Source organism: Eschscholzia californica, unplaced genomic scaffold (genome assembly GCF_041429995.1).
Source record: "Eschscholzia californica isolate CP2 unplaced genomic scaffold, dmEscCali1.0.p SCAF_4, whole genome shotgun sequence".
NCBI lineage: Eukaryota > Viridiplantae > Streptophyta > Magnoliopsida > Ranunculales > Papaveraceae > Eschscholzia > Eschscholzia californica.
This window is the reverse complement of record NW_028238461.1, coordinates 24,063,909-24,131,885: the sequence shown is the minus strand read 5'-3', so window position 1 is coordinate 24,131,885 and position 67,977 is coordinate 24,063,909. Positions and strand designations below refer to the sequence as shown.

At 38.0% G+C, this 67,977-nt stretch overlaps 2 protein-coding genes across 2 annotated transcripts; one reads left to right on the top strand and one right to left on the bottom strand.

The window, feature by feature from the left end:
* Positions 1-23,789: 23,789 nt before the first annotated feature.
* Positions 23,790-27,552, bottom strand: LOC147543790 (PKS-NRPS hybrid synthetase cheA-like). The gene is made up of 3 exons (XM_086635510.1): positions 27,446-27,552; positions 24,810-26,265; positions 23,790-24,464 (listed from the first exon to the last, which is right to left on the bottom strand). Exons 1-3 carry the CDS (start codon positions 27,550-27,552, stop codon positions 23,790-23,792), a joined length of 2,238 nt encoding a protein of 745 aa, XP_086491636.1.
* A 6,542-nt stretch (positions 27,553-34,094) lies between these two features.
* LOC147543789 (zinc finger CCCH domain-containing protein 20-like) lies at positions 34,095-36,663 on the top strand. The gene has a single exon (XM_086634417.1). The coding sequence runs from the start codon at positions 34,944-34,946 to the stop codon at positions 36,213-36,215; it is 1,272 nt and encodes a 423-aa protein (XP_086490543.1). The 5' UTR covers positions 34,095-34,943; the 3' UTR covers positions 36,216-36,663.
* The last annotated feature ends 31,314 nt before the right edge of the window (positions 36,664-67,977 follow it).

Genomic DNA, 67,977 nt, shown 5'->3' with positions numbered 1-67,977 from the left:
CATGCAAAAATGTCCAATTAAATACGGCCTGGTAACAATGTAAAGCTACCATGCTTTCGGAGTCAGTTCTCACTTCTGTCGTCTTTCAGGTCATGTATCCGCTGTGGGTTATTCATTGAATTTTTTGATGAAAGGCCCAAATTTTGGGCCCAAATACAAAAAAAACCCAACAAGGATTATTATCTCACCCAAAACCCAATAATCAAATAATAACTCATATCAAACCCAAATACACATCCCTATGCTCCAGCTCTCCCCAACTTGTATCTCTAAGACCTAATGGTTTCTTCTAATCCCTCTTTTGCCCTCCTATATAACAACTACTCCCTCCCTTTACAAACCAAAATTTTCTCTCTCCAAAATATCTATCTTTCTCCATAATCTGGGTTTACTTTCTCTCTCTACCTCACCGCCCAACACCAAACCCTCTTTTCTCTCTTCTCTCTCCAACCTCACCTGCCATCTCTTCAATCTATTCCACCTTCATTCATCATCTTCTTCTCTGTAGACTCTATGCTTTGCTCCTTCATTCATCATCTTCTTCTCTGTTTACTATAGAAGCCGAAGCCCAAACGTGAAAAATTCCACCTTCATTCATCATCTTCAATCTATTCCACCTTCATTCATTCATCATCTTCTTCTGGGTGAAAAAACCGAGCCCGAGAGAGATAACCTTTTTCACGTTTTCGTGGTTCAGTCATCACCGTCATTCATCATCTTCTTCTCTGTAGAAACTTCAGTCATCATCTTCTTCTTCTATAAAACCAGGTAACTTTTTATTATTTGTTCATCCTTCTTTTGTGATGATTAGTTTCTGGTTTGTGCCCAATGTTTATGATTTGTCCGTACAATTTAGGGTTTTTTCTCTCAACTTATGTTTTTATACTTTCATTGTTCAGATTTTGAAAACATTTTGTTAAATGTTAACCTAACTTTATAATGTGTTAACATATTTGTTGCAATGCAATATGATCATCATTTTATGAAATGATCAGACATTGCAGTGTGGACCATATGATTTTACCACATATTTCTTGTTTGTACGTTCATTTTTTGATGTGTCCGTACAGTTTATTTGTTATTTTCTCTAAAGATTTCCTGTTTTTGTAACAAAACTTTACAGTTTGTGTTAACATTGTGTACATTTGTAGAACATTGTGTTAAATGTTAACAGTATTGTATTATGTGTTAATAAATTTTGTTAAATGTCACCATTTTCCCAGTTAATTTGCAATTTCACAGAAACGCAAACATTTCTTACCATGGTAAAACATTATTCCAGTTTATAGGACAGTGCAAGGAATGTGTGAACATTCACCCAAATGCAACAACATTTCCAATTTGATTTTAACATTTGTCAACCTGTTAAGACATTTTGGTGATACTTTCATAACATTTTATTCAATTTTGCAGTATGGAAACTGATAGGTCACTTTCTACATCTCAAAATAATGACAAGAAGTTAGTATGTGACTCATGGGGCGACGTATTTACGGAGATTGGGCAAATATTTCCTGGTGGTGTCAAAGCTTTTCGACACGCTCTTGGTCGATATACCATTGCAACCAAGAACAACTACAAACATATGAAGAATGAACCAGGTCGTGTGACTGCCGTTTGTTCCAAACCCGGATGTAATTGGAGAGTCCACGCGGTTGCACCATTGGGATGTAAATCTGTGTTTCTGTTGAAAGAGTACGAACCGAAACACGATTGTCTCGATGTTGTTCTCAAACCTGCGGATCCCAAGTTGTCTAGTAAACTTGTTGGCAGCCTAATGGATCAAGACATCAGAAAACACCCAAATTGGAGTACGGCTGAAGTTAAAGAAAAGTTTCAAGACGATTACGGTGTTGAGTTGAGCTATTACTTTTCTTACGGTGGTAAGAAGGTAGCGATGGACAAAGTATTCGGGCAGGAGGGTGATTCCTAGGCAAAGTTGAAGTGGTACGTAGATGCTTTGGCGACTATTAATCCCAATAGCATAATTGATTTTCAAATCGAACCCACTACCAACAGATTTGTCCGAGTTTTTATTGCCCTTCACGCATCTATCCTTGGGTTCCAACACTGTCGCCCTGTGATCTATATTGATGGAACATTCGCAAAAACTCGTTTAATGGCTGCATTTTAGCTGCGGTTACCAAGGACGAAAACGACGGTATGTTTTCATTTTCACATCTTACGTTAACATTCTAATGTTTTTTCTAACACTTGACAAAATTTTATGAACATTATCTAAAATGACGCGGCAGACAGTGCGTTGCTGCGTCATTTATTGATGGCATTCCTCATTTCCCAAGTATGTGTGGACATTTCAGAAAATGCTTATGAAATATTGCTTTATGCATCAGCAGAACTAATTTTGTATTTCTTTTTTTTTTTTTAGGTCTTTTCCCCATTGCTTACGCAGTTGTGGATATTGAGAATGATCATAATTGGGATTGGTTTCTGCAAAATTTGAAATTAGTGGTGGATCCAATAAAACGTTACACCTTTATTTCGGATAGACATGCTGGAATTCTAAAAGGCGTGAAGAATGTTTTTCCCACCGCTCATCACTCATTCTGTGTTTGGCACTTACGATGTAATCTGAACTTGAGAATACGTAACGAGGCGCGCCAATCACGTTATTTTCAGAGTCTTATGTTTACGGCGGCACGGGCATTACCCGAGAGCGAGTATCACGCAACCATTGAACAAATGGTTGAGATGGGTGGAACCAATGTGGAGAGGTTTTTCCAATCCCTTAATCCGGAATCATGGGCAGATTCTTTTTTCCCAGGGGATAGGTATTTTGTTTTTACTCTTTTTCAGTTGAAATGTTGAAACACCATTAACTTTGTTACCGGCACACTTTAAGTTCACTCAGTTTATTTTTTCACATTTAATCATATATTCTGTTTTGGAAGGACATTCTTTATAGTGTTCCGTCATTCTTCCACATGTTACCTCATTAAGTGAGCTGTTCTCACACGACACGATTTATTGTTTACATTCCGATAAATGTTGTGACATTCGTAATAATGTTTCTTACAGGTATGGCGCCATCAGTTCCCAACTGTCTGAGAGCTTCAACAACATGGTAAAGAAAGCCCGCGTCCTCCCTATTACAGCATTGTTGGATGCCATAAGACAGAAGATTATGAACAAGATGAGAAAGCATAGAGACGCCGCTATTGGATGGAATACATTTCTTTGCCTGTAGGACTCATTTTACAAAATGCTTTAACATTCAACGTTATGTTTCAACATGTAAAAGACTGTCTCTTCATTGTGTTGAATGTATTAGTAAAATCTTTTGGTCTTAGTAAATCGACTTAAATGTCTTTAGTACATATTTTTCTTTTTTTTTTTCTAGTGAATTAATCCTAACATTCTACAAAATGTTCAGTGAATGAATCCTTACATGTCTAGATATTATTTACAATTTGTCAACATTATGAAGTTGTTTGAGTACATTCTCATTAATGAAGGAACATTATTACATATTTTCCAAGACATTTGTCAATATCTTCCAACATTAAGAGGAATGTTCTAACATTTCTGTGTATGTTCTTCCCTGAAACAAACTCTTTGTCGTCAATGCATGTCACATATGTTCTTGAAGAAAAATAATAATATATTCAAATTTACTTCATATTGTTTGCACATAAATATCCCATTCAAAATCATTGTAAGTTGTTAACATCCCAAAACAATTTACAAACCATATTTGTTTGTAATCTAATCAAGAATGAAATCGTTTCGGGTTTAGTGATATGAACATAACCCGTTACCTGAACAACTACTTCATTTTTTATTAAAAGATCTTTAACAAAAAAAAAACATATGTCGGGCCAACCACACTTTCAAGCTCGGGCCATCCTCCAAGATATCGTATTCTCCTTCAATATGTTGTGGGTGAGCTTAGCCCTCTTCCTTTGTGCCAGGGAAACCCAATCTGTGTTTTGTGTACGCTCTTTGGGTCCTGTTGTCATGCAGTCTTCCACCAGCTCTTCAATTTTCATAATTACAAAGAGACCGCAATCCGGGTTGTTCACGCCACAAAGGAAATGTTAAAGCATAACAATCAATGTTTCCACAGTTAACGACAATACTGAAACATAATGTGAAATGAGACTACATTACTAATAATTACGTGTCTTTTTGTCAAAAGTATGAAAACATTAATGGTTTTTGAAATAACATTCCGAGGAATGTTGGAACATTTTCAAACCAATTAAAGCATTCATCATAATGCTGGAACAAATAAAGAGTGAAAACACTTACTTTTCTCCCTGTGTAGGGAATTCTGGCTCCCCAAGAACATCTGCATATTTTTGTTGGGTTCCAAACATTGTGAATCCCACCTCTTCCATTACATCCTCCACATATGCCGCGTACTCCCTGGCATTTTCGAAACACTCCTTGGCCATCTTCTTATCAAATGACATCGAATCATAATGGGTCTACCGATGGAGAAATACATTATATATCAAGAGTGTCCAGTGCCCCCCCTTGCGGTGTCTCCCTTTGTTGGTTGGCAGATTGGTGCACACACAAATAATATTTCTGGTTTCCCTACATTATTACTCAACGTACGATTGAGCATTTGTTCGATGGAAGCTTGATTTACCTCAGACTTTATCATTGTCTGTATTTCAAACACAAAGTTATCAAAATGTTCACTCATATAAAGATATAAAAGATGATAGGAAAACATCCTAATCACTTAACTTACATAGATTTCGGATGGGAGGCATAGCACACTCTTTTCTTTCAATTTCTGGTGATTAGTGACGAAGGAACTCGCCCAGTTAATTATTTGTGAATCGCATTCGAGATTCATCATTAACATATCGAGCTGCATCCCACAGATGTCGTTAATCCCGTCACTAAACCAGACCTTCGTACTGCAAAATTAGGAACAAACAGTGTCATCTTTTCTAATGTTAGGACATTTCAAGGAATTTTAGGACATTACAGTAAGCGAAATAAAATGCTGCAACACGAACACTAATGTTCAAACATTAGTGTCAGTGCAGCAACATTACAGTAACCTACTCGTACCTTTTGTCACTATTCCTGAGTAATTCTTCCAACAGACCCTTTTCTTGTTCCTTCACATTCTTCCAGACTGGATTTTTTCTCTAGTTTCCAAGCTTCTGATCTTTCTCCTCTTCTGACCTTCCGGCTCCCAACTCTACAACGTCTTCTACATTAATTGTTTTTTTTTCTCGAGTTGCTTTGCTTTTTCGGTCATAGTTCGGGTTCGTGGCTGAGTTTTAACCCTCTTAACCAAAGAGTTTTGTTTGTTTTTCTCTTTCTTTTCAACAACTTCAGCCATTTCAACCTTTGGCTTATCTACAAAATCGTCTTCAAAAGAACTTTCATTCTCCACGATCTCATAGTTTTCATATTCTTTGGCCACCTCACAAACCTCTGAAAAGAAAGCTGAAGGCCAAGTCAGCTGAAAGTCAACTTCTTCCATCTCATTTTCACCTACATTCAAAAAACTTGGAAATTGCTTTTCACCTGTTCCCACCACCACACGTTTAACTAGTCACCTTTCGACAGAAAAGCAAATCTTAACATAAATGATTCTCCAATTCTGGAGCAATATATATAAACGTTATCACGGATGTTCTAACATTTTACGTATTTATGTGGAGAAGAACACTGACTTGTTTGTTTCTTATTTATTACTTAGCCGACCAGTCTATTGTCGTTCGTGGTAAAAGACAGTCTTCAATTGTCGTGGTAAAAGACATTGTGGGAGTACGATAGAACTCTTTTACTTACCGTTTATCAAAAAACTTGTAACGATGGCGGAACAATTTATGTTCATACCAATCATCTGACAAGTAAGTAAGAATTTCAGAGAAGATAGAATGATTCCACACAAGTTAATACGTTGGTTAAAAAAATAAACTAGAAATAAAACCAAATTAAATCTAAAAAAACAATATTCATTTCTTTTATAAATGTAGACTGACTTAAAAACATTATGTTAAATGTTGAAGCATTCTGGTATTTGCTTCAACATTTCCAACTTCTTTTCAAGCAAAGACAATAATGTCAACAGAAGTAAAAAATTGCGTGAGCATTTACTCATTTGACCCAGCTACTTGGCTCTCTGTCTGCTCCTGTTTTTGCACATCCCCTGAAGATTGACCCTTTACAAACTCATCAGAAATTGCCTTCTTCAGTTTGGGCTTCGGCATTACTTTCTTGTTCGTTGCGGGCTTCTACATTTACTTGTTCGGGATTTTTTGTGCTACTTCCTGCTCCACTACATTATCTCCACCATCTCCACTGTCTACCTCCTGGCGAACCTCCACCTCCTGTCCACCTTGTACGTCTTGCCCACCCTCCACCTCCTCTCCAACAATCACCTCCTCTCGACGAATCACCTCATCTCGAACATCCACCTCCCCTCCGACACCAAAATCAAATTCCAAAACATCATTCTTCTCTTCTCTCTCTTTCTTCATCCTCTCCAATTCCTCTCTTAATACATCTCTCTTTCTCTTAACCAACTCATTCTCTTCTCTCAACCTCTCAACTTCCTCCTTCAATTTTTCAACTTCCTCATCATTCATCTCCACCACCACCCTCTCAGTGAACTTTAACAAATCTTCCTCTTCAACAGTCTCCGACACCAACTCCACCTTCACCTACAAGGATGGATACACATGGTTATTATCTCAACACTTGCCAAAATATGCATACATTTAATTAAATGTTTAAACATTCATGAAAATGCTCAAACATTTCAAACTATGTCACTCAGACATCAATTATGTTAGAACATTTATTCAAATCACAGATACATTATAGTAAATGTTAAAACACATTACCTGCTCCTCTGAAATGCTATCCAGTTCTGCTTCCAGTCCTGTAAGGAAGAATGGCTCGATCATCCATCGAGTTATTCTAGGACTTACCCCTACTTCTTCTACCAGGTCCTCATGGATCCTGGTATGCATGTAATACCAGTACTGAAAATAAATTAAACACAAATAGGTCAGAAGTGTTTTTTTGTATCATCACAAGGAATGAAAAAACATATTATAAGATTCCCAAACATTGTGCAAAATGTCAGAGCAAACTAATTTGACTTTTATCATTATAAGAAATTATGAAACATTTAAGTGCATGATCAGGAATACTTACGGGCAGCAGAGTCAGGCAACCTGAAGCTTTGGCCGGGTCTTCCGAGTGCTTGATGATTCTCTCCATCATGTAGGAGTGAATAGCTCTCGGCCATGAAACTCTATTTATCATTCTCTCCGTTTGGAGATTGTGATAAAAACTCCCGACCACCGAGGAGCCGGCCGCTGAAGCAAACAGGAAGGTTGCTGCCATGATCCAGAGTTTCAAGAACTCAATGGCAGGAGCCTTTGTTCTGGCAGCCACACTCAGTTCCCTTTCGATGCTGGGGCCTCCAAACGATGCAGACTTTCCCTCTACAATACAGTCTCTGAAATACTTGCTCAGAAACTGGTCCTTTGTGGCATCTATGGTGACATTGTTTGGGAATGCTTCATATACATGTCCTTCCATGGGGACTCCCAACAGCAAAGCAACATCTCCGGGAGTGAACTCAATCATCTTCCCTCCGATGTTGAAGGCTTGGCTTTGTTTGTCGAAGCAGTTGAGCAGATCATATATGGCTTTGTTAGGCTTCTCCATCACATTCTCTTTTCGGAAAGTCCCACTAGCCACTGCCTTAAAGAAGGCCCCGAATGGGGAAGCAAGCAACATCTTCTTTTGCTCGTCAGTAATGTCCATCATTGATTCCCGCGCCACCTTAAAAACTGCTTTTAAATTACATTTGTAATTTAAAGCAGTTTTCTTCTTCTGTTCCCTAGCCTCTGTTGGTTGAGCCTCCACCGTCGGCTCTCTCGTTTTCGATGTATAAGCTCGATGCTTCACACAAACAGTAACAGATATGTCAGGGCATTCAACATAATGTTCAACACTACACTGAATGCTACATCACTATAAACAATGACAGATCATTTTGCAATGTGTCTACACAATAAGCCTAGGCCAATGGTCTACCCAATAATGACAGATCATTAATTGAAGCAACATTTTACAGAATGACAACACGCTAACAAATATGCCAAACCATTATTAGAAATGTGAGAGCACAAACATTAATTAGAGGACATTGTCACAGATGTGTATACAATAACATACCTTAGCCTGTTTAGGACTAGCTACTTTCTTGCCTTTTTTGCTAGGCCCAGCAGATGATGGCTCTTCACTAGCCCTCTTTCTAGGGCTAGCCCTTACTGGAGTCTGTTGTCTTTTTTCAGGACCATCTCCTTTTTTTGTTGCAGCTTTAACCATCTTTGTAATCTGCAAAATTTGTTATGTTTTGTATTAGACACCCACATGTTTCAAACAAACACAAAATGTATGTACACAACCAAAATGTCTAAACATATACTAATTTCTTTTACACAACCATAAATGTTAAAACAAACCATTCATTTCATCAACAAAGACAAACACCCATAAATCCAAAACAAAGTACTAAATTCCTCCACAGAAACCTAACTTTCGTATCACACCCCTAAATGTTAAAACAAACCTAACCTAGAAACTTGATGAAGATTCATAAACACCCAAATTACCTTTCTGTGAAGATGCATGCTTCCGAAATCACAAACAACTATCAAAATGTCTAAACATAATCCTACATTTGTTTAACACAACCCAGAATGTTAAAAAAAATCATTCACTTCATCAACAAAGACAGACCCCCAAAAATCGAAAACAAAGTACTCAATGTCTCCACAGAAACCTAACTTTCGGATCACAACCCTAATTGTTAAAACAAACCTAACCTAGAAGCTTGATGAAGAACAATAAACACCCAAATGCTTCCGAAATCACAAAACAACAACCAAAATGTTTTATCACAAACTGTTGAGCAACTTAACCCTAAACCTTTTTTTGAAAACAACCCAAAATGTTTTATCACAAACTCAAGATCAGAGTACTGAACTTGAAAGAATAAACCCTAATTGTTTGAAAACACCCCCAAATTTTCGAACACCCCTAAAACTGTACCAACAACCCTAAAATATTACCAACAAACAAAGATCTGAAAGAAGAAACGCCAATAATGTTCTAACAATCCACATAATTTACCAACAACAGAGAGAGGATCAAGATTTAGAGGAAGAACAGAGACGTACCTGTGTTTGAAAGAGAGCGAAATAGAGAGAGAAACACCAGATTTGTTGAAAGAGAGCGAAATAGAGAGAGAAATGAGTAGATCAAGTTGCTTAAATAGCTTTGATAGAGAGAGAGAATCGCCGGTAACGTTTCGATTCTAGGGGTTAATGGCCGAAATTGTTTCGCTTGAAAAAGAGATAGAGAGAGAGACGGAGAGGCAGCGTTTGAATGAATGAAGAGAGATAGAGTTTGATCGAGATAGAGAGGAGAGATAGAGAGGAATCGTTTGAATGAAGAGAGAGAGATGGAGAGGGTTTGCGTCTAATCAAGAAAGGGTATGAATGAAGAGAGAGAGAGAGCGGAGACCGAGAGAGAAAGAGAGAGGCTGGCATGGGTTGGGTCAAATCAAGTCAGGGAGGGAAAGAGAGAGGCTGGGTGTTTGGCGGGAAATGAGTGAGGGACATAAGAGGTAGCCATTTCTTTTGGAGGGATAGAGAGGTAATATCACATTTTGGGTTTTTTGAGATATTTTTCCCTATTGGGTTGGATTTGGTATTTGGGCTCCTTTTTTGGGCCTTAGATTTATCCTCTCTTATTCATTCAACTTTCCACTCTAATTGACATAAATATTTCATTTAAATTTTTAATTCGGTGAAAAAAAATTACAGTACTCATTTTTTTAGTCTTCAGCTCTTACGTGTTTTTATGATGTACTTTCATGATATACAGTTGAGAATGCAAGAGGTTTGCCACTAGTTGAGATAGAATTACCACCGGTTTGCAAAAAAGTTGCGTTAGAATTGCAACTTGTTTGCAAAAATATTGCAACCGTTTGGACTTTGCAACTGCTTGCAAAAAAGTTACAAACAGTATTGAGTTTTTAACGTAATAAAATATCGATCCAATATTCTTAGTATTTAATATCAAGTAATCAATTCTATTTTTTAGTTGGCCACGGCTTTGGGGAATAAAGAAAATTCTCTGGGGAATAAAGACTAAGGGAGCATATTTACTTTTAACCCAAAAATTTATAAAGTTGTATCTTGCCCCCTAATCTTCATCTTCATCTTCATCTTCCATTAAGTTTATCTTCTTCTTCTTCTCTCTAAAAACCCAAATCCAAGAAACTCAATAATAATACTACAAATCAAAATTCCTAATAAATCAAGAGAAGAAGATTGAGGAATTAGGGTTACAAATTGAGTTTTAGAAGTAATATTCATACACCTTCAAAAATCCAATTAGTTTGAAACCTACATAGTGATGTTATATAAAAATTGGGTGAGTTGATTGACAATGATTTAGTATCCATTCCAACACGAATTTGATGGAAGAAGAACCCCGTTGGTCTTTAAATTCCTCAATCTTCTTCTCTTGATTTATTCGGGATTCTGATTTGTAGTACTACTATTAGGTTTCTTGGATTAGGGTTTTTAGAGAAAAGAAGAAGAAGATAAACTTAGTGGAAGATGAAGATTAGGTGGGCAAGATACAACTTTGTAAATTTTCGGTTTAAAATGTAAATATGCTCCTTTAGTCTTTATTCCCTATAGAATTTTCTTTATTCCCCAAAGCCGCGATCTTTTTAGTTATACAAAGAAAATATTTTTTAAGTGTAAAACCAATAATTTGTTAAATGTAGGTTCTTGCCGGTAAGTGACTGTTATTTATATTTATTAGGTACCAGTAATTTCATTGGTACAAGGGATGTTTTAAAGTGCCCCAACAAATTTTATAGGCGCCTCCTTCGAGATAAATTTACGAAACAATTTGTAAAGAAATGAGGCACTTATAACACTTATAGGAAGCGCCTATAAAACTCCCTTTAATATAACTGTTCCATAATATGACGAATAGGTGTAAATCATGTTATTGTCAAAAGGTATTAAAATTGTAACAAAAAATGCAGTGAGAAAACAAACAACCACAATAACAAGTAGTCTATCGCCCCCCTAAAGTAAAATTATCTTTTCACATTGTTCTCGAAGTTAGTGGAAATACGACGATAGTTCATTTTTAAAAAATTTCTATGCATTGATTAAAAAGTCAATTTTTATCTTTCCAATATACAATCTTTTGCTTTATTCATGTTTTAGTCTCTTATGTTTCTTCTAACTTCCCATCTTCATCTTCTTACTTTTCTACTTTTTTTTTGTCCTTCTCTTCCTCTAGATGAAGAAGACCCTCAAGAATTTAATAAAAGTTAAAAATTGTAACGCTCTCTCTCTTTATCTTGTCTTAACACTCATTCTTTCTCTCTATGAAGATTTCATTTATATAAATCCAAAAAACTAATTAAGAAACTGCTGTGGCGTGAAAATGCCACATTTAGGTCACTTAACTTTGATGAGTTAGTCCCTTTTGAGTATTATAAAAAATATTTTATGTACTTTTCTTGTTAGGTATCATATTTGGAGATAAACATGTAAATCGGAATAAAGGGAGCGAATTGTCACTATCATTTCATGTGCACAAAACGAAAGAAAAAGATTTCAAGCAAATCAAATGACAAGAGGAGTCAATGACGAGTCCGACGGTGAAAACGGAAGTCGAATCGGAGTTCGGACGGAGAAATTATAGAAGATGGAAGCAAAAGTCGTCTCTTGAGATTAGATTTGTAGAGATCAAGTATGGAGGCACCCTCCTTGTTTCTGAAGCAAAGCCCAAGTCCAAATCAAGCCCACAAAAGAAAATAAGAAGAACAAAATAAAGAGAAATTTATGAGCACCCTCTCTTTGGTCCAAGTCAAAATAGTCTAAGACTTAGTCAAGTTTGACTAAGTCTAGGGTTGTATATACACAAGTGAGAAAAATGGGTCAAAGGAAAAAAATCTACTATTCATCTTTTTCCCCAAGCAAGAGAGAGAAGGCTAGGGTTCTTGGGGGTGTTCTTGTGAGTTAGAAGCTAAAGCTTGAAGAGGGAGGGAAAGGGTTTGAGAGGAAGAGGCAGCCTGCCTAGCTTGGCCGGCCAGCACACTAGGCCGGCCAAGCATAGGCCGGCACGGGATGGTACAAGGCAGCAGCGGGAATAGCCATGGACAGCAGTTCGGAGCACATTCAATCGGCATAGAGGAGCTGGAAACGCAGCTGCTGCTCGGGACGTCGTGGACAGTAGCTTCCAGCAGCAGCCCGTGCTCCATTAGAGCAACTCGACCTTTCAAGCAGCAGCTCGGGTGGATGTTAAACCGGCCGGAACAGCTAGGGGTGGGAATCGGTCCGGACCGATCGGTATCGGACTCTAACTTCATCGAACCGGTCGACTCGGACATAAACTGTTGGTGACCACCTATTTACTCGGGCGGACTCGGACGGTCACTCTCAAGAATTCTTTGTCCATTGACTGTCCAAGACCGTTTATTTTACCTGTCCAGTCGGACACCGGACGGTCTCGGTCCGGACTTTCCAATAAATTTACTTAATTCAGAACCTTATTTTTATTACCACAAACAAAATTACTTACAAATGAAGATGTTTAGCCAAGAAATCAAAAGTAAATATAAAAAAGAAAAAACACAGTTGATCATCATTTGACAAGATATAATTAAGCCATTCACTAATGTTTGGTCTTCCAGAGAACTATATGACTATAGCCAACGAACATCATATATTTATATGTCTATAAAATTCAACGGTCAACTTCTAAAAATGAGGACAGTTTAGTCGGTCAACCTATTCGGTCACTCGTACCGGTCGGTCAGCGGTCGGTCCTTCGACATAAAATTTTGACCGTGACCGTCCGCCAATTCTTTCGGGCCGGTCGGACACTGACCGTTACGACCATCGGGTGTCCATGGACACTTTTTATCTCGGTCGAACGGGTCGGATAGCGGTCTTCCGGATCTTTTTCCCACCCCTACAAGGACTCGAGCAGTAGCTCGGACTGCTCGGGATGGCCGCGACATGGTACGGGGCAGCAAGCTAAGGCTCGGCTGCAACTAAATCTTGGCCGGACTTTGACATTTTGGTCGGATTTCTTCATGCCTTGGCCGGAGATTTCAAGAGTTTTTCGTTCATTATTTTGGCCGGAAACCTTAGGGCTTTTGCTCCCCATGTCATGATCTAGCTACCCATGTGGTTTGATTTGGTTTTGAATTAAAAATTTGTAGAGAGAGAAAGCTAGGGTTAGCTTTAATGGTGGATGTTCTTGAGATGGAGAAGATGAGTCTGATTACTAAAGGGAACCCAGATTTTGCTAAGGGGAGATCGGTTGCACCTTAACTACTCATATTTTCCGACGATCTTAGTCTCGCACCACACCAAAAAAGGGGGATTCTCTCATCATTTTCCTTTCATTTCTTGTTCATTCACCATGTTTAGCTTACTTTAGTGTGTCGATTATGAGATGAAATGCGATGAATTTGTGATTGTGTTTGTGATAATTTAATGTGTTTGATAATAAATTGATGTTCTCTTATTTCGATTACTTGTTTCAATCGTTTTTCATGTGTCTTATCAAGTACTTCGCATAGTTAATCAATTAGGCAATGTGATCGATGATTCGGTTTTATTCGTTTAGGAAGTTTATTTGACTAAGTATTATCTCCGGACATACGTAGTGCTTATGAACATCCACCTTAAGAATCGAGACTAGGTTTGTATCAATCCATTCGATTAGACCGTACATAGTTGTAGGTTCACCACATCGGATTCCCGGACCTCGACATTTCTCTCACTTGTTGTTCCCGACTCTTGTTCCTCCGAACTCTTCTCTCAAATCTCTCGCGCCCTCTTACATTGATATTTTAGTTTGTTTTACTTACTTTATTTTCTTATTGCTTATTCGATTATAAACCTCACATTATCTTCGTTTATTTCCACTTTTGTCTAAGTAAGCCTTTGATATCTAAACTGACGAATAAGACCATTCGATATCCAAGGTACATTCCTATCCTTGGATCGATCCCGGCTTTGCCGGATTACTACTTGATACCTCCGCTTGGGTTTGCAACCTTTTCGGGTGCATCAGAAACTTTTTAGGAACCTCCGTTAAGGAAGGTTAACAAAAACATCTAAAAAATTGTACGTGAAGAGCTAACAAAGAAAATCATTTTTTGGTTGGGAACTTCCATTAATGAAGGATCTCGTGAAAAGAAAGAGATGAGAGGGACCAGTACTAAAAGATGTAGAGAATTTTTATAACTGAAAACGATGAAGATGAAGATGAGAACAAATTTTGGATAAAATATTTTCATAAAAAATATTTAAAAGATGGTAATGCTGAAATGTGAGAAGAGAGAAATATTAGCGACCAAAATAGAAATAAAGAAAAATAAAACACTTAAGAGTAACATTTAGAATTCTTTTATATTTTTGGTCAATTATGAAAAGAATTGGAAAAGAGTGTTCTTGACATTTTCCTGATTAAAGGGTCACACCAAAAGCTCGTCATATCTGAGAAGGACAATGGCAAAATAAATTGCATTTATGGCGTGTTTGCCATTCTTTTTTTTTTTTTTTTTTTTTGTTGAACGGCGTGTTTGCCATTCATGTAATTTTTGTTCCTTAAACTCTCCACTGTAAATTTGATAAAATGAGATATTAACTCACAAAATCAAAACGGAGTGGTTGGTTTTTACTTTTGTAATTTGACAAAAACTTCTAAAATATGAGATAGATATAATACAATGATATTGATGTATGAAGATAAGATAGGATCATGGATGCTGTAACTTTTTTTTTGGATGCTATAACTAAAACAATTGGATTTGTATTTATCATACAAAAATCTTTAGATATATTTAGTTTTTTTTTATAGGGTCTATGGGGTAATAGTCCAAAATAATATCTTAAACTGGTTTAGGATCTTATCTTGTCAAATAATACGTTTTTAGTCTTTTACTACTAGGTGTTTGGGCCAAAATACTCTCATCAAACAAAATACATTACTCATTAATTCCCAATCAAATTTCCGCCCAAAATTAGGATCGTCCTTTCACTTTCCAAAACCACCCCATTCATATCAAAATATTCACCACCATTAAATACCCAAATCTTCTCATTTAAGAAACAAAATCATTTTTCTCTCTCCTCCCCTCTCCCTCTTTCTCTTTCCAAACAACTGTAGATCTATCACTCTCATCTGAAAATCCGAGTCTCTCATCATCTCCATCTGTTTATTTCATGATTTGTTTCCCGATTTGTGGTGGGAGTTGAATAGTTGATCAATATACAAGTTTTCTTGTAAAACAGGGGTTTAGAGTTTTGGAACACCATTCTTTTTCAAGCGAAAATGAATTTTGATTAGGATATCTCTGTTTTTCCATTAGTTTAGGGTTCTTGTGATTATTTGTATTACACAACCTGTTTTTCTTCCTGTTTTGTTATTTTGATTCAGATTTTTCTGATTTGCTTATTGTTTTGTGTTTTGGGTCTTGACGAAACAATATATGTTATTTACAATACATTTTTTGTTTTTATTGTATATAACAAAAAAAATGTTTTGGTCAGTTGGTGGCTTGTTTTCAAAGTCTGAACGAGAAATCTAGTTGGGCTTGAACCAGAAAATGTGTATATTGATGGAATCGATACATGTTTTTTATTAGAAATAACACCTATTGATTGAAATTTTTCAACCTAAATAGATTGTCCATTGTAAATAGTGTATATTGTATTAACACAAATGACATTTTGGTATTGTTATTGTTTAAAACAGTATATAAATAATATGTTATTTATGAGATATTTTACATCTTACACTGAATACATTCATTAATGTTTTAGAGTTGTTAATGAAGAAAGTGAACACGGAATAAATTTGTTGAAGTATGTGGTTATTGATTTAACTCGCGATTGGAAGTACCCTAGCATGTCGAGTCTGGTTGTTGAATGACTCTGATAGTTGTGAAGATATAACAACGCACCTGTTTAACAATAGTAAATTAATAACTTGTTTAGGATTTATCTTAAATGTGCACAGGTAGATAAATTATGATATGTCCACTAGGAATAATGTTTTTTTATTCATAAATAACGTATAATTTATGAACAATTCTCTGTAATTGGAAAACATGTTTTGTTTTGCAAATGTAAGAATGATAATTATATGCTGAAATATGAAAATATTAAACTTCACCAATAAATAACAAGTTATTTAAGAAGCAAAACAAAAATTAGGAAACAAATTGTGTACTGCAACAACATAATAATCAAAAAACAAATATGTGTTTTTTTCTATAAAAAGCATGTTATGTTTTGTAAAAATGTTCTATTTCAAAATCTGTTAGAACAGATTTGTACGAGATTAATAACTTTGGAGACAGTGTACCGATGATGAAGAAGATGAAGAAAACGGGTGATGAAAACACAGATTTTAATAAAAAAAAACAAATAAAAATATGGGAGATGATGAAACAAATTCGAAGATGATGCATTTTAGAGAGAGAAACTAAAAATAATAAATAACTGACCTGATTACAATCTGATGAAGGAATGTCGTTATTTGATGAAAAAAAACGATGAAGATGAAACATAGTCGACTTCTCTAATCAGCTGGAGGTCGCTATGAGAATGGATTTCGGTTTCAGATAGATAAATGGAATAAATGACAGAGAGCTTCTCAATTCTACTTCTTAAAAAGAAAACAAAGATAAAGAGATACAGAAATGGAGAAACGGTGGTGATTTTCAATGGTAGAACGATGGTTGTTTTCGGTGATGGAGAAATGCAGAAACAACGATGCAGAAATAATGGTATTTTCCGGATTTGAAGATGATGAAGAAACGAAGCGGTTATGGAAGAGGGTTTTAAGTTATAGAGAGAGAAAGAATGAGAGTTTCTGTTATGGGAGAGAAAATATTGAAGAGAGAAGAATCAAAGAAAAAAAATGAAAGAGAGAAAAATCAAAGAAAAAAAATGAAAGAGAATTTTGGGGAATGGTTTTCAAAAGTGGTAAATATCTTATATATAAGGTTATAAAAGGTATTATGACAAATTAGAAGTCATAGAGATTTGTGTTTTCTATGGAGATGGGTCCATTTAGACTAGATTTCCATTATAAATATTATTTTGGTTTAAAACCCTTTATTAATATTAGGGGAGACGGTATTAATTTTGTGTATCGCATTAAAAGATAAGGGGTAACCACTTTGCTCTGCAAAACCGTTTCCTAGAGATAGAAAGAGAGTTTGAGATCTAACTTTTCCGGCGAAGGGGTTTTCCTTCGCCGGATTTTCCTCTTTTATGCTTCTTTTTTTTTCTGTTTTTATTACTTTCTCTCCCAATTCAAGTCGTGGGTTTTGCTCCTCGTGATTCTTACTCTTATAGCGGTTTCTCTTCTTCAGATTTCAACAAATTCAAGTTTTTCAATATGGGTTGTTTTCGATTCAAAATCAAGTTTTCCGGCCCACCCACAGAGTTTTTTTTTGTTTTTCAGGGAACAACCATGAAGAAAGATGGTGGTTATGTAGATTACAGATTTTGGAGGGATTGGAGATGGGTATAGTTCAAATACAGAAGCTTTTAGAAAAGCTATAGAATATTTGAAAAGATTTAAAGATATAGGAGGATCACAACTTTTTGTTCCAAAAAAGGAAAATGGGTTACTGGTAGCTTCAATCTTACCAGTAATTTTACCCTCTTTTTTAGAATCTGGTGTTGTTATTCTAGGTTCCCAAATTCCAGAGGAGTGGCCTCTAATTGTTCCATTACCATCTTATGGTAGAGGTAGAGAGAGAATAGGAAGTAGACATATAAGCCTCATTCATGGTGATTCTCTCTCTAATGTTGTCATTACAGAATAGGATCTAGGCCTTTGATTTAGAAAACTAGATCTATATGTTCATGGTGATTCTGTCTCTAATGTTTGGTAGTGGCGGCACCTGCCTTTTGGTGGTGGCGTTGATTTTTGGGCGATAGTCCGATTCTAGTGGTGGCGCCGGTGATGCTCTCGGTGATTTTTTTTTTTCTTAATTACAGAGTAATAACCAGTTCATTTATATGGTGGTATTATGGGATCAAAGATTGATCCAGTGAGTAATGCGAAGAAAGGGAGAAGAAAGAATTACTAGTTTTCTATTTACTTAGTACAATAAAGGTTATGTTTCTTTGTTGGTCTTTAGGGTCTGTTTTGTTGGTCTTTAGGACCTTTTGTTATTTTTGTTTTTATTCAGGACCGAGTGTTTTGATCATAGACCACTAATAGGAGTTTCTTCATCAACTTACAACTCTCTCTATCGATGTACCGGAATCAGAGGCGCTAATCGGAGATCTGCACGCCACGATTGACGGCGAGAAGAGAAGAAGGTGAAAGAAGCATCGGTTATAAAACTACCCTAAGATAGTTAGTGGTGGTTGTACCAGTAGTAGCCCACCAGTTAGATCAGACAGCTCTAGAGGCACCCCAAGTGGGCATAACTTGTCTTGTTTGTCCGATTTTGGTTGTGCCTTTGTTATTTTAAACTTCATGATGTAATTCTCATTAGCCTTTTGGCCTTTCAATGAAGTTTGATTCCGGAAAAAAAAATATTAGGGGAGTCTAAATGTGGATTTAGGGGTAGATTGTTTTGACTAATAACCCAATTTTTTTTTTAAATGGATCTTTAAGAGTCATTACATTATGATGTGAATATATCATGAGCGAATACATGAATTGAAGTAGTAGGATGACTATCCTTAAGTCATCCAAAATACATAAAAACCCTTTCATTTTTAAGACTAATTAATTAAAGATAAATTCATAAATTCTACCTCCCCCTAAAATGAACTTGTGATGTGCCAATTTTTTTTTACTACACCCATAAACTAAAGGGAGATTTTAAAAAGCCTCCCCGTTTTTGTTAAAAGGCCTCCCCATGGTTTCGTTGACTTAGTAAAAAACCTTTGACTTAACTTGGTTAAAGGGCCCCCCTCTTTGAATGGGTGAAAAAACCCCCTTTAAAGGTGTATTTCACCCACATTTTCTCTTCTCCACATCATTTTCTCCACATCATTTTCTCCATCATTTTATTCTCTCTCTTCTCTTTCTCTCTCTAAAAACAAATTTTTTTTTTTAAACTCTCTCTGAGAGAGCAGATCCATTGAGGTCTGCGAACAGACCCTTTGAAGGTCTGTTCGCAGACCTCTAATGGGTCTGCGAACATATCCATTGAAGGTCTGTTCGCAGACCTTCAATGGATCTGCTCTCTCTTTCTCTCTCTCTCTAGATCTGTAGAGAGAGAGAGTTAAAAAAAAAAAATTGTTTTTAGAGAGAGAGAGAGAGAATAAAAAAAAAATTTGAAGGTCGCCGGCCGGAAGTTTGGCCGGCCGGCGACCTTGTCGGAGAAGATGATGATGTGGCGTGGTCAACATCACCGGTCTTGGGTTAAGTTTGACCTAACGGCGTTAACTTTGCCGTTAGGTCAAATATTGATGAAGGAGGTGCTCTTTTGTAGAGGGGGCCCTATAACCAAATGAGTTATAATGAGGGACGCTTTTAGCGGGGAGGCCTTTTAACAAAAACAGGGGGCCTTTTAAAATTTCCCTAAACTAAATTAGTCTTCTTTAATTAACTAAACAATGTCCTATACCCTATGATACTAGAACCTACTCATTTCAAAAGAATACTAAAACTACAACCTATCTACACCATTTAAAAGATAACACAACCAATTGAAGTATAAGTTCATGTATAAATAGTTCGTTCCACATGGGCAGTTTATAATGTGTATTGGTGTCCAGGTACCAAGGCCTCCACCTGGCCGTAAACTCCCATCTTCTTTAATGTGGCATGGACATCACGTGACTAAAGTGCTTATTTGGTATTTTGTAAATGACAATAAAGACCTTCTGGAAGTGGGTAATTTACAGGTGGTAAGGTGGAGAATTTTTGGATATCGTACGTCGGAGGGTACACAAATTGTTGTACGGAAGAGGTTAAAATTTTGCTGTTCCCGGACGTAGCATTGTTTGCGTGTGAATCAAGGACAAGTGGCTTTTATCTTTTAGAAATGGGTTATTTCTTTTTCAGCACCCTATTTTGTAATCAGCTTCCATTTTAGCTCTCTATTTTCCTAAATTTGAGTTTGACTCCATTTTTTCTTTGGGTGCTTCTAAAGGCACCTGACCAAACAGCTGTTAGCATCCATCTCTGTTAGCACCAGGCCCAACCGCTCTATTCTTTGTTGGCACCAATCAAGTATGTAGGCACCGGTCCTTTATCTGTTGACCCTAACCCCTCCATCCATCTCTCACAAAATCCATCTAAAATTGAGAATTTTAAATTTTCTCTCTCTAAGCTCTTAAAAAACCGAATTTAAACCTCATCAAATCGCTCATAATCTCACTAATCTCCCTCAAATTTTGCTGAGAATAAGTCATTCGACTCTCTAAGTCTTAGAATCAAGAATCATTTGGTGGAGACGAAGATGAAATCAAGCTACAATTGCTCCTTCAAGGTTGGTTCAAAAACCCTAACTTTTTTAATTTTTTTGAATAAATTTGTTGTTTGATTGATTGGGGATGTTAATAGTGTGTTGTAACATGTTTAGATTGTTTTATTATATCATTTCGAACATATTTAGAGCCATTTGTGTGATTGTTTGATGTCCAAACAAACTGCCCTAGATCTATGAAGCTGCTGGAACGACTCAGACGGACTGGTCCACTCCGTCCGTGTCTTCCTAGTCACGGATCAGCTAATCCGTGGGTTAGTACAAAGAAACGGACTCCCTTTCCAGTCCGTGACGGACTGGGTAATCCGTTTCGGACTTAAAGGGCCCGGATTACCTGATCCGGGACCTGGGTTTTTTTTTTTTTTAATCTTTCATATTTTTCTTTCTTTATTTTTCTCATCATTTTTCCTTCATTATTTGAATGACCTTTTTTGTAGCGATACGTGCCTATAAAAAGTTATTATTTGAATGACCTTTTTTGTAGCGATACGTCTAATTTTTCCTTCATTAATTTAGAGTAGGAAAACATATTTTGATTATTTATTGTTTGTGCATCACATATCCGCGTATTATTCAAAAGTTATTATGGCACCACGTAAGCAACGACGAACGCAAGGAGATGAGAGCGAAACAGAGCCTCCTATTTCGACAGCAGAAACAGAAGTAGGGGGGTCGTCTTCATTTTCAGACCCGTACTCTGGAGGTCCGATAGATCGTGCGCTTCTACCTTGTTTCAAGAATCATGTTGCTTATACGATTTGGAACAAACTGGTAAGCAAATATTATTTTCTAATTTTAGTAGTTATGATAAAATTTTGTTAATCATCAATCTAAAATAATATCTTTTTTATTTTCAAGAGAGGCCGGTGCTGAAGTTACACAACCATGCGTCTGCCGTAGTTGTGGGTACTACTTTGAAGAAGACGAATGGGTGGGACCTGGAAACTGAGTGTCAAAGTGTTCGAGAGAGAGTCCGGAACACGGGATTGGCCCACATCGCCAAATATTCATACACCAAGCTAGATCGTGTTCTAATCTCGGCATTTACAGAGCGGTGGTACGAGGACACAAATACTTTCCACATGGCGTTCGGGGAGATGACGATCACGTTAGAGGATGTGCATCGCATATGTGGTCTTCCAATTGAAGGTAAATCCGTTGTTCTGTCCAAGACGGATGATGAAGATTTGAACGACGACGATGACGATGATACAAAAGATCCAGATGCATTACTAGTCTCTCGTTATTTACAATTAGATTACGAAGGTGTAAAACTGCACTTAGGTAAATCTAAGTTTGTGGAGCTTAAGTGGTTGAAGGAGCAATGCAGTGGGTCGAAAGAGGATGACACCGACCTTGTCAAAGATGTTGTTGCACGGGCATACCTCTTGCATCTTTTTGGTTGTACTCTTTTTGCTGATAAGAGTGCAACTAAGGTTCCTTTTGTCTATCTACGTTATCTGAAGAACTTAGATGATATTTCGAGTTACTCGTGGGGAACAGCGGCGCTTGCCTATCTTTATCGGCAGATTGGTTTTGCTTCGAGGGGAGGAAATCAATTGGCTGGTTATCTTACTTTATTTCAGGTAATTTCATATTTATTTTTGTCTCTCAATTATTTCTTTATTATGTTAGAGTAGCGAATAATAAATGTGTATTTAACATTACATTTGTAGGCGTGGATCGATGAACACTTCAAACTTGGGGTGTCTGTTCCCAACCCAAAATATGATCCTACATCTAACGTGCCCCGGATGTATAGAAGGGAGGAACACGTTTTGAAAGGCAACAAGGCATGTGCTCTAGGAAGCACTCGTGAGCAATTGGACGGTCTGACCGAGAGAGATGTATGTATTTTATTTATTAATTTTTTCTTGTGTTCTATAATACCTGACGTATGCTATAGGAATCACTCGTTAAACGTCTGTATCATGTAGGTCATTTGGGACCCATCGTCCCTTATTGTCTGGTGATGCACTACCACTTCCTGAATACTCTTTTTACACTGGTTGCATCGCGGTTAACGATATTGCCGAGCCCTATCACCCTAATAGGGTGTTAAGGCAACTTGGGTTGGTTCAAGTCATCCCTAAAGAACCAATTCGACCAAAAAAGGTGTCGAAGGATGGAGATTCTAAAAACTTTGGTAATGTGACTTCTTATTGGGGGCGTTGGGAAGATCACCTACTAAACATGAGTGATAGACCGAAGGAGGTATCTTTGGCTTCGTGGGAGGCAAGCGCTCAGTATAACAATTGGTTCAAGAGAGTATCTCACCCGTTTGTACAAAACCCAACTTTGTACAAATCCAATAGACCAGAACAGTACATAGGTTCGGTATCGTACTACGTGAGTATTCGATTTATCATTCTTTTGTTTTTTTACTTTTGAATTTGTAGCTATAATTTGTTACCTAATTTGTTATTAATCCATTGTTGTTTTTTTAGAGAGATGGAATTGATCGTGCCATTATAGCGATTCAAGCGTCTGACGTTCCGTTAGGGCTTGAAATCCTAACTAATGCGAGGGCTGAAATGCCGCTTCCCGAATGTCCTCATCAACCTCAACCAGAACCCGAACCAAGAAGATCGTCTAGAAAAACTACGGTGAAGAAATCGAGGAAATCACAAATGGAATGAAGTAATATATTATCCCATATATTATGGTTTAGAATCTCAAGGGTAGTCTCGTTATTTTGAATTGCTTTTGTGAACAACGGTTACTTTTTTTTAACTTCTTTTGTGAACGATGTGTATCGTACATTTTGATCTATGTTTGAACATCGTTACTCTTGTTTTAACAAGTTTTAATATCTACCGTACATTTTGATCATTATTCTTGTTTTTTTAACAAGTTTTAATATCTTTCAAACTGTAACGACTCTAAGATCTACCGAACGGAAGGTTTAGAAAACGCCACCTTAAGTACCATTATTTGGAAAAAAAAAACCCGTACGGATCGGATCCGTGCCTTCCCTTCTCAGGTCACGGATCTATGGATCCATAGATCCGTTTCTTTCTAACAGGAAAACAGTAACCCCTGTTAGAAAGTAACGGATCTCTGGATCCGTCTCTTTGTGAACAGAAACGGATTCAGGGATCCGTGACCTGTATGAAATTCCTGTTTTTCTGTTTCTCTTCGATTATAAACCCAAAGAAAAAAAAAATTAAGTAACGAAGACAATTAATCATCTAAATTTATTCAAATATTAAATCAAAAACTTTGTAACTCGGTATTTCAGTACACCTTAATCATCACTTAAATTTATCACACTACTACTTGGCTCATTCGAATTATCATGAGAATAAAATTTCTTTCCATCCTCGATTCTATCTCTAACAAGTTCAAGCCAACCCGTTGCCTCTAGCGATGCATACCTAGACCATTGCGGTGCAATGGGAGGGAGTATAGAATCTTTTTTTAGTTTAACGTTCATAAAGTGACCACCACTATATGTAATGCATGCAATTTTATAACCCTCAGAAGGTGGACCACTAAGTAAGGGTAAGAAAGTTGTCGAACAACCTATAGACAAATGAACTAATATGCAATTGAAGCTACTCGCCACAACTATACTAGTGTACGGGTGAATGTAGAACCAATCTTCCGGACATGTAAAATTGAAGTTGTTCGCGGCACTTAATGTTTGAGTGTAATCTCTTATTCCAAACATCTCTTTGTAGAGTGTGTACTGATCCTCAAGTTCTTTTATGACATTTTCGCGAACTTGTTTCCAACCATCTTCTGGTGAAAACCCAAGTCCTTTACCAACGACATGAAACCCACAATGACCATCGCCTGGCACATCTATAATGTCATCCAAGAATGGATCCATAACTGACGGAATCTGTCCTTTGTATCTTTCAAAATTGGGTATGGTTGCTTTCGGTGCTTTGGTTACTTTGTTAACTTTACGTACTGTCTGAGTGGAGGGAACACATTCATCAACACACTTTGCATATTCGAAAGCAGATGGGTTCCTCTTAGTAGATTTTGCAGCTTCTTTTTCTTTTTTGCTCATTCTTCTTTGTTTCGGAGCCCCTTTTGTCTTTGTTTGTTGCAATGGCTCACACAAGTTTGTGATGACCGGAAAAGAAATTTCCCTCAACTTCTCAAGTATTGCGGTCCTCTCAGCATCACTGGATTTATCCCACATTAAATAAAGGTGCTCCATCTCATGTGATGCGTCAAGATCATTATGAATCGGCGGAGTCGGGTTAATGGATAGCTTGGTCCACTGAGGGTGAATGATGTCCTTTGGACATACCTTATCTTGATTCATCAAAGATACCATCTCATGAGCACAAGGGAGACCATAGACATACCTTAGAACACATCCGCAATTTTGAACGTTAATATCAATCCCATTTGCACGGTCGATCTCATCTACCATAAGATCTAATGCCGCGTGCGAGACATAACCACGTAGCTCTTTAAAAAACTTGACTTGATGCCCTTCCTTCACCTTAATACGACTGTGCTCAAAAGATGTTGTAATTTCACATGTCTCGGTTTCCGTCATGATATTCATAAATTCCCGGCACGTAACATAGTTACCTTCGGAGCTACATAGATATCTCTTCAATTTGGAATGAGCACCTTCCACACGATTTGTTGTAGTATTTCCCATGTGAATAACCCCGTTAGTCCATGCAGTCACAAATCTCTCTTTCAATCCCAACCAGGTATCTTGAACATAACAAACATCTTTATGATGTGTGTTTGACCAAAACTTCACAAAAGTTTCCACCGCCTCATTATAACCACTTTCAGTCTCAGCATACATGATAGCTCGAAACATTGTCATAAACACATTGAATTGTTCTTGTTTGAAATGACCTTTGACTTTGGCTACCACACACTTGTCGATGTGGAAAGTACATAGCAACCTTTGAGCATTTGGAAAGACTTCACCAATGGCGTTAATCAGTGCAAGTTCACGATCGGTAATAAACATGATTGGCATTGAGTTGGGAGGAAATAACGTCCGCAAACGATTAAGGGCCCATGTGTACTGATTAGTTGTCTCCCCATCCATAAATGTAAAGGTCGCGGTGAAGGATTTTAACGTAAAAGTTACCCCGACAATCTCAAGCAATGGCTTGTTAAATCGGTTGGTTTTATACGTACAATCGAGCAATAAAACGGTATGGAAACTCTGTAATAATCGAATACAATCAGGATGTGCCCAAAATAGATTTGTTACCTCATCAGTGTCTTCGTTCTTTGAAAAATGGTAGACGTAATGGTGTTCCACCAACAACTTAATGAGTTGTTGCATCAGACTCCTTCCTTCTTGGTTTTCCATACGTATGTTCGCACGTGCATTGTAAATGGTTTTCAACGTTGATGTGTTATCCTTGAATGGTTCATGAATTTGAGAAAGAATTTGAGCTGGCTTCGAACCAATTTTTAATAGATGTTTCACAACAGCTTTTTCATCGGGTTTCAACCTATTCACATATGCGTGACCTAGAAGACTTTCAGCTAACTCGTGGTCATGGATTCCAGACACAACTGACACTTTCCACGTGTCATTAACCCCCGGTATTCCTTTGAGCTTGAACGGACATTGACATTTTTTGGTGCTCGATTTCCTTTTCTTTATAGGTGGTTGATGGGATTTTGGAACTAAATCCTTCTTCTCATGTGAACTAAATACTCCACTTCTTTCGCCACATAATTCTAACCGGGGTTTCTGTCCACCTCTTCTATTACCTGACCTGGAGGTCAATACTACAAACTTATGTTTTCTCCCAATTTCTTTAGCCCAACCGATTAACTCCTCTTTAGTTTGAAAAACATCTTCAGTCACAAAATACTGACCAACATCAATACTAATAAATTGACACCCATCATTTGAAGGTCGATTTTCTTCTTCGGCATGGTACTCCTCTTCAATAGGAACAATATTAAGGTCCGGAATCTGTCAGAAGGTGAAAAAAGCATAAAAATCACTTAAAGAAAAAAATATCTTCAGGATGGAACAGACTGAACGAGTCCGGGATTTATCAGATAAGGACGGATCAGTCTGTCCGTCCAAATCTACAAGAGCACGGACTGTCCAGTCCGTGACTTGTCATTTCTAAACGGATAGACCGATCCGTTAAGGACTAAAAAGTACCGGACTGGTTCAGTCCGTCCACGTCACCGAAGTTTCACTTTAGTTTTTTAAAAAACTCACACAACACGTATAAAAACATATAAAATAGGGTCGGGGAATGGTTGTATACCTCATGAGAAACTTCTCCTTGCCCGGAAATAGGTGAAAGAGTTGGAATCGATGTAGTTGTTAAATTTTTAGAATTCTCTTCTTCCATGGTTAACTTCCTAATTTCTTTTCAAAAGATGATATAAACAAGCTATAAATTAGATGTAACACAGTTGTATGATGAATAAATCACCCGGATTGATTGTTTCGAATAAAAGAATAGTCGCCGGTAGGTGTCGGAGACGTTGCCGTCGCCGTTGCCGGAGAATGTTGCACTCTTTTCTAGGGTTTTGTTTTGAAAGAAGAATTGATTAGGATTCCTTTTTTGTTGGAAGAAGAAGATGGAAGAAGTAAACGAAGGTGAACGTCACCCACATTAAAAACTGGTGCTTATAGAGACCTCGGGTAAAAAATCACTGACTTGAGTCAACAATATTTTTGGATGCTAACAGCTGTTTGGTCAGGTGCCTTTAGAAGCACCTTTTTCTTTTGAAACTACCCTTGCTTCAACGTGCATTACACTTTATTCATCATCATCATCATTAACCAAAATAATTAGAAAGTTTATTTTTCTAAAATACTTTTCTAGTCTTTATTATTTTTTCTTCGTTCTTACCCATCTACATTATCTCTCTAATCCTAGTCTTCTCTACTCTCTATCTTAACCTCATCTGCTCTCTCTTGGATACTACCAATCTTCTTTTACATCTACCATTACATATCTAGCTTCAACCATTTCTTGCATAGATCGTCGGAAATCCATGTAAGGATCAAGTGAGTAAGTCGGAAATACTCCCATCATCTTCCTTTTCTCTTCAACTCCTCATCAACATAAATACAACATCACCATCTTCATTTCACATAAACAGAATCATCGATACCTGAATCACCTAATCCTTACATGGATTTTCGACGATCGTTGTCATCATAATCTGACACACAAATCGACGCGCAATTGTTCTTCAATTTCTGACTTACACATTTGATCCTTACATAGATTTTTGATGATCTGTGCAAGAAATGGTTGAATCTAGAGATTTAATTGTTGATGTAAAACAAGATTCAAAGTATTTGAAGAGAGAGATAGAAGATGGAGATAAGATAAAGAGGACAGACAAGAAAAAGATCAAAGAAATAATGTTGATGGGTCAGAAAGAAGAAGAAATCAAAATGGAAGGAAAAATATTTTAGGAAAATAAAACTTTCTAATTATTTTGGTTAATGATGAGATGATGGAGGAGTAATGCACGTTAATGCAAGGGTATTTTTGAAATAAAAATATTGATTCTAACAGTATGTATACAAAGTTAGATAAAAGGATGCCAAATTTGAATTTACGAAAAACAGAGAGCCAAAAAAGAACCTGGTCACAAACTGCGGGGCTAAAAAGGAAATACCCTTAAAGAAAAGACAATGAGTTCCACTGTACAGACTAAAAGGAAACCAAACCTATGAGGATTGAGTACCTAAAATCAAAATTTGGGAGCCCAACACCTCGTACATGGAATCCAATTGGTAGGCTAAAGTTGGGTTCCACTTGGGGTTGGACTTTACTTAGGGACCGAGAGTCCCTCCTTCTGGGATCTCAGCCTCTAATTTATAGCCCTTCATTCGGGCGCTCACATTGGAATGAAAATTTTAGGGGCTCCTAAAATTTCCCAGGTTCCCAAGATGAGGACCTAACCCCTCTACATTGGATTTGCTATAACAAAGATGGTCACTTTGATGGCTTAATCCCTCTCCCATGCATCACTCCAAAAAAAATTTAAAATTCCAGGTGTCAGGTCTTAAAAAGAGTTCTTTAAATTGTTTTGTTCCAACATCATTTAAAAATAAGAGACACTCTATGAGAAAAACTTCTATAATGGAAGACTCAAGAAAATATTTCAACTTGTAACTTAACTGTCATACTAGTTGAATGGTTTAAGTGTCTCCAATGCAATACTCAATCTTAGAATCCACATGAGTGCTACATAAATTTTCGAGATTTTTTCTTTATAAAATTGCTTCAGTACTAAATTCAATTTAGATCTCTAAACTGATGTAGTGGTAGTTAAATAGATAGGGTCGGGAAAACGGTCCAAAAATCCGAAACCCGACCCTAACCGCCCGATCTGAGCTGATCAGAAGATCGGAGAGGACCCGGCTCGGCCGTACCCGGCCCGATATTTAGGGCGGGCGTAGGCGGTACTCGGGTAGGAGGTCTTACCCGAGTACCCTCCCATACCGCCCGCCCGAAATTCACTCAAGACCCGTCCGCCCGAAATTCACCCGAGACCCGCCCGCAATCCTGGCCAAACCCGCGACCCTTATTCTTACATCAGCTTATGATCCAACAGCTGAGCATGCTTAGCCGTTTGAACAAAATACCTATTCTATATAAACCCTAAAATGAACATCAGCCCCATTCCTTCCAATCCTAAACGGCTGAACCTAAATAACCTCCACAACTCCACTTCTCCTCCTCCACCACTCCACACCACCACTCCAGCACTCCACCATTAATCCACCTCAAGACTTTGACGACTTTTAATCTCTTCGAGACTTTGACGGTTTCTATATTTTTTACGGCTTCTAATCTCTTCGAGACTTTGACGGCTTCTAATCTCTTTGGTTTAGTTGCAAGTTTTAGATCTAATTTGATGTTGATGATAGTTTATGTGATGTAATTTTAGGTTTAGGTTTCAGAGATGATACATATTTGATGTAATTTTGGTTTAGGTTTAGAGTTTATGTTTGGGTTTCAGAGATGATAGTTTTATGTGCTGTAAATTTTAGGTTTAGGTTTCAGAGATGATACATATTTGTTGTAATTTTTTGTTTAGGTCTGAGTTTTTATGTGATGTAAATTTTAGGGTTCGGTTTCAGAGATATACATATTTGATGTAATTTTTGTTTTCTTTTTTTATGTTGATGATTGTTTATGGGATGGATGTTGATGATTGTTTCTGTGATGAAAATTGATGATGATGAAAGATCCTAACTTAAGATCTGTTTTAATTTATATTATTTTTTTAAACAAAAAGCCCGTTACCCGTCCGCCCGAGCCTAGGGGTGGGAAAAAAACCCGTGAGCCCGATTCCGCCCATGACCGCCTGAGACCGAATGAGTCCGCGGACGCCCGGTGTCCGAGACGGACACTATCCGACCGACCGGCTAAAATTAGTGGACGGACACGGACACAAGGCCTTGTCCGGCATACCCTCCGAGTCCGACCATTTAATTGTCCGTCCGACCGCCCGACTAAACGAACACATGACAACTCATATATATATGTATGCATATATGTAACCATGGTATATATGTACGTTGTGTGCATTAATTAGGTGTGTGGGAGTCATAGGAAATCAACCAGTAGGTCCTGTCCAAGTGCATGGCCTAATAAATTTGAGTTTCTTCCAGAGTCACGTTGGAAACTCGCACTTGTAGAAACTGGTGCTTTGTAAGTTAACTGAATTATAAGGCTCAATTAGTCCCACACTGACCGTGCTCAAGTTTGGTGGAGGTTTGGGGGTCTTATAAGTTGCGGCAATCCTCCTCAATATCTCTACAGCTGGCTATGTAAAGCATAGGCCGAGTAAAGAAGCCTTTGCTTCTTTATGGGCACCCTTTAATAGGGTTTGCCAACATTTTGTCCGATGCCCGAATGTCCGCGACCGAAATGTCCGCTGCTTTTTGCCGGACACGGACGGGCCGTGGACACTCCAATTTTGTAAACTATCCGTCCGAATCCGCCCGACTTCCTTCTCGGACATGAGGCTTAGGTGTCCTAACCGTCCGGTCCGAAAGAGAAAATGTCCGCGGGCAGTCCGTCCGGACCGATTCCCACCCCTACCCGAGCCCGTTAGAGCCCGATCGGGCTCTCGGGCAAAACCGGGCCGCGGGCACAAAAATACTCATATGTGTCCGGCCCGATTTTCCCGATAGCCCGATCGAACAGTAGACCCTTGAGACCGATCCGCCCGTACCCGTGAAAGTAAGAGCCCGAGTCCGACCGAACCCACCCGATTCCCACCCCTATAAATAGAGATATGTCAAGATAACACTTTGCATCTTAAGATATCTCTAATTGTCCAAGTCATTAGTTTTAGTATTTGTATCATAGAAACCAAGTCTTCATATCATTAAAATAACTCATTATTTCATTACAAAAACAATCATGTCGCACAAGCAAATGAAATAACTTTTGGAGCCTTGAATTTGAGGCAAAAAAGTATCGGAGGATCTCAATATTTCAACCTAGGAATGAGAATCTCAATTGAGACGAAGCATAGGACTAATAAAGTTTCTTTTGAGTTTTACACTGAAGATGAGTTTGGAGATCCTTAAGAGGACACTCCACATTTAAAGCGCCCTCTTCGAGATCTCTATAATATTTGCTGCCACATCTTTTAGTAATTCAAGTTGACTTTTGTGTTGGAGATGGGTTATAAGAAAAACTTTCAAAAAAAATTTATTTCGCACTTTTAGTTTTAGAGTTCGAGTGTTGAATTAGAGATGTTCCAACTTTCTTGACACTAAATCTTAAAACCTGATCTGTCTAATTTATGTGTTTTATGACACTCACTTTGTTCTTGGACAATTTTAGAGCACTTCAGAGAATAAACAACCCAAAAGGGTGTGGTTTATTAAAAAAGTAGTCGGAATTGAATGGGAGAGATGTGAGTTGGTTTTGTCCACCTTCTTCCCCTCTAATAAAAATTCTAAAAAAAGGCACGTTTGCTTCTTATTCCAATGTTTGATCTCTTCTAACTATGCCCAATTTCTTGTAGGCGGAGACTCTATAGAGAATGATAAAGGTTTTGAATCGTTCTTGAAGCAAGGATAATTCCTTGTAGGATTCAGTCGTCTTAAGTCGCGAGTCATCTGATATGTCTCGACTGTCGTATTAGATTTCTAACTAAACATTGCGATCCCTCATGCAATTGAACTTAATGATCTTTATCATAGGATCCTCCTGACTATTTGATTGCATTATCACCTTGTTAAACGACATTTCCTTCAATCTCCGCTTATCTTTTAACTAGTGTGCCATACCCAATTCCCTTTTCATTTAATGTCTAGATCCGCAAAATTATGCCAAATGATATGTCATCCTTTTCCTTTTAGAACTTGATTCCCAGCTCAATGGTCAAACTAAATGATTAACTCATAATCCGTTTAAGGATGACCATATATTTCCAGTTGTCACTCTACAAGTTGCATGTAATCTTACTTATCTTCGTGTCTATCATGGGTACGTGGTATCCAACTTTAAAGCCTTTGTTTGCGGTGCGACGTTTGACGAACCCAAAGTATGACATTCTTTACATAAGACAACTGTAACACTGATGTTTTAAGAAATCTCTCCAAATTGTCTATGGGAAATCTTATTGCGTATAACTTGTATAGAATTCTCATGGTAGGTTATCTAATTATATTCTCCAACATACATCCGTGTAATTGAGTTAAATACTTGTATGTATATAGGCATAGGCCATGAAACTGCGATATTAGTCAACCTCACATACTGTTGATGTCAAAAAACGTCAGTCCCGATTATCAATCAGGAAATAGAGGTTTTGATGCTGAATCCAGTCTGAATGATTGTTGTTCCGTCTGAGTGGATATATCTGATTGATACTGCTCCTACCCCCGCTCCTTGCAACCTGGGGGGCAAAACCTGTAAAGTGTTAAAATATTGAGTATTGATTGATCCTTGGAGAACGTAATGAGTTTACCTTGTTGAAGGTGATGAGATGCCGTTTTATAGGCTGCTTTGAACCGACTGTGATAGACGGTGTAGATGAGTCGGTTTTGATCCTCCGTTCGGGATTTAGACTACTTTCCGGTAGTTAGGAGATTCAGTATTTTCTTTTGAGTTTATCTCGTATCTTGGATATTTATAAGTTCCTATCTTCATGGATACTTCCAATCAAACTCCCTCTCTTTCAATAATATCCAGTCGACCAAGAAAAGGGATTCAATTTCTTGAACTCTTTAAGGCTCGCTTATTGCTAAAGAACACACTCAAATTGATGGCATAGATTATCATGAGATATTCCTCCAGTCGCCAAACTTACAATTGTCGCCTTTTATTGTCTGTTGCCACCATTAAGGGATGGCGTTTACATCAATTTGATGTAAATTATGTCTTCCTTCAAGGCAACCTTGATGAAGAAGTTTGATGTAAATCTATCTATGACCTTAAACAGGCTTCGCGACAATAGTTCTCAAAATTTTCATTTATCCTCATTTCTGGACGATTTCTTTAATCCAAGAGGGATAGTTTTCTGTTCACATTCATAAAGGGCCTGACTACTATCTTCGTCCTCGTGTATGTGGATGATATCATTATAATAGGGAATAATGAAAATGCAGTTTCCTCTCTAAAGAATTTTGTAGCTAAATCTATCTCTCTTAAAGATTTCGTTCTTTAAATATTTTTTCGGGATTGAGATCCCTTATTCTAATTTTGGACTATTTTTATGTCAAAGAAAATACATTATTGACGTTCCTAAATATTATGGCCTGAAAACCTCAAAATCTTTCTCGTTCCCCTTGGAACAAAAGCTTTATCTCGCTCCTCTGACGACACCTTTTTTGCAGAACCCTTCTGTTTAGTGACACCTCATTTTATCAACTACTCTATTTTACCGCTATACGACCTCACATCTCCTTCGTTGTTAACAATCTTAGAAGTTCATGCTATACACCCACTCCCTTCATCTTGATATTGCTCATCTAATACTTTGTTCTTGATGAAGACTCCACTACCCTTCGCCACTTGCAAAGCTTAAGCGCACACCATTAGCCCAAGATCCGGAAACAAGTGATGTTGGACTATCACAATCCCTCACCCTCGTTAAAAATCGTCATCGACTCTGATATCACTTGTGATGTTCCAGGCTTTAGTAGTTAACCGTATTGTCTATGTTTTTGGCATCTAAAATCCAAGCCCACAGTTGCAGAGATTTGTTTTTGGCAAAGACTCCACGATCCCACTAAAAGAATCTCGCCAGTCACCGGAGACTTTTACATCAAACTTACGAAACTTTAGATTTTTTTGTTGGTACTAGACTTGTGGTCAAGGGCGGAGCCAGGGGTGGCTACCCCTGGTTGCAGTCAGAGACACAACTTGATATTAGTAAGTCAGAATCATAAACGAAGCATTGTAGCCAGGTAGCCGGGTTGGTCAAGTGCATTTCCCAGCTCCCAACCCCGCGCGTGTGCGAAACCATCGCTCTCAATCAATTTTTTTCACTTTCTATGTGTTAAAGTAAGTCGGTATTGCCCATTGTGTTATATTTATTTTCACTTTTAGTCTCCAGTTATGTCTCCTATTCCTGAATCTAATTTTTTTTTACCCTTCTTTTTGTGATTAGTCAGGTTTACCCCTTTTGTTGGATTTTATCCAAGTTATAACTTAGTTATTTTGTTATCACCAAATTTTGTATGTTTGAACTATTAACGAAATTTTACATATTCAACAAAAATTGTTTTTCAAACACTAGTTACTACACATACGTTAGAAATGAAATTTTTGTTTTTACGCGACTAGTCCGGGATAATTTTGAATCCTAACTCCGCCCTTGGTTGTGGTATGTTTATTCATATGACCAAGAATTTCACTGAAATTGTAGCTTATTACGAATCACCTTTGCGACTTATACGGGTAAAAACATAAAACTCGATCGAGAATCCAAAACGTCAAAAAGTTTTTTTTTTTTTTTTTTTGATGAGAAAAACGTCAAAAAGTTAGAAAACATTAAATGACGTGCACCGTCTTTAACGGGCCGCTATCTCTGGCGGGTTCGGAACCGCCATCTGTAGTATAACTTTTCCTCCTTCATCTGCCAAGTGTAGGGTAACTATCAACTTTCTTTATTCTCTCATCCTTCTCTCTAACCCTAAAACCTCATGCCGTGACAAATGGTCCGATACGTGTCTCTATCACAGTTATTCAGTGTTTACAACTCTTACACTGCATGTCTGCCACCCCATCCTTATCGTCCACGTGTATTCCTATCTCCATAAAATCTCAACACAAACCCTAAAAAACAAATATCTCGCTTAAAATTCGTTATTCATATCGTGATATTTTCATCTAACTATTTCTAACTTAACCATGGTTAAATTTAAAGGTTAACTATAGTTAACTTTTAACACATCTTACCAGTTTATATTGAAGCGACGCTCGCAGTTGTTTAGATGTCTGAAGTTAGAGAGAGAGAGAGAACGTCAGAAAGAGATAGAAAGAGAGAGAAAATGATGATGATGATTAGAGAAGGAAATCAAACCCATCAAAACCAACAACAGAATCATCCAACGGTTCATGTTCCACCATGGTCACTCTTTGATGAATCAACTGGTGGAATGGGTGGGTTTGGTTTTCCGGTTAGTGGTGTCAGTTCCGGTGGTGGTGGTGCTGTTTCAAGTCCCGGTGGTTCTAGTGGTGAATACTGTCCGTTATTATTAGGTGAAGCGTTTTCAGCGTTACAACGTTATCTTCCATCAAATGATATTGATTTGGATTCCGATATTATCGGTAGAGAATCCGATATACCGGTTGATACTTATTCCTGTGATGAGTTCCGTATTTATGAGTTTAAAATACGCCGGTGTGCACGAGGACGTTCTCATGACTGGACGGAATGTCCGTACGCACATCCCGGCGAGAAAGCTCGCCGGAGAGATCCTCGGAAGTTTCATTATTCCGGTACTGCTTGTCCTGATTTTCGTAAAGGAAACTGTAAAAGAGGAGATACCTGTGAGTACGCACACGGCGTATTTGAGTGTTGGTTGCACCCAGCTCGCTATCGTACGCAGCCATGCAAAGATGGAACCAGTTGTCGTCGTCGTGTTTGTTTCTTTGCTCATACACCTGAACAACTCCGAGTTTTGCCTCAACAAAGTCCTAGATCGGTTACTGAGTCACCACCGAGTTACGATGGATCACCTCTTCGTCATGCTCTTGACTCATATTTTGCTAATGGTGGTGTTTCTATGCTTTCTTCTCCGAGTTCACCACCGATGTCTCCTCCCCATGAGTCGCAACCCATGTCTCCTAATAGTCCGAGTTTGACTCGGCCGATCGGGTCTAACTCACTAAATGAAATGGTCTTATCTCTTCACAATTTGCAGCTAAACAAGGTGAAATCTGCACCATCTTCCTGGGGTGTTCAAATTGGTTCTGGGTTTTGTTCACCAAGAGCTACTTCTACTCTTCGACCTGATTTCAGTAGCTTACCATCAACTCCGACTCGGACTCCGACGACTCGTTCTGGTATAAGGTACTTAGACTTTTTGGATCAATGTTCCTCTCTAGAGGAAGAACCAGCTATGGAAAGGGTGGAATCGGGGAGAAATCTGAGGTCAAAGATATATGAGAAACTGAGCAAGGAGAACTCGCTTGACCGAGTTGACTCATCAGCTCCAGCTCCAGCACCTGATGTTGGTTGGGTTTCTGAGCTGGTCAAGTAAAAACAAACTATGGGTGCTTATCTTTTTTCTTCTTTCATTAAGATTTTTTGGCTAAAAGCAAAGAATGATGATCTTGTGGGTTTTTACTGGAAACCCTAATTTTTCTTGATTGTGAATAGGAAGGAGAAGAAGAAGGAAAAGATGGAATATGAAGTTAAGTTTTGGGGGGTGAAATCTGTTAATAGTTGATGCTTTTGTTATGGAAGAAGAAGATGAAGTGGGGTTTGGTTCCTATTTTGGGTATGAAGTTAATGAAGATCTTGTAGATAGAAGAAGCAGTATTCTACCTTTCTCTATCTCTCTTACTCTTTCTTATTACTTACTGTACTTTTGTTCTTGTTCTTTTGTTTATCTGAATCTGTCTGATCTAAATCTCAAGACTATCTTATTTTATGAATTAAGTAATGTAATATATTTGTTTCATCAAATCTAGAATTGCTTATTATTACTTATTGATTCCTAAATTATCCTAATCTGGTAAATTGTTCTTGAATCTTCAATTTTTGTTTTCCTTTCAAATTCTTTATAAATTCTCTAGTAGAATCTTAACCAAATTTATCAATTAAATTGATAAATTTGGTTTAATTTGGGTCTTTGTTTAATTTGTCTTTCTCTAAAAAGTTAACTCAAGTTGCAGATTTTGATAATCTAGTTGATGTAAAATGTTCAGAAAATAGTATAGTTTTGGGGGTCAATTTTGTTGTTTTCAATCACAATGTTTCCCTTGTTAAAGCAGGGGAATTTTAGGGTTTTGGTAGAGAAAATGTTGGTCAATTTCAATTGGTGTGCCCTTATTATTCAAGAGACTTGTTTGAGTCATTTTTGGTGGTTCTTTCGGTTCTTTCCGAATTTCAATCATACAATTTTCCCATTGTAACACCAAAAAAAAAAAACAAATTGTTTTCATTGTCAAGTTAGGGTTTAAATTTTTTTCTTTTTTATGATGGCTTTGATTTCTTTAAACAGGAAAAGCTTGAGGATTTCAAGGAACTAATATAATATTTTCAAGATAGGAAATTATTGTTTTTAGTTTTTGAGATATGGGATAGTGATGCTAGTGATGTGGAAAGGAAGTGTTTTTCTTTTCTATTTTCTAATGCGTTCCTTATCTGTTAAGACCATTAATTTTAGAATTATCTACCAAGTTGGCTTTAGATTTTATTTTTCTAGTGTATGGGTTTTCTTGACATTTGGTGTTGATGTCTGTTTTGAGGTAGCACTGTGGGGGGGCCTTTTTAAATGATTTGGTACGACCATGTGAAAATGTGTTTAAAGACTAGAGATATTTTCTTCATGGTGGGGGAGTGGAGTTGTTGTTTTAGGGCAAGGTTGATGTTTTCCTTTTAAGTTAATTCGTTTTATTACCTAGTTGCAATGGATCTTAATGTAGAGCTCAACGACTCGATAAATTTAGTGTATGGTTGTTGCTGGATAATGATATAAAAATTTCTCTAAGGAAAGTTTTATAGGGCCTCCCCATGAACCATTTCACTTGAGAAATAATCATTGAGGGGGGCTTTTTAACAAAAATGAGGGGGCCCTATAAAATCTCCCTTCTTCTAATTGAGTTATGTGCAACATTATATCTTCTATCACAATTAAGCAGTTTAGGTGGTTTGATTTTTATAGCTGCATTTTCATGGAGTTGGTAGAAGTTCATGTTTTGGCATACATAATGTTTTCTGCACTGTAATCACAATGAAGACTAGAAACTGTATATGTCAACCACTGGCACTATTAAATGTATAATAGATACTAAGCTAAACAACCATAAAAAGCTACTTAAATGTAATACACATTTTAGGTGTGAAGGCAATGAAAGAAGATGATGTCTATTTACTCAAACCGAAGCGGAACTCATTATCACATGCCGGAAGAACCGTATTACACTATTAAAGAGTGAACTATCATGAATTCCTATTTATTTTCTACCAAATAATATTGCATCCAAATGAGTTATTGAGAGAATTGAAAAGACTCAAAGAAATTTTTGGTGGGGACACACTACTGATTCATCTAAGATGCACTTCTTAATAAGTCGGAGGAAATTACTAGCAAAGCAAAAGGAAGGAGGGCTTGAAATTCGAGATATGAGTATAGTGAACAAAGCTGTCAAACCTATATGGCAATTCTTGACCGAACCGAACACAATCTGGGTTCAATTACTAAAAGCAAAGTATTTGAAAAATACAAACTTTTACAATCATGCTCCTAAAAGTCCTATTACAGCTACTTGGCAAAATATAAGGAAATGAGGACATTCATAAAAGGGGGTTTTTGTTATTCGATCCGCAATGGAATGAATATAAACATCCAAGGAGATCCTCGGGTACCAACACTAAGAGGTTTTGAACCAGGTCGAAAATATGAAGATGAAGAGACTATCGGATTCCAAAAGGTAGGAGAATTGATAGATAGGGAAGGCAAATGGAAAAAGGAAGTGATAGAAAATATCTTTGACGACTTATCATGCAATGCGATTTTGGAAATACCCTTGAGCAAAAAATCCGTGGTCAACAAGATCATCTGGATTCATTAAGAGAAGGGAAACTTTTCAACTAAATCTTTATATAGGTCCATTAAAGACGAGACTCCGAGTACTTCTTTCAAGATGGAATTAGCAGGTGGACTAACATGGCATATCTTTTGGAAGAAGGTAAGAGTGGCGCCAAGGGTGAAGTTCCTTCTCTGGAGGTTAATTCACAATGCTCTGCCAACAAAGTGGAAAGCTCTACGATTTAATGACAATATATCTAAACGTTGTTCATGTTGCAATGAAGAACACATAGAACACATTTAAAAATTGCAGAATTGCGAAAGAAACTTGGAACTCCTTGGCAGTCCGATTGGACATGGTTACTAGCTCTCTTGAACTGTTACGTGAGTGGATCGAGAAGGGTCAAGAAGACAATAGAATGATTCAATGATTGTGTGTTATGTGGATTCTCTGGAAAGCAGGAAATAAATAGTTGTTTGAAGAAACCAAGCCAATGTTAGGTTAATCCCACATTGGTTGTGGAAGGTGCTGATGTCAAAAATTGGTCTTCCGTTAGATCAACATCAAAAAGGGAGTCGATGCATGACAGCCTCCGTTATGTATGATTCCTCCGTTATGTTGGGGGTTGATCAACCTAGTGTTCCTGCTTCCCGCTTTGCTTCCCGCTTTGCTTCCTGCTCTGCTTCTCTTTCTTCCAGCTCCTCGCTCCTAATCCTTGCTCTTGCTCCTTGCTCCATCTCCACACTCTTGCTCCTGTTCGTCTATTCCGAAGGGGGGAAAACCTACAAAGGGTTCGAAAACCGCTCCGACGCTCAAGCCAGTCAGGGTGCCCTTTGCAGTAAAAGAATGAATATTGATTGATCCTTTTGGGGGCGAGTTATGAGAACTTTGACTTTCTTGTGATCTTTTTGGGTAAAGAGATCGTGTCCTGTGAAGGACAATGTGGGGGGCCTTTTATATGCGATGTTAGGTCGACTGTGATTAGTGGCGGTGGTGAGGCGGTTGTCGTCAAACCGAAGGGGAAGTTTTATCTCTTGAGTATCTAGGGTTTCTCTCAGAGTCTATCCTGGATCTTTGATAAGTGGAAGTTCCTAAGTTCAAGGATTCTCAGTAGATATCTTGTCGGTGTGATAGACTCTAAAGGGAAAATTTCCGCCTTTAGATACGTGGAATCCAAACTGGCTTAAACACTTCGAGACATGTAGTCGACTGAGATCTTTCTGGAAGTTTCGGAATTAAGTCGGTAGGTTGCTTGGTGCTACTGCCTCCCCAGTTCTGGACGTAAGACATTGGCCTAACCTGTGCGGACCCCCTTACTCCTTTGAAGACCCAGGGCTGATCTGTCGATGCCATGGGCATTTTGTAGGGTTGGTTTCTTCTGACCGACCTCCCAGTTAGGGGAATATTCGGTGGACCATCAGGGTCTCAACTGTCCTGCTACCTTAAGCAGGGTTGACCCAGTAGACTTCAGGTCGGATCTTGACTCTTTAGACATTAGTCAACGTTTGGACATCTTATGCATCATCATGAGTCTCGGCACTCCTTAGTCGAAAGTAATGAGACTGAGGAGTAGAAGTAAGTCGTGTGTTTTAAACATTGAAGACTTTGAAGTCAAGGATTTTACCTGGACTAGAGCTGTTTCGTGAAGCTAGGTCTTTCTTTTGGTTTTCCAGAGCTGCATATTTCAGAGCTGATTTGTACCGAGCTGGTAGAGACTGCTGATGGTAAAACTTCTTTTCTCTAAGACTGTATTCGCCAGAACTGATTCAAGTTGTGTTTGCCTGGTCTGATGGACGCGTGGTTTGTTCTCCCGAGACACGTTTCGACTTCTGCTCAAGCGATTAATTTCCTACTCATGCGTGATTTTGTGACGTCACGTAATTGATCTTCTGATCACGCGTTTTCGACGCTGATCTTTTGGGTTGTTGTACACGGTAGTTATTTCAGCACGCGTTGACACGTGATGAGACATGAAAATGTCCCATCTGAATCTCTTAACTCGGGCCAGTTAGTCTAATTCGAGCAGTTACTCTGATGAATTACTTGTTTCTCTTGTCCAGGTGTCTTTTTCTGATTGGAGTACAAAAAGCGAGTAAAAACGGGAAAAAGACATACGAGGGGCATTTTGGTCATTTGTGATTCTGAAAATTTTGGTCAACATTGGTGCTCGATTGAAAAGTAGAGCCCAAGATGAACTCGTGGGCGAAAACAGAAGTGAAATCGGGATTCGGATGGTTTAATTAGAGCAAGTCAAACTTTGGGTTTAAATCAAGTCAACTATGTCAAAGACACGTGGCAAACAATCTGGCGGTGAGGGACAAATTTTCGGTACACCGATGTGACGTGTAGGCTACACTTTCGGGATGGATAATGGTGACGATCCAGTACACTCGCAAGCAAGATGCTACCGTACTCCCTAGTCTGCCTGCCATCCAGATCCGTGTTTGTGAGATCTGACGGCCACCGAAGCTCCCACCGTGGAACCGTGAGACATCACCAACTAGATAAAGTAAATCCTTTCTCTCTCCCTCTCGTCTCTATCTATCAAACAGATTTGTTTCCTTCCTCTTTTAACAGTAGAGAGAGATGAATGGAAACAAACTTTAAATGGAGAGAGAGATCGTGAAATTTTCTTCACAGATGAAAAGAGGATTAATAGAAATTCAAAGAGTGATTTGAAGAGATTTCCCAAGATTTTCAGAGATATTTGGTGGGAGGTTTCAATGGTCGATTTGCTGGATTTTGACAGAGAGATTTCTAAAGAGAGATTCGACTGGGTGGAGACTTTAGAGAGATTGATGAAGATAATATTATTTTTAGAGAGAGATAGAGATTTCTCTATTCTCAATAGAGAACAGGAAGCAAGATTAGATTGAAGAATTATATTAGAGAGAGAAAGATTTTTAGAGGATTCTTATTTCCTCTACTGTTTTCATTTCCGGGGATGGTCATTAGAGTATAAAGAGAGGGGAGATGCTAGAGTGCCCAGTTTTTTGGGCATTTTAATGCCCAGCTGATGTGGAATCACTAAAAGACAAGGTTTTTTCAAAGTTTGACTACGGTGGGGATCGCTTTTGTTTCTAAATAAGGAAATATGTCACCCTCTAAGTACCAATTTCTAAGTCACTCTATCATTTCCCTAAAGAAAGGGCTTCTTCAACTAATTCGATTATCTCGGTTGGGGGATCACTTCTCTTAAGCTCAACCAAAAAATAAAGATTAGATAGAGAGAGTGAGATGAACATAAGAAGCCCTCGGCTGGAATACAGAGGAGACTACACCATTGATTCGATTATTTTTCTTTTTCTTTATTCTCCTTCTGTGTGTGAGAGAGAGATTACAGAGAGAAAAAGAGATTGTAGACAAAGAGAGAAAGAGGAAGCAGAGAGAAGTTTATAGTCTAAAACTTGTTTTTTTTATTGATTTCATTAATACAGTTTCATTCTTTTCAGTTATATTGGATGTAAAGAGAGAAAGAAAGGATTATATTAGAGAAAGAGAGAGATTACAGAAAGTTAGAGAGAGAATTCAGTTGAGGAAGATGAGAAAATTGCGTGGAAAACAATTTTCCCAGAGAGAACTCGTTTCCAGGAAGACGAGAAAATCGATTTCCCTAAGGGTCTGTTTGTCTGTAAAACAGTAAAAACAGAAGGAAAATATTTTCCTTAGGGGTGCGTTTGGCTGCCAGATAGGAAATCAGCAAGAAAAGTTATGTTCTTCTTCCATTTTCTCTCTTACTTTTCGTATTTATTTTAATCTCGTATCATGATTATCTAATCGTATAATCTGGGGTTAGGATGAAACCACGTTCAATCTTTTCATTGGGGTTTTAACGAAAACATCTCTCGGAATTAGGATAGTTCATTATCCAAAATTCCCCCATTTGAGTTCTTTGTATCATTTGTATTTATTTTCATTTTCATTATTTTATTTTAATATTTTATTCATTTTAAAACCAAAATCAAAACATTTGAAAAATCATATTACTTCCTAGTTTTAGAATAAGTTTAACTAGTCTCTGAGGAACGAACCGGTCTTTCGGGAAATATTACAACTTGACACCCGTGCACTTACGGGTGTAGACCTATTTAAGGAAACTTTCTAGGCCCATCAACACGTGGTGCCTTGTTAGTGGGAGAGTAGGGTTGTTCCTTAGGGTTCTAATAACTCTTATGTCTGCTTTGATCAATCTGAATCGTCGATGATTTTAACCAGCAGTGGAAAAGGTGCTAGGGGTTTTCTAGTACGTAGTGGTTGCCGCCACGTGTCCTTTTTTTTATTGGCTTACTTCGCATTGGCTCGGATCCGAGTTTTACTTCTTGCGAGATTTGCTATATTTAAGCGCCTTGATTTGCTGCGATTACTCCCTTTTCGCCTTCTCTGCTTAGTCAATCCTTCGTTTCTTTGACCTCATTCCTTTGGCTACTGTTGCATGTCTTTTCTTCGTTTTCGGTGAGTAACATGGCTACTCCTCCTCCTGCTGTTGATTTTTCCGGTTAAATGCGTTCCCACAGTCAGATGACTCAACAAGACATTGAGACTCTCCGGGCTGATAGTATGATTCCGACCACCGTCGAACTCATTCTTCCGTCTCCTGAAGATAGGATTTGCTTCACTGACAATCGTCAATTCGGTGTTTATGAAGTTTTCTTTAACTTGGGTTTGGTGTTTCCCTTCCCAATTTTTCTTGTTGAACTACTAAATCATTATGGGCTTCAATTCTTTCAATTGAGTCTAATGCTGTGATGACCATTATGGCGTTCTACTTCCTCTGTGTTCAACAGGGTGAGAAGGTTAGTCTTTATGCTTTTGATAAGATCTTCTTCGTCGAGTCTAGTGAGCGGTGTTGGTATTATTTCTCTTCTCGTGTTGGACCGTTCTTCTCCGCTCCTTCCATCCCAAAAGATTATAAAGAGAAGTTCATTTTTGTTTGTCTTGCTTCCGCTACCGAGGATTTCGGTTTTGCTGTTCGGGCTATTGGCTCTTCTGCCGATCGTCCTAAACTTATCCCTGACGCCGAGGATGCCAGATGTCTGGCAAACTTGTCTGCTTTGGATAAGGGGAAAGAGGGGCTGATTCTTGAAAATCTTGCTAATCTTCGTGCCTTGCATCAGACCCAAGTGGTTCCATCTCTTCTAGGTATTTTCTCGCCTTCTTGATTTGATTTCTTGTTTCCCTTTCATGCAAAATTGGTTCTCGCCGAAGATTTTTTCCGTTATTAGTGTTTTTGAAGAAAAGGGTCAGGACTGACGACCCACCATCTTCCTCTGTTGCCAAGTAGTCTCGTGTTAAGTCGGTGGCCGGTCGAAGTTCTGCCGGTATCCTCATTCGCGAACTTGGCAGTCCAACCACTCCTCCGGCTCCTTCGTCCTCGTTTAAGACGACGCCTCCACCGGGTATCGTTGCTTCTCGGACCAGGGTTGGGATCCATTCCTCCGCCAAGAAGGGGAAAGCTCTGCCCGTCCTGGGTTTGTTGGCAAAGATGGTTCGTTGGCCTAAAGGTCTTCCTCGTCTCGTAGTTTCCTTGATTGACGGTCTTGATCATTATTTTCAAGGCGAGGTACTGTCTTCTTTCTTAGCATGTACTCATGGCTCATTGTTTGTCAACTAGTTACCCCTTCATACATATTTTTTCTTTTCCAAGGCTCCCGAACTGGCCATGATCTTGCATCTTACCTGAGTTAAATCGAGCGTCTAGAGGCTCAGCTTTCCCGGGCTGAAAGAGAGGCCCTTTCGTATAATGCTGAGGCTGAGATTTTGACCAATGATTTGAAAATCGCTGCTGCTGACTGAGACTCCTGGAAGCTGCTGCTGACCGAGACTCGTTGTAGAAATTGCAATAAAAGATGATCAAACCCCAATTATTATTGAAGGAGATGCCTTGGGGGTGATCAACTCATGCTCGTCTGCTGAAACACAACCGCCCGGGAAAATAAGGTATATAATAACCGAAATTCATGCAATGTAGTTTCCGGAATGATATTATGTTCTAATTTTTCCCACGAAATCTAACTTGTGCGACACATATATTAGCAAAATAAGCTATCATGCTTATACTTGTTTAATTCGTGAGAGTCTAACCAGATCCCAAATTACATTGTAAGCTAATTGGTGGCAGATAAAACCAACGTTTATTTTGATCTGATCAATGAATAAATGCTAAGGGTGTCACCTTTTTTTCATAAAAAAACCCATAAAAAGCTACTTAAAAAACAATGGGAATTGTACTATCAAATTAGTTCGGGACATAATATTAGATAGTGTGAAAAACCAAGTGATTTTTTAATAACAGAATGTGTATATTTTTTTTTTGGGAAACAAACTTCATATTAAAAGCCAAAAAGGCAAATGCGTTTATAATGAAGTCGGTCTAAACTTTCAATCCAGACAAAGAAGAGGATTAAAAGGGAATACATGAAACATCAAGTAGAAAGAACGGGAGTGCTACATGTACAAAGTCTTTGACAAAATTCTTGACTTAATGGCTCATTTTCACTAAAAGACAAAAGTTAATCAAAGTTTGACTTTGATCGGGACCGTTCACTTAGCATTTTGTCAAGAATATTGTCAAATATTCTTTGTACACTTAGCATTTCCTTAGAAAGAAAACCAGCTGCCACGTTATGAGCTAACGTGTTCTCTTCACGAGGGATGTGTTGGATGCTCCATGTCTGAAAGTGGGCGAGCTGTTGAAGTATATCCACGACCGTGGATCTGATGCGCTAAGGGTTTTGATCTCCGTCGTCCATCACCGCTGAGATGATTAGCGTTGCATACTCTTCTATATAAACCTTTGAGAACCCTAAACCAACCGTTTTCTCACAAGCAAGGAGGAAAACTCTTGCCTCACTGTCTAGAGCTGATCTAGGGTTTATCTTCATCCCTTCTTGGTGAACAATTTCCCCTAACCTATTTCTTAAAACCATACCCATCGACGCTTCTTATTGCTTAAAAGCACCATTAAAGTTCAGCTTGATCATGTCTTCTGCAAGGGTATCTCGTAGCTAGATGAAGGTTCAGTTGAGTCTTGAGGAGTTCATCTTCTCTATGACTAAGATAAAACAAAAATTGAAAGAGAGAAAGATGAAGAAATCGCGAAATCAAAGTTTACAACCCGAAGTAGCAACAAAATCTAAATGAAGAACATCATACTCCATTACGATCAAATACCAAGAGCATATTGATCAAATCTCTCGTTTGAATGATTTTAAAAATGGAGTATCTTTTCATCTTCAATAGAATGGAAGAACCCTAATCCTTTTTCTGTTGAAGGCGACATACTTGGAGGAATATGATTTCATGTATCCAAACCCTTGACCTTGAGTGTGGAAACTAACGTGGTAATCATTCCAATGAAAGGGTGTTGACAGACCAGTCCCACTAGGAAGAAAAGTCATAATCTTCAACACATTTTCACATGGTCGTAACAAAAATTTAGAGAGAAAGAGGTTTGAGAGAAAGAAGGTCAAGAAGAAGGAGCAGAAAAAAATTGAGAAAAAAAAACAGAAGAAGAAAGATAAGAAGAAGAAGGAAGAGGCATACGAGGAGGTGTAAGAGGAGCAGGAGGAAGAGGAGGGGGGAGTAGGAAAAGAAGAAGATGGAGAAGAAGGAGGAGGAAAGGAGGAGAAGAAGGAAGAGGAGGAAGATCAAAAGAAAAAAGAAGAGGACAAGGATAAGGAGGATGAGGAGTAGGAGGAAGAAAAGAAAGAGGAAAGAGGAAAGAGGAAAGAAGAAAGAAGAAAGAAGAAAGAAGAAAGAAACAAAATCTCATCAAGGTCGCCGATGATTGGAGAAGGAGAAGAAAAATGAGAAGAAGCGGGAAGAGAATGAGGAGAAGGAGGAAAAGAAGGGGAAGATGATCAAGGAGAAGATGAAGAAGAAGGGAGAAAGGCGATGAAGAAGAAAGACGAAGAAGAATACATAAGAAAGAAAAAAAAAAATCTCATGAAGGTCGTCAGCGTTGGCTGGCCTGCCGGCTACGCCCTTATGAGATGTTGTAAAAGATCATATGAATAATTGAGAATTAATTTTAGAGGTTGGGTAATAAGAAAAACAAAAATAAAAACAAATCAAGTGTTAAAATTAGTTGACAATTTTATTAGAATTTTTGAATTTATGAAAATTGAGGGGCCAAAAAGGAAGTTTGTCACAAACTAAAGGACCAAAATAGAAATTAATCCTAAATAAAAGATCAAAAATCAAATTACGGAACGCTGACCAATCCCACATCAGATCGAAAAATCAAAATGGAGTTGAAGTTTATGGAGAGAAACATTAACAAAAGATTATTATCTTCCTCATCTCCTAAGAGACCAAACTCAAGATTTTCAGTATCCATGAACATAAGAAAAATAATTGTTAATGGGAAATTGTGAATTCATCAAACCAGTTAATCAACCATTTGAAGATTTAACAACAAAATCTTCTGACCTGAACATATGAAACAAATCTAGCATGTGAACATCTTTCTAGTTCTTCATCTCGTTTTTGTTGTAGTTCTTTCTTTTGAGTTAAAACCAGAATTTCATTCATAGGAGGGAATACAATCCAACACGTTACATGGTTTTGAGAGTTTTGACTCCTTTGAGTACAACATGGATTTATTAAAGTAAATAACAACATGAAACTTACAAAAGTAAAGACAACATGAAGGGAAAGGAGTACAATTTTGCAAAAATAAAATAAAAAGACCCTAAAGGTCACAAATCAAAGATCCTAAAGATCACGAAGGAGACCCTAAAGATCGTGAATGTTATTATACTTAATGAAGAAGAATGAACAAGTAGAGACGTGTGACATTTGCATCAAGAACACTACATAACCATGGTGATCAAGAAGTTGGTGATAAAAAAGTTGATACTCTGTGTCTATTGTGACGTCAGATCCTGTAAGTTGGTGATCAAGAAGTTGATACTCTGAGGCAAGTTCCTCTTAAAAAACTGCACAACCATGACCATCATTAATCAAAGATCTTTATGAGTCTTAGACCATCGAGTCCTGGCACAAATTTCTCCTTCTCTTTGATGACGAACATGCCGACAATGAAATTGTTATGGGGGATCCATCATCTTTAAGCCGAGAAGAACCCTTTTAGTGTTATGGAGATTGATGATGAAGAAATAGTCGGGGTAAGTGATGAAGGACGGAAAAATCACGCCGGATCGCACCACAACCGTCTCTCTTGCACTCCTTACTGAAAATTTCGTATCTATATTCAAACACATGGAGGATTGGTTTCTCTTGTCAAGAAGAAAGAGATGAACAATCAAAGTCGAGGAAACCGTTACCATACCATCATCCTCGTCCCTGTCTCTCTATTCTACTCCAACATGATAATATTAGATTTAGAAGATAATATAAAAACAAAGAAGAAATCCCTGCGTAGGGATCCCTCCCTTCGCCGGAAAAACTTGAAGATCACGAACTCTCTCTCTCTTTATATATTTTGTGGAGCAGTTAAACTTCAAACTAATTGATAATGAATCTGTTTTTGTTTTAGTTAGCGAGGAAGAGAAAGTGAATTATGATGATGACGTTTTGATTTGGACCATCTGATGAGACATGAAAATGTCCTATTATAATCTCTTAACTTTATCTAGTTAGTCCATTTTGAACAGTTACTCTAATAAATTGCTTATTTCTCTTACTCAGGTGTCTTCTGAGGGATTAAGTGCGAAAAACGAATAAAAATAGGAGAAAGACACACAAAAGGGATTTTGATCATTTAGAAATTCTGGTAGTTTTGGCCAATGTTGATACTCTGATGCAAAGTAGAGTCAAGGACAATCCCGACGGCGAAAACAGAAGTTAAAATCGGAGTCCAGATGAGCGAAATAGACTAGGTCAAAGTGAAGTCAACTTTGGGGTTGCAAGGACACGTGGTGTGCAGTCTGATGTTGAGGGCTAAGTTCTCGGTATGCAGGTGGGACGCGCGGGTTAAACTTGGTGGTACAGATGGAGACTGATCCGCTGCTTTGCGGAAACCAATCTACAGTACTCCCACACGATCCAACGAATCTGGACGTGACATGCTTGCTACAACTTCATCTGACGGACAAGTCTCCTCCGTTCAAACCAGCTGCGAAGCGCGTTATCGAATTCATCATTTCCAGCCGCGCTTTACTTGATTGACGCCCAATATTTCGGGTAAATCAATTCTTTCATTCCCTCTCATCTCTATTCTCAGACTTTAAGAGCATCTCCAAACGTGCTATATATCTCAGTATTTAGAGGTTTTGAAGCTCCAAAGGAAGCTCAATTTCTCTATAATGTAGAGATTTGTGAACAGTGACCCTTCACATTTGAAGGCTCACTATTCACTTCTCTAGATTATAGAGGTGATGGGACATAATATATTTTTAGTCCTTAGTTCCCATAAAATTTATACTTGAGTCCTTAATATGTTTTATAAATTGACACTTGTGTCATATTATTTTTGTATTCAAGTAAACTAATAATACTATTTAATTAATTATATGATTATAAATAAGACTATATTGTCTCATAGAATTTAATCATTTTTCTAAGACGAAGCATCACCCCGTCTTGCACAAAGTTAGATAATAAATTAGAGAAAGACCTACGGTCTATAATAGATACAGAAGAACGTGAGTATTTTCGAAAACAAAAACAAGTAATTATGAGAAAAAATACTGGAGCAGGAGGATCTTCATCAATTTTTACTCAATTTGGAAGTGGGTGTGGAGGTGGTCGATATGGAAGAGAGTATAGAGGTGGTCGATACAAAAGTGATGAGTATAAAGGTGGTGGATACCAAATTAGTAGATACAGAAGTGGTGGATACAGAGGTGGCTATGGAGGTGTAGACAGAGGTGGGTATGGAGGTGTAGACGGAGGTGAATCTAGAAGTGGAGGCGGAGGTGGAGACTTACCGAAGTACTAAATAATTTTACGGGAGTAGTTAAGTAGTTAAGTAACAATATTAGTTTATATTTTCGTATTTTGTAGTAATGTACTCATTGTAATATCTCTAATATTTTTTTTAATATAACGTTTTTATATATAATCTATATCAATTATATTTAATTTATCAAATTTTAGAAGTTATAATTAATAAAAATAATAATTTATAGATTTAAAACTAATAAAATAGCAAAGATATAGAGTCTTGAATAGTGTTTTGCATTTGGAGTCTATTCTAGGAGTAAAAATATAAAGATTATGCTAATATAGGTTTCACGTTTGGAGATGCTCTAACTCCAAATACATAGAGAGAGAAATAAAAAATCATAAAAAGAGAAAGAGATGATACTGAGAGATAAAGAAAGGGAAATTCGATGGGGGCTGGAAAATCTTAATTAAGAATGGAAATCGGATTATAGAGAAAGAGATTTGGAAATGGAACTTAGGGAGAAGATTTAATTCTCTGTTTGTAGAGAGAGAGAGAGAGAGCTCGGTTAGAGGAAGCTGGAAATTTCAAAAATAAACTGAGAAGGAAAGCTAGATTGATTGAAGATTTAGAGAGATTTGAGGCGTGAAAGAGAGAAGGATTCGGCTGTTACAGAATTTCAAGAGAAGATTGAAGACCAGATTATATAAGGAGATTATTTGAGAGAAAGAGAATTTGGCAGAGAAGAATGATATCTATTTTCTTCTCTTTGAATAGGAAATATTTGAGTGAGAGAAAGCTAGAGATTAGTAATCAGACCAGAAGAAATTATTAGGAATATATTTTAGAGAACATTTAACATATTTGGAGAGAGATTTCTCATTGCTACAGTGGAGATTAAAGAAAATACAAGACTTATTTGCTTCCTTTAACAGAGAGGATTTCGAACAGAGAAGGGAGTTTTGTTGGGAGTAAAACAGAGAGCTCTCTTCTGCTTCTCATGAGCTTAAAGGAAATATTTTAGAGAGAGAGAGAAGAAGAACAGAGAGATAGAAACAACACATACAGAGAAAACTTACTGCTAATGCTTCTTCTTGTGTACATTTCATAAAAACAATGAGCTTCTAGAGAGAGACAGAGAGTGGTTTCCTTCTGTTTGATTAGAGACTGAGTGATTATATTGTAGAAGAGAGAGAGAGATGGATTTTGTACTTCTGATTTGCTGTTAATGAAATTTCAGAGCTTATATAAAGAGTTTTAGTGAAATTACTTTTATGAGAGAAGAATCTTGCCATTACCTCATCCTCATTAACGAAGTGTCAATCATTTGGTGATCTTTTTTTTCCTTTTAATCTTGATTTCGGAATGAACACTTTATGATTAGTTTTATATTGTCAATACTTATATGTTAATGAATTAATCAAATATTTAATCGTACCTCATGTTATTATTCATGCTTAATAGTAATTGTTAAACTCATTCTTCATTATTCATACTTCAAGATTTGATATATCATGCTTAGATTGTATTCTTTGATGGTATATACTTATTAGTTGATGAGTAATATTTGAATAGTTTCATTTTTAGCAATCGTGAATAGATGAATAGATGTTTCAACGAAGATACATTCCGGACTACAGATAACTCATATCCTAAAGTCTGAATAATAAAAATTTTTGATTAATTTGTTAATTGTCATCTTTAGAGTTGCTCCATGGATGGATTCTAAAAAATCTTGTCTTCTCCCCATTGGTTTTCTTGTATCATATTTACCTTTTTTTTTAAAGTATTTCAACATATTATCTCCAACCATTTGGAAAAATCGTGCTACTTCTAAGTTTTAGAATAGGTTTGACTTAGTCTCTGCGGATCGCCCCCGGTCTTACCAGGTTTTACTACTTTACCACCGTGCACTTGCGGTATAGACCTTTTAGGGACACCTTTGAGGCCCATCACCATCTATCTCGTTCGATGGTCGAAATAAAACAAAATTTAGAGACTAGGATGAAAATACAAGTCATTTGGACCAAAACGCAAATCTCTGAATCATTGAAATGAATGACAATAAAACAAATGGCCTAACTATTGTTGGAATCAGAGCCAATTTCAGATTGTTTTTACTCTTCAAACATAAGACATAATACTCCATTGCATTCGTTTCATGGAACTCTTAAGTTTAGAGCCAACAATCACTTAAATCCGATTCCGAATCAATGAGATATTCTCATTTGAAATTTGGACGAAAATTTTGTTAACTGAGGGACTAAACCGCAAGGAAGAAAAGTTATTTCAGGGGCTTTTGTGAAAAAATATAACGTCCAGATCGGATGGATCCTGCTGCACCCAGATGAACCAATCTAACGACTCATGTTCTATATGTTGGGTGTGCTTCGGGCAACCTTGTAGAAGGTCCCTAGTGCCCCAATCTGACGGACAAGATTGATCCTGATTCAGGATCTCTTTCGGGCACATGAAAATATCCAAGGGTTGACGTTCGCTGTGTTCTTCTTCAACGTACGTGGAAAGAGAACGAGGCTGTTGTATTATAAAGACGAGACGCCATTGATGTGTGGGTACACACAGGGCGTAAATCGTCTTAAGTTAAGAGTATCTCGTCTCGACTTTTTCTTATTTTGTATTTCGAACTCTTTCTTTTGTTCGACAGTTAAAGAGGTTAGTCTCACTCAATCTTCTTTAAATTTTATATTATACGTAGACCAATCACAACAAATATAGCGCTGAATGGGCTTAGGTCTAGTGTAGGTCCGGAACACTTGTCCTTTCTAGCATTTCTCAAAGCCATATTGGTGTTAAAGTAGTTTTTTTTGTAACAAGGCCTAATTATTTTTGACTAAACAATAATTTTCCCCTTTGATCTTTACAAAAAAAAAGAAAATTTAAATTTCTCCTTTGGCTTTGGGTACAAGTCTTATTCTTGAATGGGAATTTCCTTTTGCTTTTACAGTTCTGGTAGAATCCGGACAAGGTCTTGGACCCATTGAAATAATTATGGTTTGACTGGGTTTAGTAGGATAGGCATTGCGTTTTACTCTTCCATTAGTATGGATCGATTCTCACGATGGGAAATCGTTTTCATCATTAACATGGCCCGCCCTTTACTCCAATCTACCAAAAAGGCATTTCGATAACGTTTTTTTGAGCTTATGTCAAAAACAGTATTATACAATTTCAAACGACACTTAAAAATATGAATTAAGCATATAACTGTTGAGTTAATATCATTACAAATAAGCTACTTCTTTAGAGCAACTCCAACCCCAGTCGAGCCCTTAAGTACGGGCCGGCTGAACTCCCCAACATGCCCGTTGGGGACATTCGTTGGATGTGATCCAACGGTCCAATTTTTTTGAAAATATTATTAAAGAAAAGTTTTGATTTTTTAAAAGATGATTACATTAAGATGCATTTATAATCCAACTTTTACATTGATAATAATCCAACGATCCAAAATACATTTCTAATAATCCAACGACTTTTACAAGGTGATGTAACAGGAGCAGTAGGTGTTTGCTCAATAGGTATACGGGAAGTGGGGTCAATAGGTATATGAGGAGTGGGTTCAATAGGTATTGGTGTTGCTATGACAGTAGGTGAAGAAGCAATGGGAGAGGATCTAAAAAGAGGTACTCTGGGTAAAGAAATTGTGGGATTAGATACAATCATATAACAGATGGTTGAGACATGAGATACATAGGATATAGTGATTCATTGAAAGTAACATGTCTAGACACATAAATCTTGTTGGACCTAGGTTCAAGACACCTATATCCCTTCTGAGTAGAGTAATATCCCAAGAAAATACATTGTACACTCCTAGGTTCTAGCTTATGAGAAGTGTAAGGCCTAAGCCAGGGGTGGCAAGCACACCCAAATGCCATAAAGCTTCTCTAATAGGCTGACAAAGTTAATAGACTTAGTGGGAAGTCTATTGATTAAAAAATTAGCAGTAGTGAGAGCTTCTTGCCAAAATGAAAAAGGAAGAGAAGCCTGAATTAAAAGGGTTCGAGTAACATTAATAAGATGTTTATGCTTAGATTTTGCCACACCATTTTGTTCAGGTGTGTGGGGACAGGTTGTTTGGTATTGTATACCATGAGAAAGAAACAGTAACTTAAGCTCTTTAAGTAGAAATTCACCTCCATTATCAATTCTAACTGTATCAATCTTACATGAAAAGTGATTCTCAATCCTAGCTTTAAATTGAAGAAAAACATGACGAAAATCAGACTTACAAATAAGAGGAAAGACCCAACAATATTTGCTCCAATCATCAATTATGTTTACATAATATTCGGAACCAGATTCAGCAGATACACTAGTTGGACCCCAAACATCTATATGAAGAAGTTCAAAGGGCCTATTAGCATGTGTTATTCAAATTGAAAAGGGTAGCTTCTTGCTCATACCTAATTGAAAATCCTCACAGAAGAGAGGTTTGGTACAAGAATCTGAAAAAGGCAAAGTATGCTTTATTCTCTGAATAGACTGAAAAGAAGGGTGACCAAGCCTTTTATGCCAGATGGTGGATGAAGCAACATTGGTCTGAAAAGCTGTGACAGCAGGAGAATGTGAAGTGGAGATGGGAATGGGGTATAGACCATCTTCAACTGGTCATTGGAAAAGCATTCTCTGAGATTGGAGATCCTTCACAACAAATTGAGTAGGATCAAAAGTAACAGAACACTTGTTATCTTTTGTAAGTTTATGAATGGACAAAAGATTATGTGAAGCCTTTGGAACATGTAATATGCCTTTCATGGTAAACATGTTCTTATTAACTTTAAAGGAAGAATTTCCAATATGAGAAATACACATACCTTGGCCACTAGCTGTGTTGACAGACTCAGAACCATGATAGGTAGAAGGAGCAGCTATATTTGATAAGTCTGGAGTTATATGATTGGAAGCTCCAGTGTCAGCATACCAAGGATTAATGCCATTAATGTTGGCTGAAGCAAGTATAGCAGAGAGGTTTCTTGGTGGATTTCTCCCTTGAAATGAGAGATTCATCCTATGATAGCATTCGAAAGCAACATGACCAATCTTATTACAGATTTGACATCTTGGTGGAGGTTTATCTGAAAAGGAACCACCTGAATTGTTTGAAGTACCAGACGAACTTCCTGAATTACTTGAATTCGACTTGTAGAAAGATGAGGTATTCTGATTATAGGATCGTCCACCACCTCTACCATAAGATTTCTTGTTATCATAAGAAGAACGACATTTAGAATTGTTATGATAGGAGGAAGCAAGAAAGGTTTGATTAACTGAATCAGTAGACTTCTTGATTTTATCAGAAATAGTAATTTCTTCACTAACTAACAAATTGTGTAGTTCATTTATTGTGACTGGTGGATTTCGAACACGAATAGCTGCTGAAAAGGCATCAAATTCAGATGGAAATCCTCGAAGCATAGTGACAATGATTTCATTCTTGGATGCAGGTGAACCTGCAGCTGCTAAACAATCAATGATCTTCTTGCTGACTCAGATAGTCTGTCATAGATAAATTTCCCTTAGAAATGTCACGAAGCTTATGTTGAAGCTGAAGAACATGAGCAGTGAAGCTGCGAAGCTTTCTTCAAGAGTCATCCATAATTCTCTAGAAGAAGTTATACCAACCACATATGGTATAACAGAGTCAGAAAGAATAGAATTTAACCAAATAAGAAGTGATTGATCCTCTTCTATCCAATCCACATAAGATTGATTGAGAATTTCAGAACTTTGATCATCATCATTCAAAAACTTTGGAGGACACATTCTTGTGCCATCGATGATGTCAATTACTCTATATTTTTTAAGAATTGGTAAGAACAGTGACTTCCATGTCATATAATTGTCACCTTGAAGCTTGATTGGAATGGCATTAGCCATGGAGTTAATTGAAACTGTGTTTATCTTTGGATATTCCATTTGTCTTTGGATTTCGAAGAAGAATTGTTAAAGAAGACGAAGATTTGAGTGAAATAAGATGAAGATTTTAGTGAGAGAAGATGAAGGTTTGATGATGATGAAGGAAGATGAAGAAGATGAAGGTTTGATGATGATGAAGGAAGATGAAGAAGACGAAGATTTTAGAGAGAGAGAGAAAGAGAGAGAAAAATCGGATCTAAGCTCAGATACCATAATGACTGAATGATTAAACTTGTATTGATATTCAGAAATTACAAATATATAGAGAAGGTTGTTAGAGATTCAGTTAGAGTTTGTTAGGAAGTAGTTGAGAGTAGTTAGGTTGTTATGGGTGTATATTCTAGTGTGACAGGCCACACAATAGTGAATACAACACAACCCTTATTTCCTATTATTCTAACACTCATTATGCACTTCTCTACACTTAGTATACACTATAGCTATTACACTTTACCAAAAACCGGTGAACGCTCAACAACATTATTGTCATTGCATGATCCAGGCATCCAAAAAAATGCATGCCATATATGGAGATCTGACTACAGGTGCAACTGAAGACCGCGAAGACTGCGAAAACCGAACCAGCCCGCACAAAAAAAAAATCGGACCAAAAAACCGTGGTTTAGAATGGCTGATTTCTTTTTCTTTTTGATTAAAATGGTCTTTAGGTCCGGTTCGGTCTTTTTTCTGACAAACCCGTGGGTCGCTAACCGAACCGCGAGGGAATGACATATAATTAGAAAGTGGAACCGAGCTTTTATGTGTTTGAAAAACATATATATATTAAAGAATTTGAAGTTTCCTGTTACCTTAAATTGATGTAGGTATTACGTAATCTTAACGTTTGGATTGTTTTTTCAACTAAATTGAGTTTTCTAAATTTGAAGAATCCAAATTGGGAACTTACCACTATCATTGTTAATATTTGGTTACATTAGGTTTAAACCGAAAAACCGGACCGAAAGACCGATTTTCAAATGGGCAGTCTATTTTATTTTATACGAGTTTTTGGTCGTTTTTTTACATATAAAAACCGGACCGTTATAATAGGTACCCATTCAAATATGTCAAAAAGACCGGTCCGCTCGGACCGGTTCACCCTAGATCTGACGATGCAACTGCTTCTAGGATGATAGTTGGGGCTTTGACATGGCCAGTGTAGGTTCCGTGCTCCCGTGGAGCGCTTACTCCATTCCGAATGCATACAAACAATACTTCCTAGAATTCCAAGAAATCCTTGTGATTCACCAAGTGCTAGGAGTCTAAATATATCAGATTCATTCAGATCCCTCAAGTATCTAGGGCCGAAGACATGGATGACTCCTATTACAAATTCTCTTAAATATTCAATGACAGTAAACTTACTAATCCGACAATATTTGTATTGTGAATTGGCCGCGTATGCAAGCATGCTCGTTACAGATGTAATTTTTTGATGGGGTGACAATCCCTTTCGGCCCATTGCATTAATTCTTTCCGTGAATTTGGGGTTGTATTCCCCAATCACATTAAGAATACGCATTGAGAAGAAAATGGAGTTTGATGTGAGTTTGTAGAGAAAGAAAGTTGTATTTATAGAGAAAGAGAGTTTGTAGAGAAATTTAATATGGTTGTTGGATGTGTAGAAAATAGGAAAATATAAATTTTAGGCATCAAAAGAGGCTGAGGTTGGAGCTGAATTTTTAGGGCTCAGCTGAGGCTGAAAATTTTGGGCGAAAAAGTGTTTTTTCAGCCTAAGACAGGATGAGGTTAGAGTTGCTTTTTGGAGTTTGGGGCATCAAAATAATTTTGTGGAAACAAGTCAATCAAGATTGACCTAATTAATATTCTTAGATTACACAACATTAATTTTAATGATGCAATTCTTTTGGTTTGCGGAAACGATACCTTGAAATTATGAATCTACAATAAAATAATGGAGATGCTATCAAAATAAAAATCTACAAACTTTATTGATCTCTCGAAAGGAAAATACATTATATTTTGATATTAGGATTACGAGAACATGTAGGATATTTACAAACATAGAAAGAGAAGATAAAACCAGTACGTGGATTTTGTTCCGGGTTTCTTCCTTTGACCACTGGTGGGGAGGGTGCCTGTTGATTGGTGTACCCTCATCGACTTCATACGTCAATACCCTCTTGCAAGTTCGAGCATGGGAAGAGATCATAATCAAGCCCAACTTGGATAACAACTTGTGGATTTGGTCAGAGCCAAGCGGTTTGGTGAAAATATCTGCGAGTTGATTAGCAGCACGAAGATGATATGTTAGGATAAGACCCGAGGCAAGATTTTCACAACGAAGTGGCAATAATTACAATATGCTTAGCTTTTTAATGAGAAACGAGAGATGCAATGGTAGGAATTTCCACTTGAATGTCGTAGTAAACCATGAAGGTTTCTGGGATAGGGATGTGGAGATCCCGAAAGATATATTTAACCATTGGAGCTCTGCTTTTAAAGAGGCAATAATGCGGTATTCTGCATCAGTGGAGGACCAACGAACAGTCAACTAATTTTTCGAACGTCAAGAGAATGGACTCGCACCATGCATCGTAAATTACTCAGTGGTGGAACAACGAGTTAGGGGTCCACTGGCTCAATCTGAGTCAGTGAAATCTGCAATCGACAGAGAGCTATAAGATGAGAGGATAATCCCATGATTTAAAGTCCCTCTTAAGTATTTTTAAATGGGAGTGGCAACATCCATGTGAACTAAATGAGGATGTTTCATAGACTGACATAAATTATTGACAGTTAAAGCATGCTAAGACTAGTGATAGTTACATAGAGAAGTCTGGCAATTAGATGACGAAGACGCGTTGGATCGTCTAACAAGAAGTCATTCGTAGCCAACAATTTTATTTGCTTTTCTATGGGAGAAGTACATGGTTTGACACTAAGAAGGCTAGAATCTCAAAAAATGTCAAAGATCTATTTCTTTTGATAAAGAAAATTGTCTGAGGGAGAAGAGAAACCTCGAGAGGTAATAAATATTGGACATGCTCGAGATCTTTTAATGAAAAACATTTCCCTAGATGTCGCTAAAGAGAGTTAATGGTGGTGTCATCATTGTCAATGGTGACAATATGATCAACATAGATAGGGGCGTAAATAATAGTCTAATAGTGAAAATAACAAAAAGAAGTGTGGTAAGAAGTCGACTAAGTAAAACCTTCAACGTGTAAGCCAAAGGAAAATTTGGCAAACCATTATCGAGAGACCTCTTTAAGCCATATAATGATACGCTTAACTGACAAACTTGGTAATCTCCAAATTTATCAAAACCAGGTGGAATCGTCATATATACTTCTTCATCCAGGTCACCTTGGAGGAAAGCGTGTTGACATCCAACTGATGTAAACTGTATCCCCTAATAGATGCAAGACATAGAAGGACACATATTGCCACTAATTTAGCAGCAAGGATAAAGTTTTCACGATAGTCGACACCTTCTAATTGGGTAAAACTCTTAACCAAGTTGCGCTTTATGTCATTTAATAGAACCACCAGAGCGATCTTTACTTTTGTAGGCCTCTATTAATAACTAACGGTCGCTTTCCAGGTGGCAGACAAGTCAGATTCAAAATATTATTGACCTTGGGAGCAGAAATCTCCTTAACCATGACATCATTCCAAACATAGGGAAAAAACGTCTTATTGAACGTTGGTTATTCGGTCGTGATGACAAAAGTGAGAAAGGTCCGATTAGCAAGGGTAGAATTGTCTAAAAACGATATATAGTCAACCAACGGATTATGGGTGCCGAAAGTTGAAGGTTAGAAACTCGAGAGAATGTCGTCTGCTAAATAAACAGGTTTATATCTCTCTCTAATAGATCGTTAGGGAACCAAAGCTGGGTTCGTCAAGTCACTAGGTGGCGTAGGGCTAGAGATAACCAGAGAATAAGCGAAAGCCTTACGTGGAGCCGCGTCTAAAGAATCCTGAGAGTGGGGGGGTGTGAATGAATGTCCTTCGATCAAGATGAAGATGGTGGCACCTCCGACCCAGTCTCGTCGGGTACACTCTCCACTACGCAGTCTCGTCGCGCAGGTACCCCTCAGGGTTACTTCAGTCTTCTACTTTGCATCCTCTGATGCGTTAGGATAAAGGTTTTCCGTACCATTCATCCATGCTCAATGTTTCCCTCTTGGCCTCAAATGTAGGCTCCCCCACTAGTTTGCCCCCTCCGTTTCGGCCTCTTTGCCGCTCCTCGACTCAGGTACCTCACCTCCACGGCTTCACCTCGAGTTGGCATCTCGATTGTCACCTTACATCTCTGCTTTCGTGACCAATCTTGCCATGCGTATCGCAGTGAACTGCGACACAACTCATCACCCTGGTACCTCAGCAACCGTTGCCTTCACCCGAGTTAGCATCTCGACGCCACTGCGTCTTGCCATGTGCTTGCAATGTTACCATCGCAAAGCAACTCGTCTTCAATGTCACTCACTTCTGGATCAGACCCTCTCTACCCATGTACTCCATGTTCTGACTCCTTGGTTTGCTTGTTCATTGAGACCCTCGTTTCAACCACTGTCCCCAAACTTCAAGTGCACTCTAGTACCTAAGCATCCACTACTTGCACCCTGAGTGTAGATCACCTGAACTCATGCAATGTCGCCCCTTCTCTCGACAACCATTGTCTCACTTGCGCCTTGCACCTCTGTCTCGAACTCGCACCTCCGCGCGTGCGCCACATGCGCCCGACATCATCCGTGCCATCCCTTCTTCGGGAAATGATCGCGTTGCTTTCGATGTCCACTAAAACGAGCACGGTAGCTTCTCTCCGCGAGAACTACATGGTACCAAACCATCCACTACTGACATACTCTTGGGAACGTCCTCCGATTACATCAAGACACACACTTGCCATTAAATCTTTGGCGATGCTCCTTAACCCGAGCATCTTGGTAGGCTAGTGTTCCTCTTGAACACTTCCGAACGTACCACCGCATAAGTTCCAACACATCTCACGTAGCACAATACGGCTTACTACACACTGTCACACTCGACTTTGTCATATATATCTGACGATATGAACTCAGTCCCAACTATCCCCAGACTTGGACGATACTTAATGTCACTACGACACACCATCCTGAAATCCCATACGTGAAGCTGATCTCTTCTCAGTCACCACGTACTCGTTGCACACTGTAGGCTTGAACTCGGTTCCAACTTACCTCCAATGCATAACTCAAGCATGGGCCGGTCCACTTCAGATACAACGACCCTCATATTACCTGATGGCTTTAACTCGGTTCCAACTACCATCAGTTCTGTACTTGGTCTCGTGAATCTGTCTTCTAGACTTCACACCAATATGTCCATAAGCTTCAATGTTGGTTTCGGCTTATAACACTCATGCGACATACCACACGACCGTGCTAGCATATCCATGTCTCATCTTGAACTTACTTTCGATCCCCGTCACTCGATGCTACCTTCGGCTTAAGCATCAGAGAGTATCCTTCGACACCTTGTCGCCATACCCTGCTCTAACACTCAAGTATTACCTGGATCAACATAGCTCCACTCTTGGATGCAAATCCAACAAGCCTCTTCAGACTAGCTTACCACAACCTCTCAGCCTGACTCTACTTGCCATCTTGGTACACTTCATACCAAGCATGTTGTCTACTCCAAGGACTCAACATATCATGATGCCAAACATAGCTGCCGTACTGCACTTTGCACCAAAGCTTGTATACAACAACCAATGCCTATCCTGGCTCCATTCTAGCACATGTCCTTCCTCTCAAGGACTCTAACATACGGTGTACCCAATGCGCACCAAATCGTACTAAGCATTGCACCAAGCTCGCACACGACCCACCGTGCCATTCTCGGTTCATCCCCATCTCTGCGCTTGTCCTCACTAAAGGACTCAAGCATATATGGTACCTCCTTGCGCACCAAGTCATACTAAACTCTTGAAGGAGTTGAAGGAGATGTCCTTCGACCAAGGTGACAATGCGAACAATTTGTCGGATAGGACAATTGATGTGGAAGATCATCAAGTCCGATTGATTTAGGGATCGTAGAGTTGTAGCTAGAGACCAACTACGATCGTCGAATTACGGAGTAATTCGCGGCTAACTTCGATCGGATCCTACAACGGGTTACACATAAGAGTGACAAATTGATCTAGGATATGACTAGTGGGAGTGAGATATAATCATGGGAGTGTCCCATAAACATATCTCATAGGCCTAAAAAGGAATTAGGCAAAGATAGTACAAAAGGGCCAAAAACAGGGTTTTTGGGCCTAGACCGGTTCGGGTACTTCTAGGACTCGGATTGGGCTGAATTTTGGAGGGTTAGTTGCTGATATAATAAACATTAGGGAGATTTTATAGGGCCCCCTCATTTTTGTTAAAAGTCCGCCTTATAAAACTTCCCTAACATTATATCTGCCAATTTTCGTGGTGTTTGGGCACCTCCTCCTTAGGGAATTGAGAAAATACCAATAGTTGCTATTTTCGACTATTTCCCTAAATCTTATTCTAAAGGGTGTTTTAGGAAACCTAAAAGGAGGTGGATTCTTATTAAGGTTCTATATAAACACTCTTAGGGCAGAGAATAAGGTGTGGAATTTCTCTCTAAGCTTTCTTACTCTACCACATCAAGTAGAGAGGAGAAAGTGAGCTAATTCCCATTAACTATCAATCTAGTCAAAGAAGAAGGTGTTCTTCTTTTCCAACCACCATTGGTGTGCTAGCTATACAACAAGGTGGGAGATCAAATTGATTGCTCGTGTCCCAAGTAGAGGAGCTACACTTGAAGCTCTTGGTCTTCTTCAATCAATTCAACTAGTTCGAGGGAAAAGCGATTAAGGTAATCTACTATCTCCATTAGATTAATTACTAGTTTTGCATGTGATCCTGGGAATACTAGTGTAGACATTAGATGTCATATTTTCGCTATAAACACTAGTAGAAGGGTGTAAAACCCTACAGTGGCGTCAGAGCCTCTTGCCATTAACTAGTTTTTGCTAAGAATCGAACTAATTAATATGCTTAATAGTTTGAAAATTGTGTTTATAAAAGTATTTTAAAAGATGTTTTTAAAAGTATTTTAAACTCATAATTTGATGGGATTCAATAAATTTTCAAATTGAGAATCAAATTGATGATTAAAAGTGTTTTAAAAGACTCAATTTCATTGAATTTCAAACTAATCCATGCTTGATTATGTTGATAGTTATATTTAAAAAGGTTTTAAACATAAAATTTGATTAATTATGAATTGGATTCAAAGATTTTTCAAAATTGATTTCAAAATTGTTCTTTGAAAAATTTCAAGAACCTAGATTTTGATCCAAAATTGGTTTGATTAAGAGTTGTTTTTAAGTTTTGGAAACTTTTGAAAAACAAAATTTTGGAATTTTAGAATTTTAGAAGTGTTCTAAAAAGAGTAGTTTTGACTTTAGGAAGCTCTCAAAACAAATTTGGAAAAATTTAAAAGTTTCTAAAAGTTTAAAAATTTTTTTTAGAAGTGTTCTAAAAGGAATTTCAAAAATTTAAGAAAAGTTTTAAAATTGGAAAATAGCAACTTAGAGTTGCATAAGAAAAAAAAAAAAAAAAAAAAATTTCTTTTTGGAAACTAGGGTTTTGAAAAACCCTAGTGTCCGGCCAGGAAGCTCCTGGATGCGTCCTCTGGACGCGTCCAGAGCAGCTGCTGAGACGCGTCTTGAAGACGCGTCCAGAGCAACTACTAAGGACGCGTCTTGAAGACGCGTCCAGGTCGCGTCTAAGACGCGACCAGCAGCTGCGAAGGAGCTTCCTGGACGCGCCTAGGACGCATCCAGAGCACTCGACCAGACACGTCTGGGAGGTTCTGGGTGTCTCGGACTAGTCCGAGACACCTAGTGCTGGTCCGGTCCAGTACCAGACACGTCTAGGACGCGTCTGGTACATGGACTAGCATCCTGGCTCCGGCCAGGACGAGACCAGGCCTTGATAGGCCTCGGCTAGGACATGCCGGCCCTATGGGCCGTGCTATGTCCGGACCTTGTCCGAGCCCTTTTTGGGCTTGGGCCGGGACTTGTCTAGGACTTGTCCCGGGCTTTTTCGAGGCTTTTCGGACCACGAAAAGGGATCATCATTCGAGTGGGAGTTTTTGCCAAAAATTATTTTTCGATTCCAACCAAATAATTCCAAAATCAATCCGGGCCATCCAATAGCCCAAAACGGATTTCTCTTTAAATTGATTTATGAAATCATTAAGAATCGAACCAATATTTTTTCCGAAATTGACCCGGGCTTTCTCGAGCCCAAAACGGAGTTTTTCTTAAAGATGATTTTAGAAATCATAAAAGATAAAACCGGAAAGCACCACTAGTAGAATTCTTCGAATTTAGACTTAAGGTCCGTAATGTGACATGTGATGTCAACAAAAGTATCTCCCAAGATAATCATGCATATATAATTCTTAGCCTTGATATATTATATGATTGCATGTGATGTGAATGCGGGAAACTAGTATGGCCATAGATTTATTTCTTTATTCTTGTTTTAAGCACGGATGGGTGCATGCTTTGTAATTAATTTTAATTTCAAGTTTATACGATCTGCGAATCGTTAGAGTCTTGTAATTAGAGTTTAGGGTCTATGAGTCCATTGAAGAAACTCGAGGATGAAATCCAAAGGCGAGTGGGAGAAATCAATGGAGGTTCAAAGATGGCGATCTAAGACGAACCAAAAGGCGAAACAAGAAGAAAACCAAGGGTGATTAGATCTTCTAGGTTAGGGGCCATACTAGGATCCATGTCTGCTTGATTTACTTTCTCGCGCGCATTTACTTACTTATTTACGCTTTATGTCGTGGATGTTGGTTAGGCTAAATAGTTCACTATAACAAACGCCAGACTAGCGTAAAAGTCCCCAAAAGTAATCTTGAGTAATCGCCTATCCAGATTAAGACACTCGTTGCGCCCTTGTTCGAGGAAGGTGGGTCGGCCTTCGCAGAGTACCTCCTCTACCTTGGGACAATGCGGGTAGGTCTATAGAAGAGGCCTACACGTCTAAATGGTTCTACTCAACGAGATCAGCAAGAGAGTCTTGGATACTCGAGGCAAAAGGATAGATTAGTCATTCATTAATGAAATCTATCAACCAAGAGTCATAAGGTATGATCAGTGAAGTAGTTCACTCACCCGGAACGACGGAGTCAAAGGGTAGGGCCTTCGTCCGCTTTACTCCGAAGAACTGGGGTCTTGGAATCACTTATTCAATCGGGGACGATTTTATTGAATAATGTGGGAAAACTAAGTTTTTCAAAAACGATAACGAGTTTTAAAACTTTGCCATTTCTTTATGTAGTTTTAAGATGACACAAACGATTTCAACATTGAATCACACCTAAGGGAGGTGCTGATCCACTTCCTAGAATGAAAGAATGAATCCGAGAATAATTCTCAGATTCAAAAGGAAGGTCACTAGAATACCCAATCCCAATGTTGACTCATACAAGAGAAGGTCAAAAGCCATTTGCAAGCAATCGTATAACATTCTCTTTGGAAGAATAATGAATGCTAGCATAACCATTAAGACAAACTGAGGAAGAATTTCCCACAGAAGTCATAAATGGAGAGGTACGAGACCTCCAAGGCAATCTGAAAGTCATCCTAACGGAAGACAACAGAATACATCTATCACCCAATTCAATATTGATTGAACAAAGATAGATAAAACCTTAGATGAGTCACTCAGGTTGTTACAAACAAACTGAGCAGAACATACGGGAATATCCAGTCTAAGAAAGGTTCTTGAGATTTGGTACAAAGAATCTAAGAAATAGATTCAAAAGGGCAAAAGGATCAGTCAAGTGAGACAAACATTTGATCAAAGAAAAGCAGCTACCGAGTACATGATCAAGAGTATTTCTCATTACTGTGAATGTTTCTGAACAATGGCTAGACCATTTAAAAGGAAACTACCTTTAGCACCTGGAGGACAAAAGGAATGGAATTATGAATTCCGATTCCGTATCCTTGTTAACAAAGTTAAAAACAAGTATCGTAAAATTCCTTCATCAGGTATTTAAGACCAGATGAGCGGCTCAGTGGGAGCTCAAGGAAATCACATACTTGACTAAAAGAAGTAAAGATCCAAGAGGGAGCAGAAGCAGTAATGCTAGGGATGCTGAAAGGGATCGAAGTCTTCTTTTAGACACTGATCTAGCTTAGAACTTAATAGTGATTATTTTGTTCTTCTAGAAACGTCTGATGTTTTAAACCAGTGATAAAATTAACTGAAGGTTAACATTGATAATGGCTAAAATCAAGAGATTCAAACTCATTAAACTTCAGCATTGTCAATTGGGTCTTAAGGACTAATTGACAAAGTCACCCTTTTCAAAAGGCATAAAGACTAGTAATCTATTAGGACTCATACGGTGTTATGCAGACCTATAAGTTTACTTGCAGAAGCTAACGAGAGAAACTTCAAATACGTACTCTGACAACTTCATGAAGTATGGAAACGTACAAATCATAAAGTATAAGTCAGAATGTTTGAAAGGTTCAAACAAAGTACAAACCGAAGTAAAGAATCACTTTGACAAGATAGTGAAAACTTGAGTCAAACACTTGATAACCATCAAAGGAGTTGAGAAACAGTTTCCCAACTCTGCTCCATGGAACACATCCGACGGATGGTGGATTCAGTGGGAGCAATCGAACATTGCTATGCATAATTCGATCAAAGATGGGTTTAAGCCAGTCTTCCGAATATTTTGGGACATATTCTATAAACGATTGTTTTCACACTTACCAAAATTCCGTCTAAAGCTAAATTTGTAAAAGCATTACAAAACTAGCTAATATCTGACGCAATTTCTTTTTTAAAAAGAAATTTGGGCTTCTTACATAACCAATCAAGAGAACAAAGTGTTTGTTGCTCATGATAGTATTCTTCTAATAATTAGCACACCTAGTAGTCTGGGAGAAAACACTAATTATTACAAGAATAAGTGGGAGAAAAGTACAAGTCGATTTAATTCGATCATGAGAAAAATCATGGAGGGTCATGAAGAACAATCATGAAACTTGTACAAGTCGATTAAATTCGACCAAGAGCAACAAACTGCGACTCCTTGGAAAAGGAAAGGTTAAAGATATAATCTTATAAACCCACCGCACAAAAGCGAATGTCATTCGCCGGAGAACTCTCAAAACAAGTGAAAGTGTCTCTAAAGGAATATCTCAAAGTAGTTGAGAAAATTCCAAATTGTTGTTCAAAAGCCCTAAAAGGTCAAATCTCAAAGACACAGAAAATAAAGGTTATTTCTGAAGAGATAAAAGACCTGCGCAGAAACGGAAACTGACTCTAGATTTTGGCTAGAACCCAAAATCATCGTGGAATCCATATCTCGTCAAGACATGAAGCTTGATAATTTAAGTCAACAAAAGACCTAAATTGGTTTTCCAAAATAGAAAACTGAGAAGGATGGAAACATTCGTGTTTCCCGAAACGAGACAAGAAGAATAAAGATTCTTCCAATCAAGTTATGTCCACAAGCATGCTTCAGAAATCTATCGACGGATTAAAAGCACGCAAGAGTTAGAATCTTCGATTCAAAAGGCAATCAGAGAAATTTGATTCCTGGAGAATGAAGAAAATCTTGAATAACGAGTTTCAAGAAGGTAAGTGGGAGTAAACAAACCTTCCGGGTCCGTATGCAGAGTACATACAAAAGATTGAGTACGACATAAGGTGTTGTATAACAGTAACGAACTGACTCAATAAAGGACCACACACAAAAGGATAAAATGCCATTTTGGGCATCTGAAGATCTATAAGCATAGATCAAAAGGATGATAGGATTAGAGAGACTCAGTACGCTGAGATGCTTGAGATCCGAAACAGAAAATCTAAGACTCGGAAAGTCTAAAAGAATTTCGACCCAAAAACTCATGACAGAGGGCGTTGCAAAACTCGGAGTCTAAAAGACACCGATGAGCTAGCACGCATGAGAGAGACATTCATGTTCGAAAACATAAAGTCAATCATGTTGGACACGATTAGCATTTAAACATCCGAATTCGGATTGGAAAACCGAAACACTTCTTAGTACATCCTAGAAGGCTAAAGGATGAAGTAGTACAAAGTTGAACATGTCATCGTAGCAAACTTCCAAACATGGAAGGAAAGTAGGCTAAAAGTGTTTTAAGCCGGGAACTGTTGCAAATACTACACAAAGAATTAAAGGCCTTAACTCTAGTAAAGATTACTAGATATTATCAAGGTTGAAGATAGTAATCTTCAAATTAATTGATAATAAGCAAAGTTTAAAACCGACTACCACGGTAGTCAAACTAAATTGTCACCTAAGACATAGTATGAGATTCATACACAGTCTAAGGCATGAGGTATAATTTTAAACCTCGACAAGTAAAACTGAGTGGGTAAAAGGAGTTTTACGGAAGAGGCTCAGATTTACAACTCTCGTTATCAGAAATAATAAGA

Coding starts and splice junctions, on each gene's coding strand:
- LOC147543789 (XM_086634417.1), top strand. CDS start 34,944: ATGTCTGAAGTTAGAGAGAGAGAGAGAACGTCAGAAAGAGATAGAAAG.
- LOC147543790 (XM_086635510.1), bottom strand. CDS start 27,552: ATGGGAGTATTTCCGACTTACTCACTTGATCCTTACATGGATTTCCGA. Junction 26,266..27,445: donor GTAGATGTAAAAGAAGATTG/GTAGTATCCAAG, acceptor ATTGACCTCCAG/GTCAGGTAATAGAAGAGGTG. Junction 24,465..24,809: donor CTTTGATGAATCAAGATAAG/GTATGTCCAAAG, acceptor CCCTCCACTCAG/ACAGTACGTAAAGTTAACAA.